Below are 72,089 nucleotides of genomic sequence, written 5' to 3' on the forward strand. Positions count from 1 at the left end.
CTCGCTTCTTATATTTGCGCAGCGAGAACATTGCCCTTCCGTTGTCTGCTCGCGCGGTTTTCTCGCGGTGAGGGGAAGAGGAATGTTTCACGCTTTCACCGTGATGTCCGCGCTCATGTTACCGAGCGTACGAAAGTCACTCGAGCTGAAGGGACGCTGCTAAACGAAGAAACAGAAGATGAGCGCGAACAATCAAGTGTCACAGCTCGACAGTTGAAGCACGCTAGTTTCCTTCGCTGCTTCGGCCGCCTTTGCAACAGGAACGCTGTTCAAACTGAGAGCATCCATTGGCGAGCCTCACTTCGTATAGCGTTAATTTCTTGCTATCGCATTCATTGCTTCGCCCTTGCGGCGAAACTGTGACTTTTTTATTTGTACTGCCGTTTTCACGCCCCGCATTATTGTTTCTTGTGTATGGATCAAACAGACTGGCACTTGAATTAAAGTTGTTGGCGATTGGATTAAACATGGTGGCACCTGGATTAAACTCACTGGCACGCGGCCTATTTGTGGTGGCGCTTGGATTAAATATGTTGGCGCTAGGATTAAATATTTGGCACACGGAATAAATCGTTTGGCGCTCAGATTATTTTTGTGGCGTGCGGATTATTTTAGCTGGCACTTGGATTAAAGTGAGCGGGAAAACCTGTAGTCCTCGTATGTTTTGCACGTGGCGTTAGACAAGCAGCGACCCACCGTACTGGTGCTCCAATATGATTGCCATAGGTGAGCGCACAGAGGAGGGAGGGAGCACCTTCACCCCCCCACCTCCTGATGGGGGCGCCAAGTCTGCCCCATACCTTAATTCATTCGGACTTGGTTTGTGACTGTAGTGGCGGCCAGGAGCATTGATGCTGCATTCCAATAAGAGCTGTTTAACTCCCATTTACACCGCCGGAAAGCCGGGGACCAAAAGAAGGTCGTTGTGAAAAGCACGTAACCCCCCCCTCCCCACCCCACCCCCCTAATTGGGAATCCTGCGCACGCCTATCATTGTGGCTGTATTATGTATGTCACTGCAATGGCATTTGTCAGGGTGTCTTAGGGTGTGTTCCAATACTCACAGTAGACAGGTTAATAATTAGACGACCAAGTGGACAGCGGACCTCCCAAGTCCCATTCCGGTTCCCTCATAGCTGGCAAGATAGACAACTTCGAGAAGTCGGCATCGGATACAAATACAATGCAGGCTACTTTGCAGTCCAAACGAGATGGCGGCTCAGCGAAATGCTCGGATCTCGCCGGTCTGGTCTTCTGCACACAAGCAGACGCTTTCCCACGCGCTCGACGTAAGCTACGATCAATTTCTTATAGATATGAACACGAAAGAAGTTAAATAAATAAGAATTATGTTTGTTTTTGTTAGCTTTCTTTCGTCGACGGGAGGTGGTGTCGGGTGGCACAAATTTCATCCAGACGCGTTTGAATTACTCGGTCGACTCGGGCTCGATGCTGTCTTCTAGGCTATCAGCGTAGGCTGTCTACGATGTTGTACAGAACTATAACACAGCCATGTATATCATGGAACGCTGCTTGCGTGCGTGCGACAACTTACGGCAGAACCACCACGAACTTCCGCGAGACGCACTCGGAACGCAGCTGTAGCGCGCTCACTTTAGTTCACGTATGCTCACCTGTCCTCCTTGTAGTTTCCGTCCATGTCGTGGCAGAAAATGGTCCTCGGATCACCAGGCTTACCGCGCTTGATGGCCTCCGACAGCGGCTCCACGACGCACAGCAGGGGCTCCTCCTTGTGCTTGAGGAGTTCGTCGAGCGTCCTGAGCGGCGTGACCTCGCGATCGGGGACCCATTTGACCTCCCTGACCGGGGCAGGACCACGCTTCTTCCGAGACATTGGAACGCCCATGAGAATGCCCATCTCGAAAGCAGGCAAACGATCGAATGAATGGCCGCGCACCACCCCCTGTGTGCTTTCGCTTCTGGCGCGCGCCCACAAGCTAGGACGACGATGATGATGCTCGTGTGATGATTGGCACCCACTCACTCAGGGGGCTTGGACAAATGCAGGCGGATCATATGACCTATTCCAATTCCCACAAGTGGTTACGGCGTCAATAGAAAGAAGAGTTATCCTTAATGCATCATAATTTCAAACTAAATAAGCCATTTTGCTAACTGTTTCTGCACCTAAAGAGGCATTGCAAAGCCACGTTAGGTTCAGAAAGGGGGCGGGGGGCCAGTACATTGACATAGAAGAAAAAGACGATGATGATGATGATGTCGACCTCTTACTGATGGCGCTTACCCACAAAGGGGGATGGGCCAAGAACCGGGCGGCAGGATCTTTGAGGTAAATACTTATGGATCTAAAGACAAACAATGTACTTTTAGACTAAAAGAGAAAAGAAAAAACAAATATAGCTAATACTTGAAAATTCTGCAGAGCACACAGTGATACTATCATATTTGATGTTTGACGGATGTAACAACGGGTTGCAATTAATAATGAAATTAAGCCAATATAAACTAGCATGGTAATCTTTTTGTTTCTGTATGCAATCAAACACTGCAGAGTGCATCTCTCTGTGGCTATAACCTAATGTAATGCCACCAAATGATAAAATTTGCGGAACATTAATTTATAATCCTAACTTTTGAAGGGGAGCGACGAAGCATCTTTTTCTCTGATTAGAATACCGGTGACAGAATAAAAAGAAATGCTCTATTGTCTCTATTTCACCGCAAAACTGACATAACGGAGACGCGCTGGGTCCAGCTTTGTGTAAGCAATAATTCAACATCGGAATTATGCAGCGTAGTTTTTTTCGGGGGGGGGGGTTCAGCCATACTTTATGTACGTTCGTGCGTGCGTTTGTATGTGTGCGTGTATATATACACATGCAAAATTGAAAAATTTCGGGGGGTTTGAACCCCCCCAACCCCCCCCCCCCCCTTGGCTACGCCCCTGCACCACTGCCTATTCCAGCAAAATCTTAGATGTGCGAAGTCGCTGAATTGATCCAATGAAAATATGCCTACTTCATTACGCAGACACGCATTTCGGAATCTTATTGCTGTCGCGTAAGCAGTACCGTGTATAGTCGGTGTAATGGGTCCCCTTAAAGATATTGTGGCTAATGAGTCCGCCATCTCATTTAAATATATTCCTACTGCCGCACGATTCGTGGCCGAACGCCCGTGGTGGGTTGTGCCATTCCTCTAGCAACAACCAACCAACCAACTTAGGCAAATGCATGAAGGACCCTGTGAGTTTTTTTTTTTTTTTGATAGACGATAACTGATGCACAAACGACTACTTCAATTCATGCACAACACAGACCTTGCAGCCGGTATATTACACACCCGCATTGCCATTAGGTTTTGTCAAATTTTGGTGTTAAAAATTGGGGGACCCTTATGCTTCGCCATTAAGAGTTTCCAGTTTCATTTCGCTGCCGCTCGGTTCTTGGCCCATCCCCCTTTGTGGGCGAGCGCCATCATGAAGAGAACATCATCATCAGTGCAAACGCGCATCACGGCCGACGGTACCAGGCATCACTACTGGCGCGTGCACATCTTCGTTGAGTCGAACGGTCAAGCATGTCGGTGATCGAGCCGTTGAAGTCTCTGGAGGAGCTCCTCTCCTTCGACCGACCGCTGCTCTTCGTCGTGGAGCCTCTGAGAGATATACAGCGGGGCGAGCCGGGGGAACCCAAGAACCTTCTGGTGCACGATACGGCAGCTTACCAGGAAGACAAGTTAGTTGAACGTGTATAGCGGGAGCAGCTTTGAAAATGCGTTCCGATCAAAAACCATTTGACTTATGAGGTTCCCAGAAGCGCCAGTTACGGGACGGGGTGGGTTATACCATTGAGCGGCTGCATTTTGTTGTACGGTCCGCTATAACCTCCACGCGGTTCCCCAGACAGTGAAAATTTCCGGAGCCCTCCCCTACGGCGTCTCTCATAATCGTATCGTAGTTCTAGAACGTTAAGCACCAACAATTATTATTATTACAACCTAAGAATATATGTGAGCTCCGCCCACAACAGTCGCTGTCCCACCCAGATAGAATTTGCATAGACGACCCGTCCAATTACATTCGCCGAGTTCCGTGACGTCAAGCGCCCTTCGTGCGTGTCAGGTAGTTCATTTTCACATTCGTACGCGTGGTCGTGCCGCTGGTTTTCGGTCAAGAACTTCCTGGCAAATTTCAGCGAAGGTTCGGACATCATTGCTCAGTCAAACCTAATATTTTAAGTAGGGAGGACGAACCCTTAATTTTAATACACGTAGTATTTGCATTAGCAGACATCTTTTGCTGCAGCGCGCGACAGATAGTTAATTACAGGCTCCTCATTACCGACGAATGTCAGTTTCGGTTTCAAAAACGACAGGCCTCCGGGTGCAACTAACACCCCCTAGCGGGAGCAACGCTCGATCACGTCAGCACACAGAACTGTGACGCATTTCCGCGCGGTACGCGAGCAGCCGCCGAGAAGTAGGCTGCTGGAGCGAACGCGGCAAAAAAAAAAAAAAAAAAGCGGCTATGACCATAACTTGTTGCAGCGTGGTCATGTAAGGGAAGTAGGGGGGTCACCGAGGGTCACCTTTGAGGGTGTCAATAGCACGAGGGTGTCGATCGCTCACGCAAACTTCAAAATTCCTTTAAAATACCTTCCAAGCTATATTCTCTGTTGTTATTTTGCAGACGATATACGCATGTTCACGGGAATCAATCCCGCAGGCTATCTCGGCCGCGAATTTTTGTGTCAATACCTCTTTAAGAAAATGTCTTTATGATACAGTGATCACCATCAGATGTTGCCACTGTTATTTACCGTGAATACAGTTGGTGGAGGTGTGGGCGTTTCCCACAGAAGTAATACTGAGATCAGAGTAACTGTTGTTGCCGCAAATGTCAATAGCAAAATGAAGACACGTACCAGATTAAGCTAACAATTTCTTGATAAGGCAGAAGCTCAGAGGAAGATAGAATCTTGTAGAGGAGAAAAATACTTGAACAGGGGAGGTCGCTTCAGTGACACCCCCTGTCCAAGGATTTCTTGCTGGTAAGTTACCAATTAAATCTGCTTTTTTGAAAGGTCTAAAGGACGTCAAGCAAACTCCTTGCTCACACCGAACAAAAACATATAGATGAGAAATACATGACCATAGTAGGACACAAAAGAAAGTCCCGAGATTTCTTCGTCACTTACTCTGAGTAAACGATCTATGTGATGTGTGAGTGCCCCACACGCTCTCTCCTTATTTTACAGTCCCAATCACTCGCACCCATGTTTCTGCCGTATTTGCAGATTCATATTTGGGAGCAACAAAGCGGAGAGCTACAATTTCCCACTCTGGCAAGCCATAGACACGTTTGTCTACTACACGGACAACATGGTCACCATACCCCCGCCAGGTTGGATCACGGCTGCCCACAAGCACGGAGTGAAGGTCTTGGGTAAGCCCAGCGTGCACAGTGCGGTCCAAAGTTAGACGGAACACTGGAATGAGCATCTTTCATTTATCCGGCCCCCTAGTCCCCTGGAAAAGCATTGGTCGGGCACTGCACGAGTCTGCTGAAAGGAGTCAGAGATAAGTAGTCTTGTGCAAATCTTATGCTTTTGCAAAGGTGTGAAATTCAGGCATTGGCTGCATGCACGTGTTCCCTTTAACAGTGGACCCGGCTGTACATACCGCATTCGCTGCTTGGTGACTTCCCCGTGGGACATTCTATGGGCATTATAGTAACTGGGCTTCGTGGGTGGATGACACGAATATACGAGTATGACGATGCAGTACTACCTCTCAACTCATTAGTGTCCCAGCGTCTATATACCTATATGGACAAAGCATGTATAGTTCTAATTTCCATATATTTTCTATTTTTATGTAACCGTCCCGTTACACGTGTAACCACCGCATTGCGCAGCTTGCGCCGGAAGGTCTCGGAAAGTTCCCGGTTATTTTAGAATCTTCCGATATGATTGTGCACGCAACGCGGGTAGAGTTTATTCTGGAACTTAGAAGACCACCAACGGTAACGCTGGAATCATCGGTGCCACGTGCATAGGCGTGCGCACAGAGGGGGCAGGAAGGGCGGCCACCCCCCCTAGTCACCTAGAGGGGGGGCCCTAAATCTTCCCCATACATTGACCCCCCTAGTCACCTAAGAGGGGGGGGGGGCAAAATCTGCCTCGTACATTGACTTAGTAGGGGGGAGGCGCTGCGAAGAACTTTCGACCCCCCCCCCCCTGATGGGGAACCCTGCGCACGCCTATGGCCACGTGCATAAATGCTGACGTGCCTTGCCACTGACCAGATCTCTGACGCCCGACGTTTGTGCTTGCCGCACTTTGAGTGTTGCTTTTTTACTGGGCACAGGTTCTCCCAATGAAGCATTTTATCTTAACCGGCTGCGTTTTGCTGTCTTCTCCGTCACAGCCACGTGACGACTGCAGATGTCATGTTGTTGTCACCTCTTGATAGGTACACGGTATATGCTTTCCGGCTCCTCAGGTACTTTTACCCTGAAATCCGAAGAAGGCGCGAAAGCCATCAACAAGATCAAGGGCGCCGGCCTAGTCGCCAACGTCGCCTCTCAGCTGGCCCGCGTCGCTGCTCTTCACAGGTTTGACGGCTGGCTCGTTCGCATTGCAACGAGTATGGTTAGTGCACTATTTTCTTGGGCATTACAGGAGTCTAACTAGGTCTTAGGCCCGTATTCACAAACCAACCTTATCTTAACGCTATAAGGCTCTCTTTGATAAGGAAGGGAAAAGTGTAAGGATGAGAAAAGGCCGCAGTGCATTTCAGAAACTCGCCTTATTCGGTTTTAAGGTAGCCTTACGGAAGGCGGCCTTGTCGTGATAAGGAACGAGCATGGGAGCGAGGCTATGAACTTTTGCAGGCTTATTGATGGCTTATTAGCAAAAAAAATAGCTGCATGTTCCTCTAAACAATAAAATAAATACAGGAAAGCATGCCCGTGCGAGTACCGAAAAAGCTGCCAACCTTAATTCCGCGCGCCGCGTCTCGCCCACTGGTCTCGCCATGCCGTCTGCTCCATGCGGACGCGCGCCTGCGTCTCGAACCGCAGGTTTCCATGGCAACCGACGCACGCGCGGTTATTTATAGCATCCGGCAAGCGTGCGTGTGTGTTGCGCGCGTACATTTCTCTCTCTCCGTTTTGTTATTGAGCGCGCAGGCATTTCTTTTCTTATTGACGTTGCTTGGTCAATTATTCGCCATGGCAGCAGAAAAGAAAAAAGTGAATTTTACTGAAGAAGAGAGAGCGCTTCTCATCGACTTGGTTAAGAAGCATCGCAATGTTATAGAAAATAAAAAGACGGATGCGGTGTCACTGACAGACAAGAAAAAAAAATGGAAACAGATAGAAGAAGAGTTCAACAGCAACAGCGACGTGCGGCCGCGCACCGAGCAGCAGCTACGCAAGTGCTGGGACAATTTGAAAGAAAAGTGGCGCAGGGCCAAGGCAATTGACACGAAGGAGTTGTTTCGAACTGGTGAGTCGTTTTCGTAGCCTCCTGTTTTTCAGCAATTATAAATATACGTCCTGTAACGGCACGTAACATCACAATTATATTTAAACGTAGCGCAAATGATACTCATTTCGCCGGCTAAAGACTGTGGAGTGTCGACCGGTACGTGCAAGACGCGCCTTGGCCTATTGGAAACGTACGAAATGGGATTTTTGATCTTATATTATTATAATTGTTTCACTTGATTTTATTTACGTACATTTGGATCATTGGATGCACTTATAGTCATATTGTGTTATACAATAAATTTTAAGAAATTTTACTTACGTAGTGCGTCACGGGCGTGTAGGATATAAATAAATAAATAAATAAATAAATAAATAAATAAATAAATAAATAAATAAATAAATAAATAAATAAATAAATAAATAAATAAATAAATAAATGTATAAATAAGCAATCTCTGTAGTTGCACTGCACGTCGGATACCAGTAGTTATGCACGTTTATGCTATCGGACAGAGCTGCAGCCAGAAATTTTTTTCGGAGGGGAGGGGGGGGGAGCTCAACCATACTTTATCTATGTTCGGGGGCGCATTTGTATGTGTGCGTGTATATATATGCAAGCAAAATTGAAAATTTTCGGGGGGTCTGAACCCCCCACCGCCACCCCACTGGCTACGCCCCTGCTATCGGAAAGTAATCGAGTGGTCGCAATTGATCTGGCGTAGCGTAACGAGTATGCGGTATGAGAAAGGTGCTGAGCCACGTACACAATTCTGTTTATGCATAAATCAACTTGTGCCACACGTACTAGCAAGGCGTTGACTATCGCGGCTTGAATAATTTTATAACGCGGTAACGATGACACTCGCTTCCTGCTTTTCGGGTGGCGGCCAAGCATCAGAGAGTGCGCTGACAGACGAGCTGCAAAGAGTCGGCGCTGTGGCTTCACATATGTCGGTCCGCCTCGACAATCCATTCGACAGCCACCGGGCGCGGCACAAGGCTACTCACGACCATAGCTGCACTCCAGCTGTGGCAGCACTGCTGGCACCCATGCAGGCGGTTCCAGTCGCTCAGCTCACAGGTGACATCTTGTATTTTCTCTTGGAAAATAGCAGTATGCTGATGGTCATATTTTCAACCGATCAGCTAAAATTCGTTCTGCAAAATGATGTGGAGTTGAAAAAAAAATATGGTGACGCAAAATACCTCGCTTTAATTTTTTTTAGTTGAATTTCGTGTATTTGCCACAAACTGCCCGATAGCTGTTTGAAATCATTACACCTGTGCACTTTTGGGAAGTGTATAAAGACAAAGAGTGTTCATGCAGCAGGCAATCATATCCACGCTCCGTATCAATTTGCTACCTGTTCTCGTCACAGAAACAAATCATAAATATTTCTCTCATCGTAATCATGTTCCATATATATGGCCAGTGCCTGCTGCAGTAATGTTGTCTAGTGTTGCTTGCAAAGAGGTGCTACCTTGCTAATGTCAACTTCAATTTTTGTGTAAATATTAATGAACGCGAACGCTTATTGCAAAGATAAATGTGTCTAAAATAAGAATTGTTTATTTCTTTCCAGCTTCTAACCACGCCGAAGATTTGGGCAGCCTTGCAGACACCCCAAGGGACCTGGATATGTTCGACCCGGATGTACAAGACGAACCAGCAAATGAAGTCGTATTTTCACATCCAACACCAATGCTTGAGCCAGCCTCGAATGATTCGAACGCACTTCAACAAAGCAGAAAAATTTCCCACAGTACTCTTTGTGCTTCTGGTGAGACAACACGCACAGGACGAAAGACAGCTCGAGCATCAAAGCTGGAGGAAGAACTCGAGGCACGTCTAGAGGCTGTTGCGGAAGAAAGAAGGCAAAGGCGGAAGGAACACTTGTTTCGCATGCGCATGATGCGAGCAGAGGGAAAAGAAAGAAAGGCAATTAATGACCAAAAATTGAAGAATGCAGAAGCAATGTCCCTTCTCTTGAAGTTAAAAGTGGAGCTGCTGAAGAAGCAGCTACAATAAATTACATACTTTCCCCCCACCCCGCCCGAAAGAAACTGCCGGAGTGACATAGAATAAAGTTTATTCAGTCATTAATTTATGACAGGGTCGACTGCTTGCTTTCGATGTGTCCTTAGCGAGAGTAGTAGTCCCGAATAATGCGCCTGCGGGCTCTGAATCCGTCTTCCGTGTCCACTGGCTCGCCTGGCAGCAATGCATCACTCGGCTGTGCGGCAGAGCCATGTGCTGCAGCAGGGGCGGGCGATGAAGACGACTGCGACTGCACGACCTGGTCGTCTTGGGGAAGAGGGTCATTCAGGTGCCGGCTGAAATTGTGTAGCGCAGCACACGCTGTTATAACCAGAGCAGATGTAGTTGCTTTGATCTGCATTCTCATGTCGAGGCACGGAAATCTCCTCTTGCGGGCCAAAAGCCCTCTCCACCGAGCATCTCGTTTTCTTGTGGGAGCGGTTGTACCTGAAACATATGCACTTTTAATTGAAGTATTACACATAAATTTTAGTGAATGCTTTGCACTACTACCGCCAGTTTACTTACCTGAACTCTGCGGCGTTTTCAGGGTCCTTAAGTGGAGTCATCAGGTAGCGACGGCACGCATAACCCATGTCTCCCAAAAGCAGGCCAGGAACATCACCCTGCTCATAGCGAACTCGAGCGTGGCTGTTGTCAAATATTCGGCTGTCGTGGTTCGAGCCGGGCCAGCTGGCCACAACATCAAAAAACTGCAGCCGAGGTCCCGTGATAGCCTGCAAAAACCAGGCGTGATGTCTGCTTGTAAGCCGACCCTAATATGTATTTTTTTTTCATTTGTGCACATTCATCACAGCAATGAGGTAAACTACTCTCGCGGTGACGTATAAATGCGCAACCATAACGTCACTCATTTAGCTGGTGAGCCCTGGCGATAAACAATGCTGTAAGGCCATTGAACTTACTGCGAATCACGGTTCAAATGGAGCTGGTATGTTAAAAATAAACTTATGTTCAGTTTCAATACATGTCATAGCTTTTACAACTGTGAAAAACCACCCTTGCTTCGACACTAAAATTATATCCTTAGTGCATACGTCACTCGATCGGATCATTAGGCCCCACTTCAGTTGTAATGGCGAGAGGAAAACAAAGGGTTTAAGTAAACACGGCGAGTACCGGCAAAGCGGGCCGCGAATGGTTTGTTATGTGTATACTGTATAGCGTATAGTGTAGCGTATATATCGTACATAGCTTTAGAAGCCGCACATATATATTTCATCAAATTATTTTAAAGCAGCAAACACTATATGCACTTTTTACGAACCTGCACGTTGATGGAAAAATATCCCTTCCGGCAGCGGAAGACCTCCGCATCGTCGCCTCCCGGGCTCTTGATCTTGACATGAGTGCAGTCGATGCATCCCGTCACGCCAGGAAAATTGGCGATGCGATAAAATTCTTCCATCACTTGCCCTGCTTGTGTGACATCCGGCAACTTGACGAGCGCAGGGAACAACGTACCCGCAATAACTTTCGTCACTCGTTTAACGATGCGGGACACTGTCGGCTGCGATAGGTTAACCAAGTCCGCACTCACAACTTGAAAAGTGCCGGCGCCGTAGAATCGGAGGGCCACCAGAACCTGCAGAAGTGGCGGCACAGGGCAACCGCGACCGTCGAGGCTCGGTTCCAGCGGCAGCACGGAGAGAAGCTCGAGAACCGCTCGCTTCGAGAAGCGGTATCTGCTTAGGAACTCGTCCTCATTGAAGATTTCCATGGGATTTTCGCGGTCCCTCAGCACACGCAGCGGTATTTGCGCGTACGGACGCGCACTGCGAGCTTCAACCTCTCTTAATAGCGCGACGAAGTCGATCACATCGGAAAAACTCTTGCATGACCCGCCATATTGCGTCGCATAAGTGCCGCCTTAAGGTACCTGTCAGGCTACCTTATGAAGCGCCAGCTTATCACGGTGATAAGGTTAAGGAAAGGTTGGATTGAGGCATAAGGTTTGTTTATGAAACGCGTTAAGGAGCCGAAAAGGTAAGGAGGGCAAAAGGTAAGGATAAGGTTGGTTTGTGAATACGGGCCTTAATGAAGAAATTCACATGAAGAAACAACTATGTAGTCCGAAATCCGGCAATAACATGTACCAAAATTTACTACTTGCTATTCATTAGCATGGACATTCTTAGTATGGGAGGCTGTGCCGGCTTACTTCAGCTTACTACCCTTTACAGCTTTTACTGCAGTTGCAGCAGAGGCCTCCAGTTTGATACAGACAACCTAGTTAAATTGCAGCGAGGGAGCTATGCTACGTGTGCTTTCGCCTGCGAGTTTGAATTCACTTGCGTAGATGGGGGGAGGGAGAGCTAGGGAGGGGGGTGTTCAAAGCTCCCCCAAAATTTCCAATTTTGCATGTGTATGTATACAAGTATGCACATAAACCCACGACCATACATGAACGGTACTTGCCCCCCCCCCCCCTCCCCGAAAATAACTTCTGGCTACGCGCCGTGCATGACTTATTCGATATACAGAATTATTCGCTTTAATCAATTTTACATTGGTTGTGTAGTGAACAGTACAGAGTTCTGCAAAAATGATTCGGGGGAACTCCAGTGCTGGCGCCTTGGCATTGAAACCATGGACAGTAAACGGAATTTTTGAAACTGCATCCTTATGATGTTTCGACGTCACGAAAATTCATAATTCGCTGCAGAGTATCGCTATATGAAGTTGCTTGGAAGATTGACGAAGCGTACCAGTAACTTAAAAAGGTCTAAATCTATGAATTTATAAGTATTACCCATGCTACGAGTGCTAATTGTATGATCACATATGGAGATTTTCTCTAGCACGTGTTGTGTAGAAGACCTTATGTTACAAACATCCAAACAGTGCTCAAACACACTTCCGATGTAATTTCTCCTTACCCGGTGTCTAAGCGCTGCACAGTCACGAACTCATGTATTGAAGTCAAATTAGCGCCACCGTTGCAAATACATGTGAACCTGTAAACAACGCATTTGTGCAGTTTCAAAATTGTTCGCGTTGAGTGAAAAGTGTAACTACACTAATCTACGAATTAGGAGAACGCACTAGCGCTGACTGCGTTGGTAAAGTTGTGATTACCTGTGAGCCATTGTCTTTTTCTTCCTGAGCTGATGTATTGATACGTGCCCTCCAACCGCCCGAAAGATTTCTGCACCTAACGTGGTTTTTCACTGCCTCCAAAATCGGGAGCAGTGCAGTAAGTACCTCGCCTGCTACACTACTGCCTCTGGCGTCGGCCCACCTTTGAACATGCGATGATTTCATGTGATGACTTATCACCTGAGGTCACAAGATTCGGGGATCCGTAACATTACATGATGACGCCATCAAACCGTAATCTCTGATTGCGTGGGTTGCATCGTTCGTGCTGACGCCGACGGTTACTTCTCTGGTTTGATGAGGCACCTAAGCTACTGCCTTAAAATATAACCCTTTCACTACAACTGCAATCATCAATTTCGTAACAATTCACCGAAACGTTCATACTAATGGCTGTTTATAGTAACTTCTACTCATTACGTGACTCGTATTTCAGTCTGTGACATACATTAATGTCCATTTTGCCATGTACCACCCTTAGGCTGGCCCATTACAGCCCTTTGATATCTTTATTATCAAGGTTTTCGGACAACGAGTAGCAGCGCTTGACAGGGTGGTCTCGAAAATAGCAAAGAGTGCCACTCGTACCACTGAAAAAAACTTCAACGATTCGACCATTACACCCGCCATAGTGGTTTAGTGATTATGGAGCTCGACTGCTGATCCAAATGTCGCGGATTCGAATCCCGGTCGCGACGACCGCATTTTCGTATTATAATCATATCGTGCTTTTGGGGCGGAAAACCGTAACATTTATTAAGGCGAAAGCCTTAGATGCCTCGTCAAACTGTAAAAATTGACCGTCAGCGGCTCGGCGTGCCACGTCGGCGGCGTCAACACGAGTGATGCAAAAAGTCACCACGTGATGACGTCATGACATGACGTCTTCATGACGCCACAGATCGCCAAACTTCGCGATTACATTATGATATCACTATGACGTCACATTACATGCTGTCATATGATGACGTCATCACATGACATCAAAGCTTTCGGAAGGGGGAGGGTCAGGCTCAATACGCTGAATGAGAAGAAAAATAAAATGGCTTTCGCATTCGAGACGTCGTAGGCGAATCCGTAAGGGACCTTGTGAGTTTTTATCACGATTAGTTCATTACACTTTATCTCCAGGATCACAGCGCTGGCTACTTCGTCGTCGACCTGCTTGCGGCCATGACCGAAGAGATGCACCGTGCTGTGCCCGGTTCCACCGTCATCTGGCAGGAGAGCGTTCAACCCAACGGAAAAGTCGAGCCGCAGTCTGAACTCAACGACAAGAACTTGGCCTTCTTAAACTCGTGCGACGGAATCGTTCTGAATTCCAAGTGGAACGAGAACCTGCTCCACAAATCTGCTGCGACGGCCGGCAAACGCAGGGGCAACGTTTACGCGGGCATCGACGTCCTCGCACGAGACACGTGCTACGAAGGCCGCTACGACATGCACAAGGTAAGCTTAGTGACATTCTTAGTGACATTTTCTTGGCCAGTGTTGACCGTAAGGTTTCCTCATGTATTGCCCAATCTTGTGTTTTAAGAGTTTTCCGTTTCGTTGACGATTTTCTGGTGTGCCTAGACTGTGACTCAGGCTTGTTTGAGGAATCCGCGTCTAATCTAGTAGATATTTTTAGATCCTGTGCAAATCCCCTCGAATTAACCTGTGAAATGCCATCTGAGAATTCGATTAGGTTTCTGGACCTACGTTTAAAATGGAGTTCCGAGGGTGTCTTTTGGAGTTATGAACCGCGCAGCAAGAAACCCATTTTGTCGTTTCACAGCTCCCATTCAAAGTTGATAAAAAGAGGAATCGCCAAGTTGTGCATGTCGAACGCGCTCCGAAAATCGTGCGTGCACTGTAAGTGTGATAGTTTTCAAGGCCAGGTGACTAGATTGATAGGAGCTGGTTACCCGCACTACGTGCTAGCTTCGGTAGCACAAAAGCTTTTTAAGGAAATAAACGTTTGTAACCCCTCGGCACGTACAAGTGATACTAACGTTAGACATGCGCAAGGTCAAAAACTCACTGTTTTACCTTACTTGCATAAAGTATCACACAATTTGAAGCGGATTGGTCAGCGGGTCAATGTTAGAGTCGTGTTGAGTGCACCTAACAAGTTGTCAAAAATGTGTAACCGCGTCAACAGCACCCCCGATGACAGTATCGGCTGTAGTAAACAACACAAGTCACCTTTCGTGTCATGTATAAGTAACGTCGTCTACCGCATTCCCTTGTCATGCGGCAGATTCTACATCGGCCAGACTGGCCGGTGTTTAAATGATAGACTTCGTGAGCATAACAATAACGTGACCAGTTCCGTTAGTGGCCATTTGGGTATTCATTGTAAGCAATGTGGTTGTCGCCCTAAGTTTGAGAATTGTGACGTGTTAGCTAGGAACCAAAATCAATTGACAAGAGAGATTATCGAAGCGCATCACATTTCATTGTTAAAAGAAAAGTGTGTTAGTAGTACATCTGTTTTACTATCTGACAAAGAAATTTCGTATTTATCGGCTAACCGTATCAACTGAACCGCTTACGCCTTCCAGGCACGATGCACCATGTGGCGATGACCAAGTTTCTGTTTTTTTTGTGTCTCTGTGTTTTTTCATGCTTTGTTTATGTCATTTTGTTTGTGACGTGGTGCGCCTAAAAGTGTATTTATATACTTTTCGCCCGAATAAACTTCAGTTGTAAGTCAGCGCTTCGTGTGGTGTGGTGTGTGTGTTCCTTCTTTGTCGTCGTTTACCGCGCTGTTTCCCGTTTCATCATGCTTTACCAACTAGCCAACAAGTTGACCTTACAAGGTAAGCGTTGACTGGACGGTTACGATGACGGGTTCCGTTTCTTGGAACACAAAGTGAAACAGTCAAACAGTCCCCCATGCATTCGCTTAAGACGACTCATAGGCGAAAGTCATCATCTTCTTCTTTTGCTTCTTCTCTTTCTGAGCTGACGTTGTTGTCCACTTCCCCTCCCCCGAAATTTTTCTGCGCGTAAGGTGGTTTTGCATTGCCTCCGGGAACGGAGGGATCGCTGCTTTTTGCACCTTACGTTGTTTTGCAGCACTGCCTCCGAGATCGGGCCACATTTGACCACGCGGCGACGCTTAAGGTTTCATAAGGATGGCCACATCGCCCTCTCCCCACCGTCTGGACATAGGCAACACGTCCTATACAGTAAAAACTCGCTAATTCGGATTCCACGCTACCGGAAGAACTGTCCGAATGAACCGAATGCCTAATTATAGAAAGCATCAAGGAAACAATAAATAAATGTCTATTACATCGATGCACTTTCATTTTCTTGAAAAATACGTAAATCCGGTAATGATCTCGCATGAGAGCAGTGCAAAAAAGCCGCAATTCTCGTCATTTGCGACTTCGTTCGCAAGGTAAACCCTCGTGCGCTAATCCGAAATGTGATCTGAACCCAAACCTTATTACGTTCCAAAACGCGATGGTGGATGGCGACCACGCCTTTCTGAAAGCCCGCGGCCATTTCGGCTGTGCGCGAACGCTGGTTTCCTTCCTTTGCGTCGCACATTTGCGGCGCTTTTGCGCTCGTCGTGTTCCGAGGATCGTCCAAACTAACCGCGTTGCGGCCAAATATGGCCGCAATAACAAGGTTTTGATGTCATTAAACAATGCATATGCTGGCCGGGACCAGGGAGCACGCCCGAATTATCCGATCTTCCGAATTAACGAGTGTCGAATCAACGAGCTTTTACTGTAATCTATTCGCACGCACATGCACCACTGTGTGTGACAGCCTCTTGTAACCAACGCCTTTCTTTTCTTTGATCGCATTTGTGTCTTTCACAAAACGTACAATTGTAGTTAAATGCTTGCCTGTCGCGAAAATAACCCCGTTGTCACTCGGCGCAACATGTTTCCTGCGCATCGTCACTTTTGCTTGTGCCGTTAGCGCCGTTTTGCAATGTCCGAACATCTGGCACTTTATGCAGTATAGCAGGCACCCTCACACCGTAGGTGCGCCCAGGGTTCTCCATCAGGGGAGGCAAGGTTTAACCGCAACGCCTTCCCCTCCCCTCCCCCCTTTCCCTTTGGTAGAGTCCGAGAGAAAGCAATCTTAATATTCGCAGCAAATGCAAAAATGAAACTGAAGCGACGACGTGCCGCTCACAATAGCCTGTCCGCGGCTTTCCTGTGGTAGGAGAGTGAACTAAGGAGTTCTTCGAATGCGACATCAGGTGCCCTCGGCTGCCATTATGGCCAAAAGCTTGCATGTCCATAGCTTTGCGCTTTAAACAATGACGGGTCGGGACAGATCCAATAAAACTTGTAAGTGGGCGAGTTGGTTCAGATCCAACTGAGCAGACGTATGGGGCATTCTTAGCGCCCTTCTGAGATGTTTAAGGGGGGGGGTTGAGGGTGGGAGGGCGACCATCTTGCCTCCCCTCTACTCTTCCGTGCGCACATCTGTGCCTTACGCCAATAGGCAAACTTCACATGCCCAAATCCTGGCAATTCACGTCTCTCAACTCTCGTTTCAGGCAGTCGCAACTGCGCGTCGATACGGCCTGTCTGCTGCCATATCCGGTGCAGGGTGGGTCTATGACGAAGATCACATACTCCACGCAGAAAGGTCCCACTGGAGATATTTCACGTACGGCCAGGACAAAACGGTGAACTTCAGGGCGAACCAGTGTCTGTAAGTTCTCGACGTTTGTCATTTGCATCAGTGCGTCAAATGAATAGGCCGGAGCACCTCTCTTTACCGGGTCAGTTTTACAGCGAAGTTGTTTACGGCTCCATGCGACGCCATAAAAACGTCTGAAGCCACACACCCTTATGCACTACCCGCCTAAAGGGACACTAAAGAGCAAAAAGATTTTTCCTCGCATTAGTAAAGTAGTCTTCCACGATACCAAAAACACCACGCTTTCTGCGCGAAGACGCTTAATAAGCGAGAAAACGCGCAAAAAGAAAATACAGGTGGCGACGCCACCTTGGAATTCCCGCACCATTTGCCGTGACGTCACATATTTTTGACGGTGCCTGCTTGGGCCTACGTAGTTCCTAATCCGTTAAATCGAAGTACATTGTCCTCTGAGTGGGCCAGAGACTTGACATAACGAGTTTGTGGAAATTTCCTCGAACCAGTGGCGCCAAAATACGTTAAATGCTCTTTGAAGACTTTTACGTCACGAATTACAAAGATCAGCGCGAAATTTAAAAATGAAACTTTGAACTTGGTTTTCTCTTCAAATAATAAACCTATGGTGGTGAAATAAACTACACAAGAGTTCTCCGAGCACACTTTATCAATCTAAACCAATTCATTGTTTCTCTTTAGTGTCCCTTTAAGGTTGCACCGAAATGATAGGTGTAACCATTAAAAGGACGGAAAAATTTGGCAGATCGCACGCCTTGTGGGAATCGGTTTCAAGCGAAGCAGTCAGCGAGTAGTGTTATGCTACATTTTTCGGGCTTTGAGCCAAGCGTTACGAGGTGGACCGACGTGTTTTTGTGAGTGTAGTAGTTGTGTTTACAGCGTGGGCTTACCAGGCACATCGACAGCACTGGCGTTTAAAAGGTAACTTATGGTCTTACGTAACGTCAACGCTCACGTTGGAGCACATACGTCCCTATGATAGAAACGAAGTGCAGTTAGCGCTGCGATGATGTGAATATCATATGCAACTTTCGTTAGCGTATTCTTCCGTGGTCGAAAAACGTTTGCATATAGCTTGCTGAATCATAGGAATATAAACGTAATGTTTATTAGACTGCTACAAAAGCAGAGCCAACGCTGGAACCGCAGTCGACGTTAACATGACATGACGCCTGTATCGTAGAAGTACATACATATGTAGTGTTAATTAATTTGTTATCAAATTAGATAGCCAGCACTACAGCCACAATTTACGTTGCACCGAGATTAAGCCTGCTAGGGTGTTTTTCAAAATTAGTTTCTAAACCTGACGTGGCTCAGTGGTAGACTACCCGACTGCCACGTAGAATGCGTGGGTCCGATTCCTGCTGAGATCCTATTTTTATTCTTTGCATTCGGGGGTCGGTTCAACGCTGCCGATGTCGGTTTTTCTTCACGCTCTCGCAATTAAATTACCAATGTCTGTTCTCGCCGTTCCTGGGTAGATATAAACTTTCAATCACCTGTGGCGCATACCCGTACACCGCGGCCCGTGGTAAACGGGTGTGTTCCACACGGGTATGCAGGAAATGATTTGACGACGTACGCGACAGGATTGTCACGTTATTCAAGTCATGACCAGATAGTCATATTCGTCAAACCCTCTTACCCCCCCCCCCCCATGCCAATTTTGGTCTAAACCAAGTTAAGGAGGCGATCACAAGAGCACCCAGTCGTAGGCGGCTAGCTATAGATAGATAGATAGATAGATAGATAGATAGATAGATAGATAGATAGATAGATAGATAGATAGATAGATAGATAGATAGATAGATAGATAGATAGATAGATAGATAGATAGATAGATAGATAGATAGATAGATAGATAGATAGATAGATAGATAGATAGATAGATAGATGCGCTCAAGTTCCTTGGGTCCACTAAGAAATGCTTCGCATTTAATAGAAGAGAGCATAGTGGGTCAAGGAACAAACTGATGTTAAAGACATCTGAGTGGAAATTTTGAAGGAGCTCGTTCATAATGCTCTTTGGCGTCGCCACTGCGCGCCCAATAGCGCGCAGTGGCGACGACAAAGAGCATTTCGAAACTACCACAGGGTCCGGGATACGCAGTCAACGCAGTGACCGACATAGCGACAGAACGGACAGTGCCTGCTTTGCGCGATGTGTTTGTGTGTGCGTCTAACCGCGATCTGCTGCTAAACGAAAACTGACAGAGTTCCGGTGAATCGCGGTACGGCCGCGTGGAGCTGATCGTCTCCCGGCTAGTTACGTGAAGCGCGTCGCCTGCACTGCTCACGCCATCACTGCCGGGCCGCTTGCTGTGCCGCACGCGCGCATTTGTCGTGGGAATGTTTTTAGTACCCACTTCGCTCCAGACTGTGCACAGATGCGGCGAGTAGCTTGTTCGGTTAGCGCAGCGATGACGAGCTTCATGCAAGCGATGTGCACTCCGCGACGCTCTAGCGGTCCCGGCAGCGGACGGAGGCGCGTTGGGTGGTCGCCTAATAAAAGCGGGCAGTATGGTTACAACCAACGCTGGTTAAAACAGCGCTACGCTTGCCGTACCGTATGCGTGCGTTTAGCGAGGTTTCTCGGCGCCCGCGACTCGCAACGCTAACTACGCAACAGCGATCTGCTTTCGTTTCTACAAAGCAGGTGCGCGCCTGAGGACGGCTTAGTATATAGCGTTTGCTCTCGGGCTAGTTGGTACATGGCTGAAGTTATTCGTCCCTGTACGAGCATTTGCGCTATCAATTCAACTTGAGCCTTGAAGACGGCCCCGCGAACCAGGCGACAGCGATCGGCGGCCCAGCGCGTTCAGGTTGTCGCCTAATAAAAGCGTGCAGCAGGCTTAAATAGTAGCGCTGCCGCCGCACGCGTACCCGAGCAGATAGCTGAAGATACTTATTGTGTTAAGGTTGTCGGCGATAAGTCATGCCGGCGCGTTCGTCAGTCAGCCGCCGCCTCGCCTTCGTCCTTTCCCGATGCTTACCTGCAAAGGCGTCGCCGCAATCGCGCGGAGGTGGGAATCGGTGATCGACCAATCTCCGCACTTCTCAAAAAGACGGAAAACCTTTGGCGGCACATTGTGGCGTCGAGAAGTTGAGCGGCGCAGTGCAATTTTATGGCACAAAAGGTTATCGCGGTATGCAGAGTACCAACTAACCGGTAGGCATAGGGCGAACCACTACGGCTTAAGCGGTTAGCGAATGCATGGGCTCTATGGGACTCGGTCGGGGCTTCATCGCAAATACGTTTCAACCGTTAGTGCGTTTAAAGCGGGAACGCTATAACGAGGTTTAGTACGTTTAAAGCGGGAACGTATAACGTATAACCCGTCAGGGTAACTCCGCAAGACCGATCAAGTACGCTTACCAGCGGCGCTACGACTATCACACAAAGGGCAGCAGTCGAGCACACGGACGAGAAGCCGCCTGCCAGAACAACGCGTCAACATAGGCGTATCTACCGGGGGGGCAAGGGGTGCTCCAGCCCCCCCACTGAGAAATGTTAGAAGGGCGGAGCCCCCCCCCCCCACTTTCGACAGTGGTGATTGTCAGCTGCAGACTGGGAAACTAACAAGTAAGGCAAAGTTTTACTTGAACGCAGCAATAACGTAATTATGTCATAAAATTTGTCGAGCCATTCTGCTGTGGCGACGGTCCTCCGTTTGTCATGACCACGCACTATATAGGCTACCTGGGGTGCGGGCTGCCTATTCCACGCTTGCGCGCCTTGCGCTCGAGCATTGCAGAGGAGTGTATCGCTCAGGAGGGGCTCTATAACATTACAGCAATCGGTCACGATTTTATTTTGTTCTGTCTGGCCTGAAATTTAAGTAATCGACGACGCAAATATGGACGGGAACCAGTAAACGTCAGCCCGATCAAACGCTCTCTCTTTTCAAGAAATTCAGTTTCTTTCTTTGAAACCGAACAGCATCTCCACTGCTCCATATCGAAGCTGCTGTGAGTTGATGAGTGCGCAGAAGTGTCCAGTATTTTAGTTGTGCCTAGACAGGGCAGCTAAACTAGATTGCCACTTTAGTCTCCGATTAGCCTGCTTCACTTGGTTTATCATATGGTAGCATGCAGCGACTGCGGCGGCTGGTAACAAGGCAGTGGACTCAAGCACGTTGAGAAGCCCAGCTTTCAAGTTTGCCCTATTACTTGATCTACCTAACCAGGGAGATGATCAGTGCCCACCGTTTTCTGGATTAAGGGTGCCCACCTGCAAAGGATTGTGTCTCTTCCTAAGAATGTCTATTTTTCTTCACCCCTTTGTGAGCAACGATGACTTCACAGAGAGTTGTATACGAGCAAAAACAGCTCAACATCCTTATACTACAACTGAAAGTATCTATTATATGCATATGGATCCATCTCGCCTGCTACTATAAGCAGCCGCTGCTAATGTGATTGGCGGGAAGCCTACTTAAATTACGTTCAGAAAGAGACGCTGCATGGCTATTCTGAAAACAATGAATTATTGTTCAGCACAGTAATGTGCTGCTTATTGTGCACACTTCATTTTAACGCCGCGAGGTTTCGCGGACTTGTGACGTCGCGTAACAAGGAGGCGATTTTATGGCACATTCAAAATTTTTGACGAATAGCGAAGAACCAATGACAAACAATACGCCGTATTGCAAATAGTTCACTATTATTATTTTTTACGCAGTCATGCGTATGTGATAATTACGCGGTGGATCACTTACGCGTCATTTGTTGGGTAGTTTTACGAGCAGGTGCTGTAAGCATGACCCAGAAAATTTCGGCCAATCATTAACAGCTAATGACCTATACGGATGGAAACAATGCGGGGTAGTTTAACGTTATAATCGCCCATATTTTTTCAAAGACAATTTGAGCTACCCACTTTACGTAGGCTATTTACTTGGAGGAATCGGAGGGGAGGAGTAAAGTACCACTACACCGCTTTTCCGTCAACCTCCACCCAAGCTGGGAAAAGTAGGGGGGGCAAGGAACGACACCTAGCATATATATTCGTAGTCATTTATAATATTATAACTATACACAGCCAGTTCAGTGTGGTTACCTTAAGTATTAATCGACTGGACTAGGTCTTCTTCTTAAGAAAGGCTTTGTACTAGAGGGTTATAACAATAAAGAAATTGGCACTCGGCTTATCCTGAACACTTCTGTGAAGTACCTTGCGTTGTCAGCCACATGTTTTGTTTAATAAGTGAGAATTTAAAGTACTAGAGTCATAGCTGGTTCTCCATACTCATCGTATCTTCAACGCCAAACTAAGTCTGGGAAGTTTGCTGATGCAATGCTCAGATGATCAGGTTAAATTTGGGTGTACTTCTTAAACTTCATGGTAATATTCCCAAAATGTTATTAAACAATGCTGTGTTGTCGCGGAGTAAGGCGGCCCGCGGCTCAGCCTGCACAATCTGTTTGTGCAAATTATTCCTTGATTTAAAACAGCTTTGAAAAGCAAGTCATTTGATCAGCTCTATGAATATAAACAATCACCTCAAACCACACACACACACACACACACACACACACACACACACACACACACACACACACACACACACACACACATATATATATATATATATATATATATATATATATATATATGTAGCATAGCCATGGCGTGCGCATAGCAGCGCCGGACCAGCAATGTATCAACGTAGTCAGCAGAATGAAAAGGACGTTTATTGAAAAGTGTAGAACGTATTTATAGGCAACACAGTGTAGACAGATAACGATGCACACGTGGTAGCTGCAATAGTCCGATGTGGTGCAGGCCGCCAGCTGATGCGTCACAGGTGCGCGCGCACGCACACACACACACACAGACCACGTGAAGACACAACATTCCTTCCCCCTTAGAAGTGAAAGCGTTGTACTGGCTTGCGTTCTCTTGTAGAACGCCTGAGGGCTTGTGGGGCGACACCGGTATTCATCGGGACCGCCGTGATCTTTGGTGATGCACGTTGTACAGAACCAGCATCATTAGGGAGGAACCCAGAAGACAGGCCATCCTCCGCGCTTCCCGCTACCGGAGGCGATCGTTCTGTTGCTTGGTCTTGCTCGCTGCAACTTGTGGCAGTTGTTATTGGTGTCTGATCACTTCGCGAGTCCTGTCGCGGGCGAAGCTGATCTACATGCCGTTGGACGACCCCGTCCGAAGTGTCCACGGTCACCATTCTCGCTCCCGACGTCGCCTTCACATTGCCAGGAGTCCATTTGCTCCCTGCACCATAATTTCGGGCGTATACGGCACTTCCTGGTAGCGGCAGCCAGTCCTCTTGGTCTTCTTTTGATCCTGTAAGGGCTGGAGGAAAGCATGTGTCCAACCGTGAGCGTATTTGGTAACCTAAGAGTAACTCTGCTGGGGATTTACCGCACTTTTGCGGCGTCCTCCGATAGTTAAACAGCAAGCGTATCAGGTTCTCCTCCAGCTTCCCTCTCCTCATTTTTCGAAGCCCATCTTTGATTGTTCGCACTGCCCTTTCCGCTGCACCATTAGACTGTGGGTGGTAGGGAGCACATCGGAGGTGCACTATGTTGTTGTTTGCCACGAATTCCTCAAAATCATGGCTGGAAAACTGAGTCCCGTTGTCGGAAACGATTGTGCGTGGTATCCCAAACCTGCTGAAAATGCCACGCAAACAGTTAATGGTGGTTTCCGTTGAAGCACGTGACAGAGGTACGGCTTCGAGCCATTTCGTGTGGGCGTCAACTACGACGAGTATCATTTTGCCGCATATCGGCCCCGCGTAGTCAATGTGAATGCGGGACCACCTTTCGCCGGTTTCAGGCCACTTGACAACGGGCGCCGCGGTTGGCATCGGTAAATTTTGAACACAATTCTGGCACTGAGCAGACACCTCTTCAATATTTCTGTCTAGGCCTGGCCACCAAAACAAAGAGCGCGCGACAGATTTCATTGCCGGCGAACCCTGGTGAGTCTCGTGTAAAAGCTGCAGCACTTGTACTCTTGCTTCGGCTGGTATTATGACCCTATTGCCCCAGTAAACAAGGTCATGTGCAACGGACAGCTCTAGCTTACGGTCAAAAAATGGCAGAATGTCCCTTGCCAGCCCATTTGCGTGTCTGGGCCACCCATGTAGTATGTATCGTTTGACTTCTACCAGGACAGGATCTGACGCGGTGAAAGCCTTCAGCTCACGCGTTGTCACGGCACCCCCTTTCAGCTGGTTTAGCGAAAGTACATATTCGAGTGGCTCACCGTCGTCGTCAGTTTCCGTAGTTTGCAGCGGCAGTCGGCTTAGGGCATCCGCATTCAGCATCTGTCGTCCTGGGGCGTACTGCAGCTGATACCGGTAGGCCCCCAGCTGAAGTGCCCACCGTTGTATCCGGGCAGCGGCCATCGTGGGCGTCTGCCTGTCTGACCTCAACAGGCCCAGCAACGGCTGGTGGTCAGTCACCAAGGTAAATTCCCGACCTAGAAGGTAGTCGCGGAATTTAGTTACGCCAAATACCAGTGCCAGTGCCTCTCGCTCGAGCTGTGAATAGTTGCGCTCTGCCTGTGTTAACGTACGCGAGCGAAACCCGATCGGCCTGTGAGCGTTACCGAACGTGTGAAACAAGACCGCGCCCACTCCGTATGGAGACGCGTCGCACTCAAGTTTTAGTTCCTTCGAAGGGTCGAAATGGACAAGAACCTTGGCTGCTTTGAGGCTTTGTTTAGCAACCTTAAACGCAAGTTCTTGAGGCTGTTCCCAGTGCCAGCGCGCATTCTTTTCCAGCAGCTGATACAAAGGAAAAAGTGTGGTAGACATGTTCGGCAGGAACCTTGCGTAAAACGTAATCATTCCCAAAAAAGAACGCAGTTCGGTGACATTACGGGGGCTCTGTGCCTGCATGATAGCGTCGAGATTTTTCTCTGTCGGATGAAGCCCATCGCGATCGATGCGATGCCCGAGATAGTTAACTGCTGGACTGCGCAGCTTGCACTTATCGTGTCTCAACTTTACGCCTCTCTCTCGAAAACGCTTCAAAACGTTTTTCAGCCTTTCGCCACTGTCGCTTGATTTTTCAGAAATGAGCACGTCGTCAAGATAAGCTTGTGCACCCACAAGACCAGCTAGCACCTCATCCATTTTTCTTTGGAATATCGCGGGTGCAGAGGCTATTCCGAAAGGCAGTCGGTTGTAGCAAAAAAGCCCTTTTGGTGTGTCAATGACGCAAATTTTCTTTGCAGAATCATCCAGTGCCACTTGATTGTATGCGTCCCGTAAATCCAGAGTGCTAAAACAATCCCCATCGTGTAGTTGCGCAAACATATCTTCAATGATGGGCAAGGGGTATTGTTCAGTGGCGCATGCGGGGTTCACTGTGGCCTTGAAATCACCGCAGATTCTCACTGCGCCGTCTTTCTTAAGAACTACGACTATAGGCGACGCCCATTCCGAGTGTGCCACCGGTGATAACACGCCCAAGGAAACTAACCGATCAAGTTCAAGTGACACGCGGTCGCGCAGCGCATATGGAACGGGTCTGGACTTACAGAACTTAGGTACGGCGCCTTCCTTTAGGTGCAGACTGACCGGAGGGCCTGTGATGAGCCCCAGTTCCTCGGAAACACGTCGTGGAAGTCGTTGAATATGCTGTTCACACTGGACTTGCCCGTTTGTTCAGTGGGCTCCGAGACTCCAGCAACGCAAACCACCGGCACACCAGCGACGTTCAGCAGGTGAATTAAATCGCGACCGCAGAGGCTTGGTCCCGCACAGTCTAACACGGTCAGCGCGCACTCCACCGTCGCTCCCTTATGTGAAACACTGAGCGCAAGCTCCCCAAGCACTGGCAGTCGTCCTGAGTAGCAGGATAATTTCACACTGGATGGTCTCAGTTTCGGCCATTGGTCGCGGTGCTTCTCGTACAGTTGACGTGGGATGACACAAACGGGCGACCCAGTATCGACTTCCATGGTAAGCTGCACACCACACCAAGAGAATGTCCGGCGAATGGGTGGTACCAGACAGCTCTTCCGTTCAGAGGCCAAGGTACACTCTATATTAAAACGCCACTACAATATCCTTGCCCAAAGCGAACATCTCAAGAGTATTTTTCCTGAACCACCTCGCGTTGTGTACCGACGGTCTAAAAATCTCCGAGATATATTAACGTCATCGAAAGTAAATAAGCCCGAAATAATTGGCTGTGCACCCTGCAACAAAGCACGTTGCAAGGTGTGCATACATATGCAAACGACACAGAAAGCCAATAGCACGTTTTCAGACTTCTCCCTTAACATTCGAGGTTCATTTAATTGCGATAGTTCTAACGTTATATACATGCTTGAGTGTACCGTCTGCAAAAAACAGTACATTGGCCAAACGGAAACTTCATTTAGAATACGCTTTAACAACCATAGATCGCATTCCAATAAGCTTCCTAGCCTACCATTATCAAAACACATTCGTTTACCTGGGCATTCTTTTGAAAATATTCGGGCCACTATACTTGAGTCAGGCTTTCGTTCTCATCATGATCGTGAAGCCCGCGAGTCTTACCTAATCTATGTTTAACACCGTCTCATCCGGTATCAACGAAAGCATAGGCACACTTACAAGCGTTCCCACTAAGCACTGTTAATCATAACCTGGTCTTCAACGGGATAGGCAGCTCTGTTTCTAATATCGCTCGTGTTTCTTCTACGGTTACGTTGGTAATCACCCACAATTTTTCAGCTTTCGTACCAGACTACGTGCATACGTACTGAGTTGTGTGCATCATGTACGGTGTCTGTGCTGTTTTTTAGTTTTTTTAGTTTCTTCTCGTATTAACCTTGATGTGTTTGAAGCGTACTTCAGGGGAACTTAAAAGTAAAAATTGACCTTAGTGCTGAGTAGATTTTCTGTTTGAGATTTCAGACTGTTCGCAGTTTAATGCTAGCATGTGATTACGTTCCTGCGAAAAAAATAGGTAAAGCGCAGATCTGATGTCATTTCCCCCCCCCCCGCCTTTTCTTCCATGTGACGTGCAATCCAACAATTCTGTCATATCACTAGTGTGTAATGCCATATCAACTGCGTGTGCAATCTATGTTACACTGTGTAACCTGATTTCGCTGCCACGAGTCCCAAATGTGCGCGCATGAATCCATGTCGACTGCGCGTGACCGTTATCTTATGTTGTCATTCTTGGATATCGATAAGTTCTTTGAAACTAGCTATCCTACTTTAAGCTGTTTATAAGGAAACCCACCGCGATGTACTTGTTACTTTGACAAAGTCTGGTCCACCAGACGAAACGGTAGTGAAAATATACAGTGCCAAACCAACGAAAGTCGTAGTTTCTTTCTTCATTCCCTATATATATAATATCTATATATATATATATATAATAATATATATATATTATATATATATACACACGGCGGACAGAGTGAGCGATGCCAGCCCCCCCACTCGCGAACGAGTTGGCACGCCGCTGCGCGTCAACCTCTCGTGCTAGCCTGAAAGCATCTGACGCGGGCAAGCCCGCGCCAGACAGAAGCGAGCTCATGGGGGAAGGGGGTTGTCACTGGCGGCCAATGAAGACAGGCGCAGCGCAGTGACGTAGACTAGCGCAGTAAGCCGCGAGCAGTGTTCAGACATATCCGGCCACGTGGTGCCGTGCGGGGAAGACCGAAGCATGGCTCGCACCAGGCAAAAAGGCCTGGCGGCGTAGCCACGGTAGCCATATCGCCGATTAACGGCAGTTCCCGGCGCTCGAGCCGCGCGGCGCCAGCACACGCGCTAGCTGGGGAACGAGGCGCCAAAGGGGAGGGCGCGCTCGATTCCCACAATATATATTATGTTTCTGTGTGTTTCTGTGTATATATTATGTTTCTGGGCGTGTGGTTTATGTGAATTTTATCAAGGTTACGTTGAATTTTGTGTTATTGAAATAATGACCTCTGCAACACGTGATAAAAAATACCCTGGTGCCCTTTCGCGCGCGTTTTGCTACATCAGTCGAGTCTAGGCGCTGCGGTGGCACGGTCGTCACTAGCAATTACGGGGGCGGCCGCGCATTGTGAGAACACCTGAGCAGCTCCAAGCTCCTCCTGTGTTCTCTCAATGCGAGGCTCTCGTCGACGACTGGAAGAACGCCGACGATCTAGTCAATAATGGCGACATAGAAATTCACTATAGGAATATTCACTATAGCAGACCAACCACAGCCGCAGCTTCGTCGGCTTCAAAGCTGCTTATAGTGGAAGGGCTCCGGACTTTTTTTATCTTTGTCGTACGAGTATTTTGTAAGCTGGGCACTACAGGTCACATAAAGGTCACATAAGGTCGTCGTTTCGGTGCGTGCCACCCGCAGTAGCAGTTGGTGCGACAGTTGGGCTGATCACTTCGGGTTGAAAGCCAATCGCGTAGCCGCATTTCTACAAGCCTGTAAAAGCTTTCTGAAATGTGGGCTCTGAAATCTTTTTTTTATTCATGCGTATATGCAATTGTATATCAATGGCAAAATATCCGACGCAACAAAACAAGTGAGAAATAGCCACCGCTATTACATTGTCATGGTAAACGTTTATAACGAATTTCGGATACAAGGAATATGTTTTGCGTGTCATTTGGGGCTTTGCTGTAATGAGCCGGCTATAATGAACTTCTGACACACATAGATTAGCTAAATCTGACTTTTCTTGCAAACTCTTACGTGAGACACTGTAACAGCAGCGAGGCAATTTTTAGAGCGAAGCTCTTAGGCACCCGTTCCTACGTTGAGCGGCGTCGCCGTCGCCGTAGCTGTCGGTGGCGTAACCAATAGACATGAAAAAATAAAATGAGAAAAACCACCCAGGATCGAATGAGATTTGAACCCGGGCGCCCTGCGTGGCAGTCGAGTATTCTACCAGAGCCACGGTCGTGCTTGAAACTAATTTGCAAAAAGACCCTATACAGGCGTCATGTCGGGCAAGGAATCGCGTTGAGCTATGTAACAGGTGGCAGAAGAGTAAAATAACAGTCATCACACAATGCTAATTGCGTAACGAGCGTGTGGTTTAATCCTTCACACCCACTGCAAAGTGATCAGCCGTAATTATTCATCCTCATCAGTCACATGCAGCATCAACATAGTACCTTACAGATGCGTAGCGCGGTACCTTCACTGATCCGCAGAAAGACGAATAATGGCGTAGCGGGCGCTGTCCTACTTCAGAAAAATTATGCTGTATGGAGTAGACGACACCTTGCGGAAAGCCAAACTTCGAACACATTTGGCCTTGCCCCAACGCGAAGGCTGCGCTCAGAGTTCGCATTAGGCAGTATCGTATTCGTCGGTGAATTTTTTTCATGGGCTTCGCTATATGCAGTAATTCGTAATATTGAGGTACTACACAATTCCCGGTGTTTTGTTTAAGGTACGAAACGCACGATATGATTGAGGCGTGTCGTAGTGGGAGACTTCAGATTAATTGACCACCTGGCGCTCTTGAAAGTGCAGCGCAAACTAAGTACGCAGGTGTTCATGAATTCCGCCCTCATCGAAAAGCGGCCGCCGTAGCTAGGAATCGAACCCGCGTCTTCGAGCTTAGAAGTGCGACACTTTAACTGCTAAACTATGCCACGGCGGGTTCCTAGTCACATATATGGGCGTTACGTAGACGGGACATAATGCCAAAAGCGCTGCTGGTCTGTCGGTGTAGTTTTTGTCTCAATAACGAAATGCGAACGTCAATGATAAAAATTCACGCCTAAAATAGCCATTGCGAAATTTTTCTTCGTGAGCCTTTTGCGTATATCATTACAGTCAAACTTCGATAAAGCGAATTCGTGTATAATTAAAAACTAGATTGTGATGAATGAATAGGCCTATAGCTATTTATTTCCGTTATGAACATACGTTTATAACGAATTTTCAATATAAGTTAGTGTTAGATGCGAGTTCGTTATAACGAGGTTGCACTATGTTCCCGCTCTGCGTTACGTCCTCTCATGCAGGTTGTGGGCCCTGCCCGAGGAATGCCGCCCACAGTGGCGCGTTACGAAGCTGCCCCTGTCCACGACATTCTGCCAGGGATTCGGCACCTCGGTGTACAAGGAAGGCCGGGTCAGTGGATCACAATTTATTAGCCACAAATTGAAGCTCGCAGGCATCAACTGTTTGATTGAAACCAGAAGGAAGGGGGGGGGGCGGCGCGTAGATGAGTACCTGTCTGTGAGAGGAGTCGGGACAGATTGCTTCGGTATAGCTTTTGTTTGGTGGGGGAGGGGGGCGTGTTAGTGGGGTGTACAAATCCCTGGGGATGGCTGTCTTCCAGAATTCCATTGGGATTATCTCAAACAGCAGAGCCAAAGTAGAATGCAATCGTTTAGTTTACACACGCTTAGTGGAAGTGTTCAGGTTGTCGAATCGGGAGGATTACTCTATTTATCCGAAAAATTTAGAACCTGTGCAGTGCCTGATTCGCGAAAGTTGGTCGTCAATTTTTTCAGGCCGTCAAGCCGGCCTCTTGGTTCAACCTGTCAGAGCAGGAGCTGCAGCCCCGAGACCAAGGAAGCAAGCTTTGCGGAGGCGGCGGGACGGCCATGTTGGACACGTCGGTTTCATACAATGGCGGCGGTTGCCTGCGCTTGGAGTACGATCCAAGACAGGCGCCAGGGTCAAAGGTCATCCCGTACTTCAGGTAAATCAATGGTGCCCCTTAATGGGTTACTGTAAAGCTTGGTGGGTAACTATATACTTGTATATATACAGGGTGTCCCAGCTAACATGGACCAACATTAAAAAAATTACTGGTTGTAGGTAGGCACGACTACTGCTAAGTTGGTACGATTTTTATAGAGCTATGTCACTTCTTTAAATGTATGTATGTATGTATGTATGTATGTATGTGTGTATGTATGCATGTATGTATGTATGTATGTATGTATGTATGTATGTATGTATGTATGTATGTATGTATGTATGTATGTACGTATGTCTACTTTGGCAGGGTGCACGGCTGGCGCTGTGAGCTCTGTTTACTATAATCACGAGTTTCGAATGTACCATATTTATCAGCCCGTCATATCGCGAGGTCATGCCGTCACAAAGTAGCAGGCGAATAATATAGCAGGCATTTTTAAAGCATCGTCCTGAGCACACAGCTTTTTCAGTATACGTACGCATTTCAGTACAATGGTTCACCTTTACACATAGCGCATGAAAAGTGGCAAACAAGTAACAGCGGAATCGTTCAGCCGTCGTTCAGCCCTGACAACACGGTCACCCAAAAATTTGCGATTTTCAGAAGTAAAGGGTCTATTATAACAGTACATATAATGTAGAGTAAATTAATGTTCAAATGCAAAATAAGCCATAGAAGTCACCGGAAACCCCACCCGCCATCGGCGACTGCCATTTTTCCATGGCGTGTGTGATGTCATACACTCCATAAAGCGGAGGCGTCGCCTGCTACCAAATGAGCTACCACACGTGTTTAGTGTATTGCTGCTGCACCCGGTGGCATTGTTTCGCCCGCTGCAAAACGGTGAATTCATATGACAAGCTGAACAAAGACTGCACGCCCAACTGACCACGGAACATAATCGTTCGCCAGAATGCAGCCGCTCGCAAAACAAGCAGCTTGTTACGTCACAGCAGGCGAGAGCGCCAGAGTTAACGGACTCTCAGGCCGCTGGCATGTTTATAAAAAATGTTCAATTACAAATTAAGTTCACGACCAAATGCGCTAAAATTTCGCCTGCTTGTTTGTGAACGCATAATGATTAACAGACACGACCCATATTATGATAGAAAACTGGGGCGTCATGGCCCCTTTAAGCCACTACAAGTTGCAACCGTCATCACAAGTACAGCTGCTGCTGCTGTGCACAATCCAGCGCAATGCACGAGCCTCCACAAACTTCTGCAGGTTGTTTGCCTTCGATCTACCGCTGGACTCGCTGTGTGTCCGCTACACCTACAAAAACAGGGTCGGAGGCAGCTTGACAGGGCACGACATCAACCTGACACTGAAAGTCGGGGATGCCGCTGGCAACAGAGAAGACTTGTCCCTGGGTTCGGTTATCGTCGTCCCCCGGGGTGAAAAGTACATCGTGGAACGTGACCTCACCAGTAGCGCCCAAGGTGACCAGGGCCGCGAACAGAGCGACTGGTTGACAAGGTTTGTATACATACTTAAAAAAAAAAACGCCACGCCTTCACGGAACACGCAGCTCACTCACAGCCTAAGCTGGAGGAGCGACCTTCATAGATACCGCTGTAAACTTAGGGCGCCTACTGCGAGTCCAAGTCGAGGTGCCCACCTCGCAATAAATCATCACATTTTGCGAAGTATCCAAGCAGCCACTACATGCTCCTCCAAGGTTGCTGTGGCGAATGATCACTAGGATGAATAAATATCGCTTAGCCCGCTACTTCACCCGTATTTCCAGCTAGAATTCGCCTTAATATTTTCATACCAGTAGTTACATGACCTATGAATGTAGGCACAGAAATAGCCAGAGCTTTTCCTTTTGTACGCGGGGTAATTCCTGCCGACATAGCTTGCATTTGTGCTCGTTAGGTCACTGCACTACATGACAGCGCTCCGTCTTGAATGTTTGTCTTTTTCGAAAGTTTACTGTTCCTCTCATAAAGTGCCTTCGTCTTATTCGTTGTCACTTTATGCCACACATCCTGGCACCTTCGTTTCAACCGCCGCTTCTGAGCATACGGTCCACCTCGAGAAGATGGAACACGATGGCACAAGAACTATAGCGGAGTGCTGACTGCAAAATAAGCAACCTGTACTGGAAAGAGCGCGGCTTGCCAATGCCTGGCTGCGCACTCCTACGTTTTGCACAATCTCTACAAAATGTAGAGGTTGTTTCGTAACCTCTCTCTATGGCTGAGCCTCAAGGACAAGGCCGTTTGTTTCAAAAACAACGCACCAAACTTTGCACAATATCTGCGTTTTGATTTGTCCCGCAGCTAGCAAGGTTGAGCACTCAAGAATCTTATTTACTCACGTGTATTCCTTAGTCAGCTCGCTTAGAAAACTTCACTACTATTCGAACGCTACCTAGAACGCAGCTACAACTGTTGCCGCAAATAGACTGTTCGCATCATCACCTTCACCTCTGGTAATCGTAATAAGCTGTCGTGTCGAAACTGCAGAATATCTTTTAAATTAAAAATTCCTACTTAAATGCTTTTCCTGTGCATTGTGAATACATTGACATAAAACATAAGCATGATATAGGGAAGAGTTTCAGAGGCTCACGTAGCACGACAACATTTACAGGCCTGTACGCCTTTGATAGAGCTCACTGAAAGCTAGAGTACTTCTAGAGCACCGCAAAATGATTTTTCCGGTAGTGACCATGAAGAGGCCTATGATGAACTGATTGTCATTGGCATAGGTGTTTGATATCAGAATTCTGTCATATTTGCTGGTGTACAACTTTTGCATATGCCCATGATACGCACACACTATCAATAAGCAGTTTGTGACAATTGGTGCCAACAGCTGGCCCTTGTCATAGTATTCTTACTGGACGAAAGAAGGCTGTATTCTGCCTGTTGTCATTTCTTGGAACCCATAGTCCATTCTCCACCTGTACCAACTCGCGGTGTTGTTTGCAACATTTTGTGGTACTGCACCGCTGGCTTTAAAATGAAGTTACGTACGAGTATGTATACTTTATTATATACCAAAAAGGATTTCATGCTGGCATACCGCAATCAAAGCGCCGGCTCCATTCAAGCTGCGATGTTCTCGAGTTTAAGGTCTGCTATATCCATTGTCATATCCGGCTGGTGGCGCGTTTGGACACCTTTTAAATAAACGTGCTCTGGCTAGGCAAGCCAGTCGGCACTCGCATGCCAAACCTTGTGCAGGTGTCCTCACACAGCCGATTATGACAAGCTGAATGTCACCTCGCTCCTCATTCCACAGAAAATATCTCGTCAAGGACGCCACAGGCTCCGCCAACCTCGAGGAAATAGGAATTTCCTTCAATTCCAACGAAAGCATCGGTTTTTTCATCGGTGAACTCGTCGTGAAGCGGCCAGAGGTGCCTGCCGGCAGCATCGCGGCGAGGGACCCGGACACGCAGACACCGAGCGACGAAGATGGCGCAGGCCGACCGGAGACGGAAGCGAGACTCCGGGAATGGCTGACGAAAAAAGACGAGATTACCGGACAGCAGGATCAGGCCGAAGAAGCGCCAGTCGCCTTCGACGTCTCGATGTCCAGCGACGAAGGCGACTAGCGAGAAGCAGAGTAGCTTGAGCAGCACCAAAGAATGGCGTCTTAATTCAATCGATGGCAGCCTTGTTCGCATCCATTGGCCAGCCACAATAAATTGCTTTCAATGTATTGCCTTCCTCGTAGTAATGCACTTGGACCAAATCGGCAAGAACAATGTTCGATATACTATCGCCCGACTAGTTTAATTCGCTAACAAGTTGTGCTGTTGGCTCACCCACACGCGTTCACGTTTACGGCGACGCTGTCTTACCCTGTGCCGCAGTGGCGTATCAAAGGGGGGGGGGGTGCACACCGGGCCCGTGCCCCGCCCGCCGAAATCTTTTTTTTCGCCATGGCATACAGAGCTCCAAATGACACTCGACCATATTTGCCTGCCCGACCCCCACTTCAGATCAAGGAGGTGCCCCACCCCGAAAAAAAAATCACAGCATATCCACGGAGTGAATGATGATGAGTGGGCGAAGCTGCGGAGGTTCTTCGGTAAACCGTGAATCTTCCGTGAATTCTGCCCAGTACATCATCACCGACGTGAGATCGGGCGCGTTTATACTAAAGGTTCGATGAGTTATGACGACTTGCAGCTCACTTTAATTTTACATGTACGCTGTGAATTTTCATTGTTTAGAAAATTGCTTTAGAAAACATCTGGCGTATTTCGTTAAGCAGCTGGCGTCTTTTCGTTTAGCTTTAGAAACATCTGGCGTTCTTTCATTTTGCTTTTAGAAAACATCTGGCGTCTTTCGTTGGTTTATTTCATCAATCAACGGCGTTTTGAACAAAATTTTTATTGTTTAATCACGCACAGGAGAAATCTCACCAGGCACTATCTTGGAGGTAAACAATGGCTGCTAATGGGAATGAGACACGGAAGTCGGCTTTTAGCTAACACTTACACTTCTACTTCTACTAACGTTTCCTACTGGAACATGCCAATGACTGCTAATGGGGAATGAGAGACAGAAGAATTCGGCTTTTAGTTAACGCGCACGCTGCGAATTTATTGTTCAACAACGCACAGGAAAAATCTCCCACCGGCACTACCTTGGAGGTCAAGATCTGGTACTAGCGTTACGACTGGTTACGCACTACTACGAGGGACGAACGGGTGCCGTCTTAAGGAGCTTCGCCCCTAAAAATTTCTGGCTACGCCCCTGCTGTGCCGTCGTCGTCGTGGTCGTCATCGTAGTAGTAGTAGTAGTAGCAGCAGCAGCAGCAGTAGTAGTAGTAGAGGTAGTAGTAGTAGTAGTAGTAGTAGTAGTAGTAGTAGTAGTAGTAGTAGTAGTAGTAGTCACGCAGGTCATGTGACCAGAGGGTAAAGTCAATAAAGAAATACAACGAAATTACGATGATGCTCAATGTTGATAATGCCAAAAAACGCTCGAAAGGAGCACAGTGAACAAAAGTGAATAAGTTATACAACAGGTTATGGTAAGCATTACTACAGCAATACAAGCATAGACTAACAAACACGATTAAATATACACGTGTAGAAAGAACACTCATGTGCGCACAGAGGAAACGCAAACAAGTTAATGAGTTGACATAATATAGACTAGAGGAGGGGTCTCAACCTCGCCTCAGCCCACGGACCGTAGTCGCAAAATGCAGTCCTGCGAAGGCCGGGACAGTGAAGAAGATTGGAGCGAGAGGGGGGGGGGGGGGGGGAGACAATTGAACACGATGTCAACAAACGTCATTTGAAACTTGTTAAAATGGCTGATTGGGCGAGTTGGTGATTCATGATACTTAGATATACGAGCGCGTAACTTAAACAGGGACTTAGGAACCTGACAAGGACAAGCGCATGCGCTTGTCCCTGTGTAAGTCCCTGTGTAAGTTACGCGCTCGTATTTCTAAGTGTCATTTGAAAGAAGGCATTTCCCATATCTTATATACGCTTCAATTATGAAGGGGACTTGATTTTATGATTACAGAGACATATTGATACTGATCTCCAGAATGACTGGAATCTGGACGTCGATTCAAGAATGCAGAGTTTTTGTTTTGCCCGAGAGGAAGACCAGGGCAATAAAAAGTCCTGCTGGGGTCAACGGTCACATAGTTGAGTTGCGCGCGATTTTTACTAATGTTTATTCCACATTACCGCAGTGGACTGGACAACGCGTGGCATTTGGATGCTGTGAAAAAGACTTCTTCGCCGGCGCAGCGTGAAGCGGCGGTTGCCGGATCTGAGGCTAAAAAAAAATTGTTTTTCGCCTTATTGAAAATTGTTTATGCTGCCATATATTCATTCTTCCAGCATTGCCGTCAGAAAAAAAAGAGAAAAACAATTAAGGCAGCTTGACACTAGTGGAGCCAAGCCTAAAGGAAGTGCGGAGCCGGGCTGCGTTCTTTGTCTCTCTTTTTTCCATCTCTTTTCTCGTCTCTGTTTATTGCTACTTGTTTTTCTCTTTCTATCTATTTGTCTGTCTCGCTTTTTCTTTCCTTCTCTCTCTCTCTCCCTCTATATTTCTCTTTATTTCTTGTACTGTCTTGCTCTCTCTTTCTTCTATCACTTTTCTGTTTCTATCTCTTTCTTTGTGTATGTCTCTGTCTTTCGTTTTCTCTCTGTAATCGTTCTCTCGCCCATCAAAGTTATTGCATCCCACGCCGGACAAACGGGCGCACGTGTTTCGGGAGCGAAGCAGAAGAGGACGAACAGGAAGTGGACGTAGAGAGCGCGTGCCGTTTCGTGACGATGACGGTTTTCTGCCGGCTCTGCACGGCATAACGAAAAGCTTAACAGCTGCGCTGTAAAAGAACGCGCCAGCGGCGACTATAGGCACCGTACAGTATAGTGTACTAGAATTTAATACACTATACCGTACAGTCCAAGTTTTCCAGTGCGACTGCAGTGCCAGAACAGGCCGGAACGCAAAGCCTAGCGGATAAAAAAAGCAATAATGAGACGGGGTCATCAAAATGGAAGGCGATGCGCGCAGTCTCCATTCCCGCATTGGTGAGCGGATTGTGGCCGAGCTACAAGGGGGACGCGTTCGCGCGTCTGTTTTCTGCGTGCCCCTAACGGCCAATGTCAGCCAACTTGAGACGGGCCAGTGCGAGCAGCGCAGCGCCCTCTCGTTAGTGGACGGTACCTATACTTTGAAGGAAAGGTCGAATTTCAATTAATCAAGTTTCGATATAACGAAGTAAATGGACAGTTTTACGGACTTCGTTATACTATAATCGGGTGCCCGATCGAGAGGTCGTGACGCTCGACGAGCTGCTCAATTTCAAGGATGAGCCCGCTGTGCGCTGTGGACGCTATCGGACGCTATCAAGCGTGGCAAGCCTGGCCACCCGAGAAGCCATATTTTGCCACGTCATGGAAAACAATTACAAGGCGGATATGTGAGACTTACTTGAAAATTCAGCTGAGCGCGCGCTAGCAGCGTTCCGATTGCGTTCGGTGACCCTAATATTGCCGTGGTCACTGCGATCAGCTCCGGCAGCACGTAGTTTGCTGATTTAGAAGGCCACGGTTCTGCTCTGTGTTCTTGCACACACGCCAGCAGCGTTCCGTGGCATTGCATATGACGGTAAGACGTTGCATGTCTAACCTGAAGTTCGGACCAAGCGTTCTTTGGGGGAACGCTTGGTCCGAGAGGGGGAGGGGATATGGGAAGTGAAGAGGGAGATGAGGTTGGGGGAGAGGGCTTGCGCATGCGCAGTAAGGGTGGTCACGCCGCACACCACCACCACCGGATTGAACTCCGCTATAAGATGCTTCACATCTAAAAAAGAGTAGCCTTAACTGAACGACTTTGCTCCTGGTTCCCCGATCGCTTTGTTCACTGTAGAGCCGCTCCGTTAATGCAGTGTCTTTTCTTGGGCTTGGCAGAAATTAGGCTAAACGTAGCTAGCGATCGAGCATTGACGGAATGTCATGATTGACGAAATGCCCCCCCCCCCCCCGCATCTAATTCAAAGTTAAGCTCAGGCACACATACTGATAGGCACATCTATGAGATTCAGCTATTTAATCGAGTCTGTATACTGAGTGGTTTCTGTATCTGCAGTTTCAGTTGAAACTAATCTATTAGACATTGAGCATAGCTGTGCTTATGTTTCCTTGTTATTTTACCAAGTCGCGGTTTTGTTTGAGAGCGTTCATTTCGTGAATTCTCAGCCAGTGACCATATACTAATTCTCGGTGCAGTTATAATTAGAAAAAGCTTTGCGAATCGGTTCTAGCAGTTCATTTCTTCAAAGACCATGCGGTCTGTGATGCATTTTAAAAACAACTCTTATAGCTGCGTGAAATCGAAGCCTACTCTGTCGGTCCATCTTTCGTCTGTGCTCGCCGTGAAGTAAGGGTAAACAGAAATAGACATACCAGCGTCTAACTAGAATTTGCCGTGTGGCTTGGTAACGGACTCTTTAAAGAACTACGGCACAGGTACGAACGAGTAAAGATGCATGGGGGCAGACTTGGCGCCCCCTTTAGATGATTAGAGGGGGCGGCCCCCTTCCTCGTGCACACGCCTATGCTTCCCAAAATTATAAGGTCGGATGTTCACACTATGAGGCGAGTGCTACGTCATATTCAAGATGGCAATCGCCATAAACAGGGCACTACATCACACTGCAACATAAAGTTGGATCTTGTCGTAGAGCAAATAATCTCGACATTGCACTGGGCTCAACAGTTCCATATTTTCTGGCTGATCTAGAGCACTTCGGTCAACATGTACATACATGTAAAAAAACAAAACCTGGGCACCACATATGAAAGACTACACTCGAAATAACGGGTATATTTCAGTGTCTCAGACAACCGGTCATAGATAAAAAACACATTCGAAAGCAGCATCAATAGGTATCACATCCATCGGATACTTACATCGTGCATTTTGCAATAGTATGTGATAATTACGATGAACGCTGAACAGAAAACGCATGCTCATCCCAAAGGACTTGCCTACTTCGCATTGCCCACGTGTGTCCTCTAAGGTAAAATGTCATATAGTGGCCATGACTCCTAAATCTAATTTAAACGTGCACAGCGTCTGCCTTCTGCGTGGCTGAGGGCAATATGCGTGCTAAAAAAACGTTTTGTTGCCTATCTGCCCTGTGTGATGTTTCGGGGTGGATGATATTAGCACAAGAATACAAGGGCCTGAAAATACCTTCAGTTCAAGCTGCAGACGTTGGGGCATGGAGGTATACTTTACTAATGCCCTGATACAGAACAGAGAGCCAAGCTTAGCGTTGAGTGAACACGCTGATGACGCGGAAGATGGCCTCTCTGGGTGAAGCTCTTGCCGCACCTGTGAGGTCGCCCACCGGTGTGGGTTAGAAGGTGCACTTTTAGTGTAGCCATCAACGCGAATGCAGCGGGACATAAGTGGCAGAGGTACGGCTTCTCGCCCGTATGTGTGCGGGTGTGCTTTGTAAGGTCTTGCTTAGAACTGAACTTGCGGCTACAGAACTGACAGCTAAACTCCTTTACGCCTGAGTGAAAATTCTTGAGCCGCAAAAGGTTGCATTTTGCCGTAAACGCCTTCCCGCAGACGTCGCACTCGTGAGGTCGCTCGCCGGTGTGGCTTGCATCGTGCCCTTTCAGGGTATTCAAGCGCGCGAACGTAGCGGGACAAAGGTGGCAGGTGTAGGGCTTCTCCCCAGTGTGCGTACGGGTGTGGAGTGTGGCTCTAAGGGCAAACTTTCGGCCGCACACGTGGCAGGCAAATGCCTTCTTCCCCGAATGAGTCGCTGCGTGGGACGTTAGTGTTGATTTCAAGGCGAATCTGTGTCCACAGACATTGCACTCGTGCGGTCTTTCGCCAGTGTGGGTCAACGTGTGCCTTTTCAGAAAATCGCTTCTGGTCAACGTGGCCGGGCACGACGAACACTCGAAGGGTCTCTCGCCCGTGTGCGTGCGAGTGTGGATCACGAGGTTACGCTTCTGTGCGAATCTGCTGCCGCACACGTCGCAGGCGTACCGTTTTTCGCCTACGTGAGTGAACAAGTGTGTTCGCAGCTGCGACCTGTACTTGAAAACTTTCTCGCACACGCCGCACTGCAAGGACCTGGTGGTCGTAGTGTTGCCGTCTCTTTCTGTTTGGTAGACATTGACCTCGTCACAGAACCTGCGATTGAAAGCAAATTTGTTTATTGATAAGACGTGAAGGAGATGATGGTGCACAAATAAGGTGTTGGCTACTTCTTACAAATAAAGTCATAAAGAAGAGCTATACGGTGGGCTGATTGGTGTTGTTTCATCTTCAAGAGTGCGCTTTGTCTCTGTAGGTCGCGCACTTGTAAAGTGCGCGACGTACAGAGACAGGTACGTCGAGTGCACGAAAGGAGTGGTTTATAAGATTCCATTATCGTGTGGTAGGACCTGCGTCGGACACACGGGACGATGCCTTAATCTAAGGCTAAGAGAGCAACGGTACGCGTGCCAGCAGTTAGCAGCCGCTAGTAACTTAGCGGCACATTGCAAAAAATGCTCCTGTAATGCCTTTTTCCGAAGAACAGCAGTAGTAGCCCGCTACGAAGAAAAAACGCTCCGACAACTCTTAGAGACATTGAACATTTTGCAAGAAGGCGAGGAAGCTTGCGTTAGTGCTCCTTCTATCGTCCTTACGGCGGCTGAGGTAGATTTTGCAAAATTAGCAATCTAATTCTGACTCTATCTTGCCTCTCCTTACCTTTTTTTCACCTTTTTTTCTTTTCTTTCTCACTCCCCCTCTGTGTTTTCTCGCGCTGCCCCGTCAGTCTCTTTATGAGCACCTGCGCATGCTCGTTTGACACACCCTTTTCTCGGGACCACGTGTTTTTTTTTTTTCACAGACAACAACCAGTTAATAGTTTGCGCTCGTTGCCTTATGTCCTGTATTTTTTTGTCCTGTGTCTGTGTTATACAAGCTCACTTTTGAAGATGAAAAGTCATTAACACACATCTCAAAACGTAAAAAAGGAAAATATCGAAATGCAATTATTAAAATCTAAAATGCTCTTTCTGGTCATCATGGAGATAAATCCCCACACATGGGAAACATAGCGGTCAAAACACATGATAATAATTAGGAGGTACGCATGAGTAGGACAGGTATATACTAAAAGACCTTTAAGTAATAGGCAGTGATGCTACCGCGGAATTCTGATTTGGAGCAAATTTCGGAACAGGAAAGTTTTCATCTTGGAGCACTTTGGAGCAAGTAATTTTACCTGTGGGAGCTCTCTGGAGCAGCTAATTTCACTTCCTGGACTACACTGGAGAAGCAAGTTTCATTTGCATTCAAGCACCGAAACAATTATTAAGGGCGCTTATGAAGAGCTAGAAATATTTCAATTAATTGCACATCTCACGGAAAAAATAATGTAAGAAGCCCTCCATATTTTACTCGATAATGCAAAAATAAGGGCGTCATCCAGTTAAGTGTCCTGTGATAACCTCTTCTGCAATTCTTTTCAAGGCTAGCAAATGAAGAGATTACTGGATCAATAAAATCGTCCTTTATGAAATGACACTCTAAATACATCTATGTGGTCATCAGCACATGTGGCAGACAAACGCTGAGACGTGCAACAGTGTCTCAGTGCTAAAGAGTCACACTGTCGGCAATGCATTCTTCTAAGACGAATCCAACGCGAAAGCCAGGTTATTTTTCTCAATCGATTACATTGCGGGGCGGACCATGAGGTTACTTAGCTAGCCTCAAAAAGCCTGCCACACTCCCTTCCCTCTCTATGAGACCTCTCCGTGCTGAAACATTCTCCAGACTATCGTTTGCGCGTGCGCCGGGTTGCCTGGAAGGCGGAGATCCGCTTCAAGTCCAGCTTCCGCGAAAGTGTCCGAAAATGCATTCAAGCTGCATGCTGTAACAAACTTCGTTCCCCTTTCACAGCAAAGCTGTACATGGCTAGTACAGTCCGTTTGTACGCCAAAACAAAGAAACCCTAGCGCCCTCTTTGGAGCAGTGCAAGAAAGCTCTCAGGGTCTTTTATGCATTCGCCTAAGGCGACTTAAAGGTGAAAGCCATCTTCTTCTTCTCACTCGATGTATTGATCCTCCCCCGGCCCCCTCCGAAAGCTTTTTGCACCTAAGGTGGCTTTGCACCGCCTCTTGGATAGGAGGCATTGCAAGCTTTCACCACCGCACCTGGTTTTGCACTGCCTCCGTGGTCGGCGCACCGTTCCCGGAGGCCGAGCAAAGCGACTGTCATGTCATGACGTCATCATGTGACGGGAGGGTGTATGACGTCGCAAGTTTTGGCATCTACGACGTCATGGCGATATTATCACGTGGTGACGATTTTTCGCATCACTCGTGTTGACGCCGCTGAAGCGGACGGTCAATTTTCACATTTGATGAGGCATCTTACACAATCCCATTAATAAGGCGTATTCGACGCTAAGAGTCTGGCCATTAACAACCTGGCCTTACATACCAAACTGGCCTACACCATGTCACCTCTGTGCCGAGAGCTAAACAGCTTCGCTGATAATCCACCTCACAGAGTAGAACAGCTCGTCTTTTTTTTTATTGCGATAGCAATTGTATGGACACTCTCGACGGGTTCTTGCAGTCGACGTCATTTTCCTCATTAAGTCCAAATTTATAGCATCACCCCACGCATCGTATGTTCTACCGCGAGTAAAAGCTCGCGAGCGCTGGCGACGAACGCGGCCGAAGCGGAGATGAAACGACCCGGCAGTCTCCATCGCGCGGAGGGAGAATATGCGTAACATCAACCCGCGTGCGAGGCGTGACGTCGATTGCTCATCAAACAGAGAGGAATCGCCCGCCCTTCTTTCGTAAGAAGCACGAAGGAACTCCAGGGGAGGGGAGGGGTGGTGGGGCTGCGTCGCTACAAGGGCGCAGTCAATGGCGCGCGCGCTATCTCGATGCATCAGAAGTCAGCTCGTAAACTTGCTGTGCTCTCAACGCATACTTCGCGTTTAGATAACTGACAACACAAAAACAGCTTTGGTCCCTGGAGCGGACATATTCCCTTAAACGAATCGTTTTGTTGAGTTACGCATGATCGAATCCAAAAGAGTTAGCTCCTAGCCTTACTTCGTATAACAATACAATTTGTTGGTATCGCATTCATCGCTTCGCCCTTAAGTGAAACTGTGATCTTTTTTATTTCTAACATGAAACTTCGCAACTAGAAATACTACCGGGAACGAGAGCGAGACACCAGGTAATGGAAAGTCTCGGCATCCGTTACCACACACAACAAAGCCAGAAAGCCACCGTTCCAGATGTGATCAGACAAAGGCTCAGGGTTGACGCGATTCCACGGAACGTTCACCCGCAACACAACTGGGGCCAAAAAGTGGCCAGGGCCAGAGCTCTCACTTACGGAGACAAAATGGGGACGCGGTTCGTTGACGCCGATGAATACGCAGAACGCTCGCGATTCGTGGTAGCGGTTGTCGACTGCAAAGGTCAAGCGAAAATATCGGTAAGTATACTGTGCGAGCACGTACAAAAAACGAAAAAAGTGGTGGTGGCCCTCGCGCTTACGGATTCGACGTGCATGACGGTTCTCTGCGACTCGAGACAATCGGTCAGAAACTTCGCCCAAAGGTGGATCTCGCGACGAGCGGCCCGAGTCCTGCGCAACAGCCAAGTCCAATGGGCGGTAGAATTTCAAACCAGAATCGTGTGTGGTTCCCGGTTCACATCGGAGAGGTCTCAGAAACCCAGCGTAACCTAAAGGAGACGGCACACGCCAAGACACGCGAGATCGTGAACCGCGCTGGCGAGCGTCGTCTATGGGGCAACGCCAAAGACCGCTCCACGAACTACAACGAAATGACCAAGGCTCTCTACCTGGCCCGCCGAACCTTGCCTCCGCCCAGCGACAATCTGAACAGGACGCAGGCGGCGGCCTTCAGACAACTGCAGACGCGCACGTACCCCAATCCCTCACAGTAGAGTCTTTTAGCAAGTTACGGAAATACGGTACGCAAATACGGTAAGGCCGTACGGTGGCGATCCTCCTTTCCCGCTCGATGTGTTTTGGCCGCTCAACGACCGGGAAAGGAGGAGCGGTACCGTACTGCCTTACCGTATTTGCGTACCGTACTTCCGCAACTTGCTAAAAGACTCTAGTGTAACAGACTCTACCCGAATACATACCCGAAACGTCTGCCTCACTGAGGTTGCCGCATTCGATGCTTTTAGCTGTGTGTCGCTTACGCTCAGCGCCGTGCAGATGTAGCATCCCGAGAGAGTGAGCGCGTCTCGCCGAAACGCGGTCAGCTTGGCTGCAAAACCACGGCGAAACCAAGTAGACGCACCTTCACGCTCCGCTTAGTTGGCTTCGTAACCGGAGCGAGAGATGCGCTCTACGTTCCGCTGTTCGCACGATGGTTCTGCGCCAGCGCACTACAGTTCCTTCAACATGTTTGTGTGTACATCGCTAGCATATGCATGTCTTACCGGAGCGGATCGTGAACGCTCTCGCTAAAAGTGCATATTAACTCATGCTCTGGGACTGTAAGAAAAACCCACAACGTGCTAGCCCCGGAAGCCTTCCGCCGCAGTACGCCGCTGCCTTGCGCAGCCCCATCCTCGGCGACCAACTTTGGGCCGTCCAGCAGGCCCGCGAGCCGGCGGTGAGGCAAGGCGTCGACGTCCCCACGTGGGAGACCTAAGGCCGGGTCGGTGAAAGCTCTGCAGGACTAGCAATAAATTTGTTACCAACCAACGAAAGTGTTTTATGCGGGGACCACGAAGACTTTAGTGACGTATTTCCGTCACGGATATGACGTTAGTAAAATTGACGCTGCCGGATAAGAAAAAAGAAACGTAAAAGAAAATTTCCCTTCGCCGGGAATCGAGCCTACAACTTCATAGCCCGCGACGATAAGCGCCCGGCGCTCTACAGACTATAAGCTACCGAGGTAGATATGCGACACTTCGCAAACGCGCCTTACATCTCTCACATTTTCTCTCGCGCGGTGCTCTCTGTTCGCGGGCTAGGCGTGGCGGGGCGGTGCCGCCGCCTGTGAGCGATGATGTGAAGTAATGCGGCATGACACTTACTTGCACCGATAGGAAACGATTCGGCGACGACGCAGTTAAAGTATGGCCTCCGAGATTGCGCGCCGGCGCGCAATATCAGAGGTCATGGTTAAAGCGCGTCGATACCAGAGAAAAACACTGGCCGCGCCAGCATCGCGGAGTCGCCCTAATCGCAGTTACGTCCTTAGCGTGTGACGGCTCGTTGTCGGAGTTGTGCAGATTCCACACGCACCAACGGTGTTTCGCTGCCGACTGCTTCGAGTGCGACAGCACCGACTTGTTATTAAAACTGCTGCAGTAAGCGCTGCAGAAAGGCAGCGATGTCGATGCGCGAATGTCGCGCCTTGGTGGAGCGAGACAGAGGCCAGCGGGACGTGGAACGCCTGCGCGCATTCGCGGCTGAAGTTACGAACCTCTGCCTCCGGTGCTGCTGAAGCGCAGTGTGGTAGTGTATGCGTGAGTACAGGCGTATCACTCGGGAGCGCACACCGGGCCGTTTCTCTCCTTAATTTACGACGCTTTGAAGAAGTTCATATCGAGTACCTGTGTTTATTATGTACTTGTTGATGTCATCTTTGCTGCTAGTACAAGTACGCTAGCAAGGTACCCACTACGCCATAAATCACATTTTTTGTTAAGTTGGGAAACACCCACTACGCCATTATTCGTCATTCTGCGGAGAAGCGAGGTACCAGCTACACATCTGCAAGGCATTATGTGCTGGTTGGTTGGTTGGTTCCCCAGTACCTTGGCGCAACCCACTCTGGGGGATAGGCTACGAATCGGACGGTGCCTTGTTTAGGAAAGTAATTCACTTACTGAAGGAAAAAGTTGAAAATGAAATGTTTAGCCATTACAGATTAGTAATATAAACTCGCAAGATTAAAAAAAAACCTGTAGGGAAACAACAACAATAATAAAAACAAATATATACGGTTGTAACTAAGACAACTGAATTAAGCTACACTTAACATTCAATTCTTTTAGATTCTCGTAAAAAATTAGATACAGCGTTGAAAACGCTCCTGTGGCTAAAACCAAATATGGTTGCCCCAAATGAAAGAATCGCCACTTTGATGATGCGACGGCTGATGACGATGAAGAATTACGACTGAGGCCTTTGTAATGGGTTGGAAGCTTTAAAGGACTCACTAGTTACGTAATTCGCAATGTGTGACGCCCGGTCATTATTTCACTCTTAAATTGAGAAAGAGAGAGAGAGGGAAAGAACTTTATTGCGACCCTGAGGAAATAGATCATGGGGGCCTTATGGGCTTCCTTAGCAACCAATACAGGTGCACTTGCGAGGAACCCACTACTCTAGAAATCATAATAATTTTTGTGAAGTTAGGGAAGCAGCCACTATTGCATTTTCAGTCATTCTGCGCAGAACCGTGGTACCCGCTGAACACTTGTAAGGCATTATGTGCAATTTGTGGATGCTGCGCCGGATGACGACGAAGAATTATGGCAGAGTCCTTTGTAATGGGTTGGAAGCATTCAACAACCCTCATGTTGCGCAATTCGCATTGTGTGACACCTGGTTACAGAATTCGCGTCGTGGGACGCATGGTTGTTATTTTACTCTTCTAGCACGCTATATTACATATGCTGATGTGTTTCGTTCCCGACATAAGGCCTGTCAGGGTCTTTTGGAAAGAAGTTCCGAGCACCGGCATGGCTCTGTGGTAGAATACTGGGCTCCCACGCAGAAGGCCGAAGTTCGAACCCCGTTCCATCCTCCATACTTTTTCTTATTTGGCGCGATAGCGGTTACGGACACCGGCGGCGGCGGCGGACAACTAAACGCTAAAAACGACTCTTGTGATCTCATAACAGCGTTCGCTGTAAAAATTCTAACTGAGACCCGAACACTCACGAGCCCAAAAAGGCAGGGCCTTTTAGGGGGCATTTACCACAAGAGTGATTACAAACCCGCATATGCTGGTGGAAGGAATTACGAAAAAGCTCTTCCGGAAGAAGATCCTTGCATAAAGTATGTTTGAGGAAAAGTGTCAGCGCGTTCCCACCGTTCACGTGCTCTTGCATGGACGCGAAGAACGGAAAATTTGATATTATTCCATGTATCTATGGGTAGCGTTCCCAGATTCCATTTTGCGATGTCCAGAAACAGCAGTGATACATTTTACCGGCACGCGTGTGGTTTTTACTGAACACTGCTTTAATTACGAAAGCCAGGGTTCGGTATTGGACCCTTTGTTATTTCTTATATATATCAATGATATTTTTACGGTACTCGAATATCCGGTAAGTGTGAAACTTTTTGCAGATGATTGTCTTGTTTATTCTACCGTAACGAGCGCGCACGACCAAGTCAGAATTAGTCGTTGCTGGGAAAAGTTCAGCCAAATGGTGTGATTTCTGGGGTATGAAAATAAACAACACTAAATCAACATACACACATATTACTAAAAAAGCAAACGTTTTGCCTTTTCCCTATTGTATCGACGGTAATTTTAGTACATGCTAACCAATTTAAATAGTTAGCTGTCACTTACGCAAAATCTGGCGTGGCACGCACACACCGAAAATGTGTGCTCGAAAGCGAATCAGAGACTAGGTTTCTTAAGGCAAAAATTACATCCCGCTACGCGAGATATAAAACAGGTGGCTTACAGAACTTTCATTAGACTACTGCTAGAGTATGCTTCGGTCATGTCGAGCCCTGATCCTAACAGCCTGAAAAAAAAATGAGAAAAAGTTCAACGCCGTGCCGTGCCCTTCATGCGCACAAAGTACCACCGGTTAGATTCCGTCATGCAGATGTTAAGTGTCCTGCAAACTGGAACCACTAGAAGCACGAAGGCAAAAGAACTGGCTCAAAGCTTTTTTTCGGGATACTGCATGGACAACTAGAAATTAACAAAGATGAGTTACAGCTGGATTCCTGCTGCAAAATAGTACAGAAATCACGTACGAAAACTAAACATTGGTAAAATAGCAATTATCGGAAAAATGATTATCGCAAAATTGTGATTTCACATATTTTGGATCGCTGCTGTGATGAACAAAAGAATGAACCAAATGAGAACAAACAGGACGGAATTTTTTCCTCATTATGCTTTTAATTCGTAAACACAAGCGATACTCATTGAAGTGCGGCATGCTCTTTCATTGAAAGGCAACTTCTCTTTCAGCGAACTCGTTCGATTCTGACTAATAATCCTGACGGTTAATTGGCAATTTGCTTTTGCACACTTAGGCTCTGATATCACATGTATTCAATATAACTATTAACTTGAACCAGAACTATCGATTTCATAACAGGTTTATATTTAGAAGGCTTCTGAATATTAGAAATACTAGAAGCAAGTGCTTGACAGGAAGTACTTGCAATAGAAACAAGACTGCGACTCGTTCCCTGTGCCACTAACTATTATTATTAATAGTTAGCCTGTCCTTGTGATGTCACTAATAAGCCACCATTACTTAAACAAACCTTGGCACACAGTACGGTTAGTGCAGTGGAATGAGATGATTTAAATAGTTGAGAGATATTCTAGCAGCCATATTGGGAGCCTGGCGTTTATGCGAAGCTCCTTCGAACAATGTTTCGGCTGCGCAAAGCAAGTGGTAGAGCTTAGTTCAGAAGTGTAAGCGTCTAGGCGTACATATCCGCATAGCTTGAAGCCCATATCTACAGTGCATTGACATCCACGCGGACTACGGTACTCGTTAGCCGCCACGATCTGCTAGTGGGAGTAGCCGACGAAGAATCGTGCTATAGACGATTTTCCGCAGCTGGTTTGTTCAATGAAAACTAGGCGGCGCTACCGCACTGTGGCCGTCCCCCTACCGTGGTCGCGTCGTCTGCTCGGCGTTCCCATAGCGTCTGCGCGCACGCGAGTACAAGCGAGCAGACGGCAGCGCCGGAAAAGTAAACATGGCGGCACCTGTGGGTGCAGTTTCCTTCCGCCTCGAATTTATCACGTCGTCGTCCTGCGCTGTGTGGCCCGTAAGTTCAAAACCTACCCATTTATTTGCTTTATGTTCGCGTCCTGAAGCTTCGAGAGCAATGTTCTCGTCGGTATTTTGCAGTGTTTCCAAGAATAATTCTCATATTGTCGGAGGCAAGGCTTAGCAGGCATGGCTAAATAAACGCAGCTGATCGCAATAATAAAGACAAAGCATACCTGACGCTTTTTCTCCAGCGTGAGCTGAGTCAAAGCGATGGCCGATTTTGCCATTCATTTATTGCTGGGAGGACAACGGGCAAGTAGCAAGCGTCAGTTTGGATCAAAGCGGGCTGCCGCGTCTGCATGGGTGCTGCCATGTTGGCTTGTAAACCCGGCTACTGGCGGTTACTAATATAACAATTAAAGGCATACACCATAAATACGAAGTAGATTAAACATATCGCTTATCGTTGTGGCGTGGTACCGTACGTACCAAACAAACGCAAATGTCTCAACGTTTTCAACTTTGAGGCGATTACATGTAGAACTATGTTTTGCTGCGCAAGCATGTGACTTGTTTACACCCTGCTGCAACCAGCTTATGTGGTACGGCCACGGCCGCATCGCTGGCCCAATGCGTTGGCTGGGGCAAATGGCTGGGGGAAGGCCAGTTACGATCACGTGATCAAACACGGCAGCGCCCGTGCGCCGCTGCGTAAAATCGTCTATACGTTGCCGTGCTCCCGTTTGCGCTGTGTGTGCATGAACCATTATAAGCCGATCCAGTATCCATTATTGTACTTTTTCGGGTTCCGGTACGCTCACAGAATATCAGCTCTGTTGTAGTTCCGGATCAAACACCGGTTCAGACACGGTTTTGGATCATGTACAGTTCGACATACATCTGCAACTGTCAGTGGAGGTTTAGCTTTTCAAGCTATTACTCCCGCAAAAAAAAAAAAACACAAGAGACCATATAATAACATCGAAACTTCCACAATGAGTTGTACATTATTAAAATGCGATTGTCCATGCTAATATGAAGTTTAGTAAAACACGAAACAAAAATGCGCGACAGAAAGCAGCAATTTTTATAAATAAAAAATACCCTACATTAAACAACGAGGACTAGGAAATTTCTGACGAAATTTCAGAAACGTGTGACGCACGCAGATTACTAACCCCTTGTATGCTGTCGATGCGGCCGAATCTTGCCTCCGATTCTTGCGGACTCTTTCAGATCTTTGAACAGGGCTGCAGGACTGTTGAGACGTCCGTCTTTTGGTTTGGCCATGGCTGGATGCCTGTAGTAAAATGGTACATAAATCACATATCATAGTTAGACATCATTAAGCCATGACTTAAAAGACATACTGAACAAAACTTTTGCCGCCGAGATTTTCAGCCTAATAGAAAGCTTGGGTGCAGAAATTGGTTAACACAGCCTTGTTTCCAGGGGTAAACGGGAGGAGAATGAATTTAAGTCGTTTTTCACAAACTGCAGTGTCTGTCAGCCACAGTAAGAACGGCTTTTGCCGCGAACGATGCTCCCGGGTGAAGCACCTGTCAGTGCCTTTGTGGAGAGTGGGATGTAAAGAGAGGGGGAGAAAACCAAGTAGCAGGGCAGAGAGGCGCGCAACCTGCTTCCCTCGCTTGACGACACGGCCGTCGACGCGCAGCTCCGCGCGTGCTGGCGTGCAGCCGCCGCGCGCATAATCCTCCAGAAACGCAGCCAACTCTTGAAAAATATGTGAAGTAAGCTCTCTCTATCGGAATAGTCGCATCTTCCCACTACAATTTTCATGTTTTTTCTCATTTTTGCCTTTTTCAGTTCAGTATCCCTTTAAACTAAAAAAGAATTATAGCAAATGCGCGTCTTCATACGTTCTTTTAAATTGTCTGTGGTGAAGAAAAAGGAGCCAGGTGAGCACAAATCGAGCAGAATCTTCTCATTACGCTGTGCCAGCGTCGCTTGTCATCCTTGTTCATTTGTGCGCTAGAAAGTGAAACAGAAAATTCAGGGACGAGCTGCAAAGAATCTCCCTCGGGTCTGCTGCTCCACCCTGCTGCATTCTTACTATGAATATTACATAAAACGACTACAACACGCAACAACAAATATTTAAGCAGGCACAGAAGCACTTGACTGATGGGAATATCCGCTTTCACAAACACGTCGCATGTTGCGGCACGCACTCACTAACCACCATATCAGCAAGGAGTAGTTTGTATGTACTCTTCCTAGGTATCCGCGATGCGCGGCGCCTATAGAGGCGCCACCGAAAGCCGCGTAGCGGCGGCCGTTGGAATCGCAAGCGGGTCGCGCAGCAGACGCCTCCTTTCACTGCAAGGATGACGGAAGTGCGCGCGTGCGATTTGCCGCTTGTGTTCGTCCCAAATAATTACTTTTGAGGCGATAGTGTACGCAAAGGAGCCGCACTTCAATATAGTGGACATGTGTCTGATGTCACAGCTGTGTGGGACGACATTGTCACCATGGGCGCCAAGTGTTCGGCACAGACAAGCGTCAACAAGCTTCCCTACGAAGTGGAGCTCATCGTAAGTGCACCGCTTTCTTTATAACGTCCCGATCACTAATGGCTGCATGCGTTGACGCGTGAACCAACGTTTTTTCTCGAGACAGTACCTTCGTTTACGCACCATGTGTTTATTGCATCCCGGCAGGGACGGTTATCAACGCTCGACGCTGTCCGCGAAGTAGTGTCCTAGAAGCGTCGCGATTGTAGTAGATCGGTTTGTTAAGATTGCGCCCCGCACGCAAATGTTCCAGCTTTGTCTAGAGATTACGCCGCCATCAGCGATATTGCTGGAAAGTTCGATAGCGCCTGTACAAAAGCCGACGCGCGTGACCGCTTGTCTGTTGATCGACGGTCGACGTTCTGTCCGCCGCTATCAGTGTATTGCTGTAGTTTGACTTTTAGTTTCTCGGCCACAAGTTCGGCCAAATAAGTTTCATCTCGGACGTGTTCACTGCTGCCTTCGTCGACGTCACGACCACGTGACAATATAAATGGAGAAAAAAAAATTGCAGTGGCTTAGCTCGGCTATGCCAGGATATATGTAGCGTTAGCAAAGTTTCAGCTGATTATTCTTAGCTTTCCTGATTATCTAGGATTATTAGCCTTCTTCTGCTCATTCTTCGCACGGTGAACCGCTAATTGCCAGGCAACTACTTCGAGATCCGATGAGATAAGCTTCTCGGCTCTTCTGCGCCGTCGAGCAGCATGTGCGCTCTCCTTCTCCATGGCGTTACCCACCTGCAAACGCCAGTCAAAGGCGCTATCAAGCGGCTCCGGCGCAGTGTCAGACGGCGACTGCACAGCGAAGGCGAATAGCTACGCGCGCGCCGGCGCAAGTGTGTCTGCCATGGCTACGACGTCACTCCTCTCGAATGCACAGACTAAAGCCCCTCCATCGCGTCTGCTGCCGCTTTTTTAAGTACCGCCATCTATTGTTCGAGGACGACGCCCACTTCCGGTTCCGGAGCTTCCGGAAGGAAGTTCTTGAGCCACTTCCTTCCGCTTTTTCCTTCCATCTTGTTTCTGCGCACGCATGTGCACACGCGAGTACAGTTGCTAACGCGAGAAAGCAAATATTTCCTCGTCGGTTTCGCAAGTGTTGTTGTTTTGAGGTTCGTCCTAAACTGCCTGCCGCCGAGCGAGTTTTCGGTCGGTGTTTCTGCGTCGCGAGGGCATGGGCGGGCACGGGGCGGGTGCATCAACCGGAAAAGCAGCAGAAACATCATGGCGGCACTTCGGCTTCCGCTAGGCGGGGAGCCGGTGTAAAGGGAGAGGGGGAGGACGAGTTGGCGCTACTTAACCTAGCCGGCAGAAAACGCATGGAGGGGCTTTAGCACAGACCAGCAGCGGCGAGTCGCGCGCGGCGGTGGCGGAGTCTGCGCGCGCGCCGGCGCCAGTGTGTCTGCCGCGGCTACGACACCACTCCTCCCGAACGCGCAGACCAGCAGCGGCGAGCCGCGCGCGGCGGTGGCGGAGAGCGCGTGAGATGCCGGCTCCGGTGAGCCAGCTGTATGACATCACTGACCCTCGCGCATACGCAGCGCGGCTCATGAGGATCCACGCGAAATCGGCTCCGGCTAGGCAAGTGTAGCTAACGCTACCAAACCCGGTAATCGTGCTAACATTGCCATAAACAAAGCGCGACTGCTTACCTTCTGCGTCGGACAGCAGCAATCCACCGCCGCTGTCACTCTGGCTCATGAAATAGCACAGGAAATTTGTAGAAGTGCGTTCCTGGCGAGTTTTTGTATGTGTTTGGGCAGCCGACAACGCAGCAGTTCTTTTTCGACATCGCTGAAGCCCGAAAAGGTCGTTAAATCACGATGAAAAACACATCCATCCGTGCACTCGCGTACACGCTCGCGGGAACACTGCTCGCCCGAACCCGCCCACTGCTCTGAGCCGTGGCGGCAGATGGCGTCGTCGGCGCTTTGCGCATCGCCTATTGTGCTAGGGCTCGGTCAAAGAGCGTAGTTGCAAGTGCGTTTCGAGGGTGACCGTGACCCTCACATATTACCTCCCTTCATGCCGGAGACTTGACATACACCCGCGTGCCTATAGCAGCGCAACAATTCAGTTGCTGCAGGCAACAACGACAGTCATGCGTTAAATTCCAGGCAACAATGAAATGTGGCGACCTGAAATGATAAGTGGCCTCGATAGAAAGATCGGATTGCCGGGTCAGAAACGGCTGATCGCCAGCAAGCCCACGATTGAAAGGGCATTGATTATTAGAAAACGGCGCATACAAAAACGCGTGTGATCGGCGCACCGTTCGCAGTTCTGCACGCTCACTGATTCGTCCGTGAGCGCCGAATACGCACTGCAGGAAAGCCGACTTACACAATGGCACTATCTGCGCGCACAATAGAACAATGGCGCACGACATGTGTATCGTAGGATACTATAGTTTACATTCGCAGTTGCACTAAAAAAAGTGACTCGTCGCCTGTCGAGTGCATTCGAGAAAGGTGGCACGACAGATGCCGCGTTCTTCCCGGCGCTCCATGATGTTGTATAGGTATAACCATGCTGTGGTGTTTCCTCCATGTAACATGTACTTTGTATTAGGTATTTATTGTAATCCATCCCCCCCCCCCCCCACTGTAACGTATACGAAGGCGCGGTGGGTATTTGATAAATAAATAAATACCGATGCATACAACAATGGGAATCGCAAGGCCAGCTACCCAGACGAACTGTATGTAGGTGCATTGCATTACGCGCGTCACGCAATGCATTCCCGGCCGTCACCATGGGTAGAGCGTGAGTGCAGCGCATGGCGGTAGAGGTTGCGGTAAGCGAATGTAAGCACGATCGTGCCCACAGCTAGACCATGCTAGATCGCTATATACTCGTTGAAACTGACGCTGCAGAGACCCACGATGCAACACCATTCCTGCACTGATATCACGTTTTCAAGCAGGCTGTGTCACGTTACGGAGAGCTTCTGGCCGTCTACCGCAGCGATCACAAGGCAATACTATGAAAATGAATAGCCGTCCATGCACGTAATCAAAGCATATGAAACGCGAGGAAATGGGAGAAAAGCAAAGCATTCCAAGAGCATGGAGAGCGAGAGAAGAGAGTACAAACGGTTGGGGAGTGCTTTTGCGTCCATCGTCAGCTGACCCAGGGGCGACTTCCCCAAGGCAAAGCCATCCCCCTTCTACGTGCTATGACGAAAGTTTCGGACACGGTAATAAAAAAAAAAAGTGGATCTTCAGTGCATCAACTTGTTGATGCACTGAATATCTGCTTTTTTCGTAAGCGAGCTCGCTTACGAAAACGAACAAATTGTGTACATTCCAGCCAATACGAACAGCCGAAACACTCCCGGCCGCCCCTCTGCCAGAGTGGGCACGTCCCTGTTTTCTAGAAAGGTCCGTGGCTGTTTTGGAATTGTGCGCATGCGGCCACTCGAGCGTTTTACACTTGCCGCATGCCTACGAAACTCCCACTAGCCATATTCTAAAGCAGTCACCCTCACTTCCAAGAAAAGAAGCATTGCTTCTAGATGAAAATACCGTATTCGATTTGCATGAAGATCAACGGGAAATGGCGAACCGGGTGGCTTAACCGAGAGATGTAGAACAGTTTAGTGGCAACGCAAAACAGCAGCGCTCTTCGCCTTTACGCGACACGCTTAAGATTCATGCGGGCTACTATACGATGGCATGCAACGGAAAATGAAGATGTCGTCATACTTGCCTTTCGAGAAATGCTCGCAGCAGAGCCCAGAAGTTGTATGGAGTTGAACGGAACCAAGCAGCACTTGCCGCGATCTCAGTGTTGACGGGAAGGCGCCTCAGGCAAAGCACAAACGCCGCTATCCTGGCGAGACTCGCGATCCACACAGGCCGTTGTCTTGAGAGCTCGACGCCCGCGTCGCGCTAGGGCGGTTCCATTCTTAGCTAGGGGTGACGGCGGAAATGCCGTCGCGTCGGTAGCGCTTGTCTTGCGTGGCGCGACCCGTCGCCAGTGTCTTGAACCATTGGCGTTGACGCAAGGGGGGGGGGAGGGGTTCAAACCCCTCCCCCGAATTTTTTTTCAGGTTTGCGTGAGTTTCAATAGATGTCCGCTAATTGGAACCCTGTTAATCGGATAATTCGGACATGTCCTCTGCTCGCGGTAAACGCATGAATTGTGTAATGCAGCAGGGAACTCAATTTTATTCCTGCAAGGGTCGGGACAGTCAAGAAGGTTGAAGCGGGGGATGGTGCGGGGGTTGGGTGATTTGAACAAAATGTCACCTCACGCTGCCATTTGAAAAAGCTCGTTTCCAATATGTGATTTATGGGTTATTTCAGAACAGGATTTTGGGCGTCCGGATTCGAGAAACATATGTCGATACTGATCTCCAGCATGACACAAATGTGGACGCCGATTCTCAGATCTAGAGATTTTGTTTCGCGGTTATGTTTTAACACATCGTGACCCCATGGTGTGCCTCTCGGAAAAAGAATGCTTGAGACCTGTCCCCCCTCTGCAGGTTACCCGAACAAAGCGTTATTAATCGCAATAGCCGAGTAAATAATGCAACGACCATTTAGCAGTCACAAACATCTTTTTCGTAGTGAAGCCGCGGGCCGCTAGCGAAACGTTCGCGGGCTGTGTGTTTGAGACCCCTTGTTTAATGGCTTCGAGCTCTCGTTAATTCGGTCATATTTGGCCGCAGCCCGGTTAATTCGGACTATCCTCGGAGCGCGCCAAGCACAAAGCGCCGCAAATGTGAGACGCAAACAAGCGATAACAGCGTTCGCGAACAACCGAAACGGCCGCGGGCCTTCAGAAACGCGTGGTCGCCACACACAAGCTTACCAGAGAATAAAGAACCAGTTTAGAGAAGGGAAACTGTAGCCTTGACAGCGGTACGAAAGATAAGCAGCGGTAGCGCATGGAACTACCGAAGGCACCCAAGAGATGGCGCTGCGTAAACAGGAAGCGGAAAACAAAATTTATTGTTTTTTTAGGTAGAAAAAAGCAAATGGCTGCCTTTTTTTCTTCCGTACCGGGTGCTTATGCGCATACGCGGGTGCCTCGGCTGGTTTTTTATTCTATGCTTTTTAAACTGAAGTGGATGAAAGAGGCCGAGACTCGCGTAGGGCTACGGAGGTCTCGTTATCTTTCGCCCGCTTGGTTTGAGCGCGTCGATACGCCCAGCAGCATGCCAAAGCGCCTTTCGGAACGCAGTACCTGTTGCTACGAAGGTTACATGGAACCGAAAGGCATACATTGGCAACTGGCACCAGTAAGAACAATTCACGAGTGAGTAGAAGGAACGATAATCTTTATTGACAGTCAGCAAGCGGTAAAAGGCCCTTGTTGAGACATCGTGAGCTCGTAAACGACTAGCCTTCGCGGTACTTCAAAGAGACAAAACAAATTAGATTACGTTTGTTGCCCGTTTCCACCGTCAGCTAGCGCTCACAATAACAACCTTGGACAGGCGTAAAGCATTAGCATTTTTTTTTTTGCTACAGTTTCAGTACTTGCTTTCAACGAGTACGCCTGAATACCCCCGGGTTTGGTGTTATTGCACCATATTGCGGTCAGGCTGAGAATACCAAGCAGGTTCACGCATAGAAATCACATTATAGTGGATGCCTACAGAATCGCAGAAACCATGAGCATTTTAACACGTGATACCGATTAAACAACCCATAAATGGGATATATGCAAGGCCTCAAAGAGGTGCAGAAATACAGAGAAGGGAGAAACGATTTTCTATCCCGGTCATTCTCTTATTGTGACATCGTCACTGGAAAGTAGGCTTCATCAACAGTCTGGCCAAGTCGCGCTCATGCCATCGCATAATTCACTTGTTCATTTGAGCCCACCAGACCTTGCAAGTACTAGTGAAATAGCAGCCTTGTCCACACGTATTAGCATACAACTCAAAAGCGAGAACAGTGAAGTGTGATATGTTAACGAGGTCACAAAGCCGAAAGAAAAACGCTGAGCTTGAAAGTACGTTTACCTGCCATCGTCGAGGAACCTGTGGAAACTGACGCCTTCGCTGGTATCGCAGCTCCTGCGGCACCATACAGTAGCACACCGACTGCCCACCATAATTGCAATATGATTACATCGGTGAGTTAAAAAACTTTCATGCGTATTTTAGACAACATTAACGATACAATTCGCAAGAAAACGGGGAGCAACAAACCAGCTGCCAACCATCGGACGATAACTGCGCATATTCTGCGCGTTATCTGTGGCACCCGAGACGCAGCGGCGCACTTTTTGCGCTTCGTCACTGGTCACAGCGACGGTCCGCTTGCTCGCTACCGCGCGCCGGCCGTCAGCGGTGAGCGACAAGGCAGAGATGTTTTCAATCACTAAACAACAAATTTACTCATCATTCAAACATTACTTTCAGTTACACAAGAAAAAGCACTTTTATGCGGCAATGATAACTGTATTTCTCTTAAATATTGCTTATATTACGGCGCCTCTGGCGGATTTTTTGACGTCGCCGAGGGCAGATTTGAACGGAGCCACTATGGTTTGTTTTTTAACTGCGACGGGGTCGATTTTTTCGCCCCCCTTCGGCGGTGGCTGGAACTTGAGACTTTCCGAGGCCTGAGCTTACCACAATCGTATTTTGGCGACCAAGGCTTCAGAAGCTGCGGCCAACTTGTTTCGTTTTCGATTTTACTCGGCTCACACGAACTGCATGCGTGGGCTCTTTTTGTGATCGCGTCAATAGCGACTGGGGTCAGAGCTGCCACAAGCAGGAGTATCGTTTTCATCGCGTGCCTTCAGAACTGCGTGGACGCCACGATCGTGTCTTTGGCGACAACGGTTTCGTCCACAGCGGATGCGGCACTCGGTAGCTTCTTTTTTGACTTCTCGCAATGCGCACGCAATGTCACAAAACTCAAACGTGGTGGAAGCTGTTGATGAGGAAGAGCTTCAGCCGTGGTCCGCATGCTGACACAAAATTAACTTCCTACATGTTGATAGACGAACGATCAGTTGCCGGTCATTTTTCTGGAGAAAAAATTACCGTCACGTGCGCGCGGAGGTTCAGAGCACGTTTCAGCTTATGGGACAGGAGTTTGAGCCGTGTTCACATTGAGAACAAAGCCGCAAATGACGAAAATTGCGGCTCTCACACTGCTGTTATGCGAAATAAGTACCGGATTTAGGTATTCATCCAGAAAATGGAAATGCATTGATGTAACAGGGACTCGTTTATTGCTTTGTTGATGCTTTCGATAATTCGACATTCGGTTTATTCGGACATTTTTTTTCCGGTCCCCTAAAATCCGAGTTATAACGAGCTTTTACTGCATAGCTTACGCATTCATATTCTTAAATAGTTCTAAGCATCCCCCGTAATATACTTTCTTCCTTTCGATGGCGCTTAGGAATGAAAGAACTCGCGCCTTCTTCACACAAAGCGAGCTTTCGATAGCCGCGCAGTTTCCACAGCGGTAACGACTGATGACCGCGCTTCCGCGAGTCACGCCATGCGACGACGACGCTTCTCTCGTCGGAGGCCTCTCTCCCATCTTTTGCCGGTCGCTCAGCCGCTGCTCGGCACGTCGATAACTTCGACACGTTGGGATTATCTCGAATTCTGTGCTCGCCGATCGTCGCGGATTCGCGCAGGCGCAGTGAAACGCCAACTGCCGCGAAAACGCACCCACACCGACGAATTCAGATGCGAGCTTGCCAGCGACGGAGGAAGCTGGAAAAACCTCCCGGCGAACGAAAAAAAGTTTGCTAAGCCTCGATGTTACGACGTGCTGTTGCTGCGAGGCTTCCTGGAAAAAGCTATGCAGCTCCATTTCGTTCGTTCCGAATCGTAAAGAGTGAGTGAGTATGTCTCCACCTTTGTCACACCATATTTTGTTGCCTTGCGCGGATTGTTTGACGCTGCGCCAATGGGAGATACTCATAATGCTTTGTGCTCCACCAGCCTTTACCTATGCCAAAGATTGTGAAAACACTTCATGGACAACGCTTGGGGACTGCACATGCAAGCATGAAGGCTTTATTTAAAATGTAGGACATTTTATTTTCCAGGATACTTATGAAAAGCTCAACGTCTATATTTTTATCTGCGAAACTGAGGGTCACGTAACCTGCTTCGCAACCCCAAACTGATGACAACTATTCCCGTGTAACATGTGCCAACTGCACATGTTACACGGGAATTAGCTTCAGTTGCTACTTGTTGGTTCAAAAAGTAACGTAAAATGTGAAGTAAAATAGAAGAAATCTGACAGTGAATGCAGCAATTTGCAGCGCCACTGCCCGGGATTGAACAAAAACGTAAAGTATGGCCTCCGAGATTTTCGCGAATGCGAGACTCGAAACGAGATTTCACACTTTACGTTACTTTTTGTAGCAATACGTAGCAACGGAAGTTAATTTCAAGAAACAAAGGAAAACCAACACAGCGATAAAAGGTGTCACTAAGAATAGAAACCCACCATCTACAGCTGCGATTCGAACCCGGGCCTTTTGAGTGGGAAGCGGGCATTCTACCCCTGCGCCACTTTGGCGGAGCCGCGCGCAACTCTCAGACGACGACACATTGAGACTGCCGATCGCAGCGCCGCAGGAGGATTGACCCTGTTTGGGCTTCACTTTCTGTACATTGGTGCTGCGGCCGTTCCGAGCACTCCCCTGCTCTAGTACACTGTACAGCTACGCATAAAAAAATTCTGAAACCACGTACGAAACAGTGCTCTAAAAAAGAGCACAATTTATTGTCACACACAAGATTACATATTTAAAGTACTTTCAGAAACAGCAACAACAGGCATTACGTTTATCAGACACTTCTACGGTGCTTCTTTCGATGGTATCTGATAATCGCTATGAACACCTCTAAAAGAAAAATTGCGCGTACACGCTCAACTGAAAAGATATAGCCATGCTAGATGACTTGCCTACTTGGCATTGCCCACACATTTGGTGAAATGTAAAATGGGACATTGTGGCCGCGACTCCTGAATATAATTCATGCATGCACAACATCTGCCTGCTGCATGGCTGGGGACAATATGCTGGATAAAGAATATGTTTTGTTGTTTACCTGCTGTTTGATGTTTCAGGGTGGTTGATATCAGAGCAAGTATATGGCGCTCTGGAAATCTGCAGTTCGCGGCACACTCGTTGCAGTTTTCGTAGACGTAATAATTGCGGCCTACTTTAATCACTATTAATTTCTACAGCTACATACGTGACAGTCAAGTTTAGCTACTCGCTGAGCGAATACGCTGATGACGCGAAAGGTTTCCTCTTCGGTTAAACCTCTTCCCGCATACGTCACAAGCGTTAGGTCGCTCGCTGGTGTGGGTTAGAACATGCCTTTTCAGGTTACTCCTCTGCGCGAATGCAGCAGGACATAGGTGGCAGTGGTACACCTTCTCGGCAGTGTGTGTGCGGGTGTGCCTTGTCAGTGTATATTTAAAACCAAACTTGCGGCTACAGAACTGACAGGTAAACTTCTTTACACCTGAGTGGACAATCTTGTGCCGCGAAAGGTTACATCTCGCAGTAAAGGTCTTCCCGCATACGTTGCACCTGTAAGGTCGCTCGCCGGTGTGGCTTGCGACGTGCCCTTTCAGCGTACTCAAGAGGGCGAACGTGGCGGGACACAGGTGGCAGGCGTACGGCTTCTCGCCACTGTGCGTACGGGCGTGGCGCCGGAGTGTGTGGCTATGGGAAAATTTTCGGCCGCACGCGTGACAGGCGAACGCCTTCTTCCCCGAATGAGTCAGTGCGTGGGACGCGAGGTTTGATTTCGTGGAGAATCTCTTTCCACAGACGTTGCACTCGTGCGGTCTTTCGCCGGTGTGAGTCAACATGTGCTTTTTCCGATCCCCGCTGCTGGTGAACGCGGCCGGGCACGACGAACACTCGAAGGGTCTCTCGCCCGTGTGCGTGCGACTGTGGATCACCAGGTTGTGTTTTTCCCTGTATTTCCTGCCGCACATCTCGCAGGCGTACCGCTTTTCGCCTGCGTGGGCGAACAAGTGTGTTCGCAGCTGCGACCTGCGGTTGAAAACTTTGTCACACGCCGCACTGCAAGGACCTCGTGGCCGTATCCTTGGTGTCTGTTTGTGATTGGGAGACATTGTTGTTGTCAGGGTGCCTGCGATATAAATAAAAAAAATTATTCATGTGATGTGAAGGAGATGTTGCCGTACAAATAAGGCGCCGGATACTTGCTTAGCTCTTGAAGGGATCGAGCATACAGCACAAATAAACATGCAGAGTACAATACGAAAAAAACTAAAACACACAACTGTCGATATTATAAGAAATGTAGTGGTTTTACGTCCGCAAATCACGATATCCTTAAGAGGGACGCCATAGCGGAGGGCTTCCGAAAATTTTTACCATCTGACGATCTTAACTTGCCCCTAAATCTACGCACGCGGGCCCATAGTACTTCCCCTCCATCAAAATGCAGCCGCCACGGCCCTGAAGCCGGGATTACATCCCGCGACTCTCAGGTTAGCAGTGGAACATTGTAACCACTAGACCACCGTGGCGGGTGAAAAAGACACGTATGTCAAACAACCGTAGGTCGGCAAAAACATTAGCGCTCACGCAGACTCACTCAAGAATTATATTCTGCTGTGAGGGCTCACTCGGTCTCAGACTCACCAAAATTTTCCTCAACCAGTCTCACGCGGACTCAGACTCACCAACATATTACTCAGCCGGACTGACTCAGACTCACGGCATGACCTGAGTCTGAGTGAGCCGACTCACGAGTCCGTTAGCGTAAAATTAGGTTTTTCGATCATGCATGGTGCCAATGCTCCTTAACACTTTCAGGCGCTACCTCTGAGGAACTGTCTGTAAATATGTCATATTCGCACAACAATATATCGAGGCACTCAATATCCGATTTTAACAAAAATAGTGTCATTATACGTTGTGTGATGTGTGGTATAGAAATTAATCCTAATTAAGTCGTGATTAAATATCTACTTACCCTTAACTCATTCATATTCTGTATTTGCACAAGCAGAATGAAATCTCAGACTAGAAATACAGTGCAAATTCTTTCGGTTACGTGTATTTTGAGCAAAGAAAAATCATACTTTTGTCGGGGCTCGCCGGAAGCGGCATGTCGCACTACTCGTCGAACGTGGTAGTGCCTTCGGCAAAAGTGACTATATTCAACAGCACACTGCACAGTGCAGTCAAATGAAGACACGTTTTTTAAGCAGGATGTTCAATTCATGAAGAGGTCAATGTATCTTGCGATTTCTTAGCCACTAGTTGACACAGCTATAAAAAACTCCATCTTACAAGCTGGCTGCAGCAGGGTGGAAGGCACGAGGCGTAAAAATACCACACGCTTGAGCAGCAAAGCACAGTTCTGTTTGTAATTGCATTATGAGAAGGTTAAAGGACCCCTGACACCGAATTTGGAAACTCGAGATCCTTGTGTTGTTTGAAAGTCCTGCATGCGGGGGCACTTCTGACCGATTATGAGTGACGAGCGTTGTCTTTAAGATATTTTAATTTGGTTTTAAAGTAAGCCTGAGTGCTCATCTGAATTTTGAACTCCTATCAACATAACCACTAGTATGACGTAGACGTAGGCCCCTTGTGACGTTGCAGAGGTAAAGCAAGTGTTGTCGACGTCACAGACAAATATGCGCGGTGCACTGTGGTATTATGAGGTGTGAGCATCGGTCGGGCTGCGCCGTGCTAAAGCCCCTCCATGCGTTTTCCGCCGGCTAGGTTAAGTAGCGCCAACTCGTCCTCCCCCTCTCCCTTTACACCGGCTCCCCTCCTAGCGGAAGCCGAAGTGCCGCCATGATGTTTCTGCTGCTTTTCCGGTTGATGCACCTGCCCCATGCCCGCCCATGCCCTCGCGACGCAGAAACACCGAGGGAAAACTCGCTCGGCGGCAGGCAGTTTACGACGAACCTCAAAACAACAACACTTGCGAAACGGAGAAGCAAATATGTGCTTTCTCGCGTGTGCACATGCGTGCGCAGAAACAAGATGGCAGGAAAAAGCGGAAGAAAGTGGCTCAAGAACTTCCTTCCGGAAGCTCCGGAACCGGAAGTGGGCGTCGTCGACGAACAATAGATGGCGGTACTTAAAAAAGCGGCAGTAGACGCGATGGAGGGGCTTTACGCCGTGCAAGCCGGTGCGGCACATTTTCATGACGCCGACAGGTGGCGCGCTCGTCGTCTCCGAGATGCCTACAGCGAGGTCTGGCGAAGTGGTCTCGTGGATTCTCTCCGCCAAAGCGCATGTTTTGTTGCTTCGCCTGCTCGGCTGTTGTTTGTGCGTATTGGTGCCTGATGTCAAAAGGCGTTGCCGTAGCCACCGGCGCTTCGCGGGAAACCTGAATTTCCTAGTCAGCGAACGCGTCCATGGCACGCTGTCTACTAAAGCGAGAAACGAATGTCGCGTTTTTCGCGACCGAGAAACGTACGTATGTCGCGGTTCTTGCGAACCAGAAAAGCATGTCACGTTTTTCGCGACCGATAAACGTATGCCGCATTGTTCGCGAGCGAGAAACGCATGTCCCGTTTTCTCGCGAGCGAAAAAGACAATTGTGCGGCGGACGCCGGTATTGCTGCCGATCTCGTCAGCACGCAAAACATTTTCTGTCGTGAAGTTGCGTTGTCCCGTCCATAGATTATCCGTTGCCGTCACCGGACCAGCGGACGCGTGCCTTGGTTACTTAGATGCGGTTCCAGCTTTGTTCCCCAACGTCGCTGCGCACCTTTCCAAGAAGTTGCGAGCGAAACGGGGGGCAATAGCCCCCGCAAACGACCACCCACTGCATAAGCCGAGGTGCAGTGTTTTCCAATCGTTACACTCCACACAAAGCTTCAGCAGTACGAAGCAGTTACCAAAGCTTTTGTTGGGCCAGCTTCATTGATATGTTTGCCTAATCTCGAAAATTATTTGGTTATATGGTTAGTGTGCGCCGTAAGAAGTCGCGGACGGAAAACGCGCCTCGCGTCCGTACCAAACACCTCCGCGAACCTAAGCCAGCGCGCGGATGAAATCTCGGAGCCGACACAGGCCGACAGACGCGCCCATGCGGCGGCGCTGCTGTCGGCTCCGAGATGCCACCCGCGCCGTCGCATCGTCATGAAAAAATGCTGCGTCTCCGGCGCGCCGTCGCTGACACCTCCCCCTCTAGCCACCATCCATAGTGGTATATTGCGAAGCATGTTTGCTCTTTGCTTCTCCCACCTTCTCCTTGTTCGGTACGTGTAGGCAGGCAGCGTGAGCTCTCCGTGTGTGTGTTCTCCAACTGGCAGTTCAACAAGCGCGTGGCTGACGTCACCCAATACTGAGCGCACGTCATCATGCGTGCCCCGAGGCGCGACCGCCGCGGCGCGGCGCTAATTTCTTATCCTCTTTCGGCGCGCGTTTTGAACCTACACTAAAATTACCATAACTATCGCTGCCAGGATTAATTAGACATCACGTTGGAAGATTTACGGTGTCTAGACCTACTTATTACAACATAAATGTCACAAACAAAATCGGCTGTCAGGGGCCATGTAAGAAAACTTCGTTTCATTTGGCACGTGCTATGTCACAGCAATACGTGGTAGACTATCACGATTCGCATGTACGTCATAAGCATTTAATTATTTTACCGGTGACTGCCGATAGTTGTCATGACGAACCAACATGGAAGCGCCCATTTACGATGCGAACGCCCGCTTCGATCTGGACTGTCGCTTGCTACTTGCCCACTGTCCTCACAGCAATAAATAAACGGTGGAATCGCCTATGGCTTTGTGTCATCTCACGCCGAGGACAAAGTATCAGGTAGGTTTCTTCCGTATTATGAGATTAGCTGTTCGTTCAGGCGCGCTTGCTAAGCCTTGTACCCGAGAAGTTGAAAATGAATCTTGGAAACAGTGAAAATAGACACGAATGCATTGCTGTCGAAGCATCAGGACGCAAATTTAACGCAAACACAAGCGTCGGTTTAGAATTTACGGCCCACACAGCTCACGACGACGACTCCATAATTTCGAGGCGTAACGAACCAGCGTCGAAGTGTGCTGCCATGCTGTTGCTGTTTTTTTTTCGGCGCTACCTCTGCTGCCCAACGCTAAGAGCGTTGGTTGCTGCCGTATTCTCGCTCCACTCCCCGAACGCGTGAGCGCAGACGCTATGGTGCCGCCGAGCAGACGACGCGGCGCGGATGAATACATCGTGAGGGGTTGTTAGCTCTTCCTATTGGCTAAGCAGCCACTCCTTCGCTTTTATCTCTCTCTCTCTCTCTCTCTCTTGTGAGATGAAGTACAGCAAAAACAAGGGGTGTACACAATTTTGTACGAAGCGCCTCAAGGGTTAACGCCGATATCTCACATAATCGGTGCTATACGATAAGCCTTTTTATCTTGCACCGTCAAATACGTATTATCAGTGGTTTCAGTCCAGTAAGGTCAATTTTATAATATACGCGACTCACACGAGATATTTTAGCAAGAACTTCCCGTGGAAGAGCTTGCGGGAGGAAGTCATGGCACCCCCCGCCCTCAATTCAGGCCTTTCATCAATAAAAATTGAGATGGCGTATGAACGCTCGTGCGTTCACATGTGTGAATAGCCTTAAGTATAAGCGTAAGCCGATTTAAGATTGATAGTAATGCTGAAGATGAGTAGATAGGACAATAGGTCGGCAATAGCAGGCAACTCAAATTCACTCAAGAAATATATTTTGTGCTTAGGGCTCATTCGGACTAAGACTCATGAATATTTTCCTCTACCGGAGTCACGCGAACTCAGACTCACTAAAATTTTTCTAAGCTGGACTCACTCGTACTCAAACTCACCAAAAGATTACTCACCCGGACTCACGGCCCGATCTGAGTCCGAGTGAGTTTGCCGACCTATGCAAACAACAGCATCATATCATCAAAAGAAAATGTCCGAAATGCAATTAGTAAAGTCCCTAATAACGTCTCTAGTCATCATTGAGGTGAATCTGGGCGAAACAGGAGTGAACACATCATAACCAGGACATACATTTAAAAAGGAGGACATAATAATGAGTGTCCTTAAAGTTATAGGAGCATAAATGCCATAATATGCCATGCAATATAACCAACCGCTATCAATGGCGTAGCCGGGGGGGGGGGGGGTTGGCACACCAGGCCCGTCTTCCCGTCCCCCTCCGATTTTTTTTTGCCATGGTATACAGATCGACAAAGTGACACTCAGCCACATCTGCCTGCCCGGCCACCACTTCAAATCAAAGAGGTGCCCCTGCTCACTTTCCCGCGAAAAACATTTCTGCCTACGCCCCTGACCCCTATAGAGGGTGTTTTTTTTTAGACAATACAGATCTTTAATAAAAACCCTATGACAGTAAGACTCCTGATGCTTTTTCACACGAACTCTACGTCGAGGCGGAAACACTTTGCCTCAGCTGAAATGACACTGTTGTGACTGATTAACAAAAACTGACAAATTAAGATTTTAATCATTGATTTGAGGCCAGTTGTTTATATCAGAATGATGTAGTGCACGAAAATGTATGGCCTACCCATTCCTTAGGAATCACAAAAGTTCCACGTGATTCGAGATATTCGTCAACGAATTTCAAGGGCGATATCGAAGACGATCGCGCCCGGCGCGCACGAAAACGCAAGGGCTCTGTTACACCAGACCGGAACTACCCGTGACAAGTATGTGACGAAATTTGAATGAAGGCGCGTCGTGGCTGTATTTTTTCTTGAAAAGCGGCAAGTCATCTCCCTTTCGCCGCCTCACCTGTGCGTGTGGTTGGGCCATTATCTGTTTTTTTTAGCTGTGCGCACGAAAAGCGCAATATCAACGTTTCTTTTCTCTGTGAAACATAAAACTTCCTTTTCTTCCACTTTAAACGGTTCCGTTTACGTCATAATTACTACAGTACAGTTAAATACAACAGTTAATGTTCCCCATGCTTTCCTTGGCCTGAATGTCTTTTGAACTGATTTGGTGCAGACATCGCAGAAATGATGAGAGCCCTTTATCCCTAATTTAATAAAAACAAGTGAGAGCACCTGAAACATAGTTATTTCCGCCTGCATTAGCTAACCCTCCAAATGTAATGAATGAGGCTATTTTATTGCTGTGGGCAAAAGTGATTTTTTGCTAGCTATGTTACGCATGTAGGCTGAACACCCTCAAAGTTAACGCGAAAACTCGCATAGCAGCCTTCAAGTGGATATACCGAAACGGAAAAAATAAAACCGTAATTAAATCAAGGGCAAAAATCGAACGAACAGACATCGAACTAATGCACGCTCTATGACATAGCAACGTATTCTAAGTGCCTGCCAAATATGGACATATTTCAGCCTGCAAATTTCAAGTGATTGCTAAACGATTTAAAAGTGCTATCGAACATCATGGATGGCAATGGATTTGAGTCTGCAAAACGCTAGAGGTCCGTGTATAATGCAATGTCAGTGCGCTTTAAAGAATACCGGATGCTCGAAATTTTCCGGAGCCCTCCAGTACGGTATGCCTCACAATCAAATTGTCGTTTTGGCACGTAAAAAGCGCAGATATTATTATGAAATGACTGTATGCAGGGACGTGCTGGGCAAATGAGCACAAGTAGCAGCAGCAGAGATAGGCAAGACGAGTAAACCATTGTGCAATATGCTTGCATTCATCGTGGTGTCGAAACAATGGTGTTCGCTTTTGTGGCGGTGGTGCGCAATGACGGAAACACAAGAACGCGGTACATTTTACACAGCAGACTGTCAAAAGTGACAGTATTTTTCGTTACGACGGCGCAGGAACAGGCTCGGGTATTAGTACTTCAGAGGCGTAACACAGACACCAAGGTCGAGCGGTACAATATTTGCAATAACCTGGAGAGGAAATATGGCGCTTTGGCGTTGAAAGCATTTAGATAAATAAATGATAATTTTTAAATGATGCATTTTTTGCTAGGTAATGTGAAATTATTAAAGTGCAATTCTTCTTGCTAAAATAAAGTATAGGCGCGCAAGAACGTAGAACACTTGAAATATATTCAGAAGAGAACAGCAATATCTAAATTAAACAGAATATCGCTTGAATGACGCGCACACCAATTTCCTCACAACATTTCAGTAACGCATGGTGCATGCAAATTACTAACCGTTCATCTGGTCTCATTATGGCAGAGCCTTACCTTCTATTCACGCCGCTTGTTCCTGGAAATTCTTGGACAGAGCTGGACTGGGCTGGTTGACAAGTCTGTCTTTTGGCTTTGTTCACAGCTGGATTCCTGAAGTAAAATAGTACAAAAATGACGTAAGAGGACTAATCATTAGTGAAATAGCACGCGTAGTAAAGAAAAAAGCGATTATCGCAATATTGTGCTTTGACATATCTTGCATCGCGGCTGTGATGAACAACAAAATGTACCGAATGAGCACAAGTAGAACTGAGGCTGTCCTCATTAGGTTTTTCGTTCGTTAACACAAGTGGTACTCATTGAAGTATGGCATGATCTTTCATTGAAGAGCATCTGATCGTTCAATCAAATCATTAAATTAGTTTTCACTAACTATCCGGACAGTTAATTGGCCCTTATCTTATGTAAAGTAACACTCCCATATGAGATGTATTCAATATAAATATTAGCTTGAACCACAACCGTCGATTTCACACCAGTTTTATTTTTAGAAGACACTTTCTGAATATTCTGAAAACCAGAAGCGTTCGACCGGAAGAGCTCGGAAGCGAAACAAGACTGTTACCAGTAAAATTATTATTATTAATAATTAGCCTGTCTTTGTGCTGTCACTAACAGGCCACCATTACCTAAACAAACCTTGGCATGCAGTATGGTTAGTGCAGCATACTGAGATGACTTCGACAGTAGAGAGATATTCTAGCAGAGATACTGGAAGCCCGGAGATTATGCACAGCTCTTTCCAACAATGTTTCGACAGCGCAAAGCTAGTGGTATGGCTTAGTTCAGAAGTGGAAGCGTCTAGACGTAGGTTTCCGCATAGCTCTGAGCCCATATCTACAGTGCATTGACATCTGCGCAGACTACTGTACTCGTTAGCCGTCACGATCTGCTAGTGGGAGAAACGGACGAAGAATCGTGCTGCATGTTGTCGTGCTCCTGTTCTCGCCCTGTATGCTTGACCCATTTCTTAGGTGAACCGGTCACAGTTACTCTCTTTTTCGGCACAGGATGAGTTCGAGTTCCAGCACGTTCTCAGAATATTGGTTCGGCTTTAGTTCCAGCTAAAAATCTGATTCAGACAACCGTGTACAGTTCGACACTCATTTGCGTGTGTCGGTTCAGGTTACCTCAAGTTATTACTCTCGTAAAAACAAACAAACAAGAAGAGACCATATAATAACCTTCGCAAAATCTGCATTTGGTATTACATTGTACAATATTAAAATGGGATTCATCATCCTAATGTGCAATTTAGTAAAACACGAAGAAAACATACGCAATAGAAAGCAGCAACTTTTATAAATGAAAAATAACCTGAATTGAACGAGCACAAAGAAATTTCTTCTGAAATTTCAGAACGTGTGACGCACAGATTACTAACCTTTTGTCTGCTGTCGATGAGGCGGCATCTTGCCTCCGATTCTTGCGGGTTGTTCTTTGAGGTCCTTGGACAGGGCTGGAGGCCTGTTGCGACGTCCGTCTGTTGCCTCTGGCCATGGCTGGATGCCTGTAATAGTTATTGCATATATCACCTATCATAGTTCGGTATCAGTAAGCCATGACTTCAAGGGATACTGAACAAAACATTTGCCGCCGAGATTTCCAGCCAATTGAAACCTTGGATGGTGAAATTGTTCAACACAACCTTGTTTTCAGGCGGAAACTGGAGGAAAAGAACGAGTTTAATGCTTTTTTCAGACTGCTGCGTCTATCGGCCGTGCCGTAAACTAGAGGTGGTGACATTAAACTTCACCTGAAATGGGCGTGCCAACCATGCTAGCCGGCGCCCTCGTATCTCAACCCGCCCCCACTGCGGTTTCTAGAACCACTACGAACAGCACCCACAGCCAACAATGCTCCCCGGGTGGGGCATCTGTCAGTGCCTTTGTGGAAAGTGGAGAGGGGGATGTAAAGGAGAGGTGGAGAAAGGGAAGTAGCAGGACAGGAAAGCGCGTAACCTGCTTCCGTTGCGGGGACGTTGACGCCACGGCCGTCGATGCGCAGTTCCGCGCGCGCTGGCGTGCAGCCGCCGCGCGCACACAATCCTCTAGAAGTACCGCCAAGTCTTCAAAAATATGTGACGTAAACCCTGTTGATAAGAACAGCCATATCTTCCCAGTAGAATTTCGATGTTTATCACATTTTTACCAACTTCAGTTCAGTATCCCTTTAAACCACGTAAAAAGATTATGGCAAATGTACGTTTGATACGTTCATTTTGTCTGTGATAAAGAAAAAGAAGTCACGTGACCAAAAATCGAGCACAACTTCTCGTTAGGCTGTTCAACAATTCGCTCCACGCCAGTAAATTCAGTGACGCGCTGCAAGAAATTTTCCACAGGTTTGCTGCTCTATCTATGTGCTTTCATAGTATGAATATAACAAAAAACGACTACAGCAGGCAACAACAGATATTTAGGCAGGCAGAGAAGTACTCGAATGATGGGAATATCCGCTTTCACAAACACGTTGCAAGTTGTGGCACGCACTCACTAACCACCTTATCACCAAGGCGTAGTTTATGTACTTTTTATAGGTATTGTGCTAGGGCTAGGTCCAAGAGTGTAGTTGCAAGTGCGTTTCAAGGGTGATCCCCATGCTTCCTCCATTCGTGCCGGGAATTGAACATCCATCCGCGTGCCTAGGAGCGCAACACTTCAGTTGCTGCAGGCAACAACGACGGCCACGCGTTCATATCCAGGCAACAATGAAATGTGGCGACCTGTCATGACAAGTCGCCTCGACAAAAAGATCAGATTGTCAAGTCAGAAACGGCTGATAGCCGACAAGCCCACGATCGAGAGAGCATCAATTATTGGAAAACGGCGCATACAAATACGCATGTGAGTGGCGAACCATTCCACGGCCACATTTCTGTTACGCTCACTGGTTCGTCCGTGAGTGCCGCATATGCACTGTAGGAAAGCCAACTTACAGAACTGCACGATGTGCAGAACTGCACATCGTAGAACGCTACAGTTTACATTCGCAGTTGTACCGAT

General features: G+C 47.9%; 2 protein-coding genes across 3 annotated transcripts; both read left to right on the top strand.

The window, feature by feature from the left end:
- Positions 1–5,283: 5,283 nt before the first annotated feature.
- Positions 5,284–34,587, top strand: LOC119390970 (cytosolic endo-beta-N-acetylglucosaminidase). 2 transcript variants are annotated; one of them, XM_037658682.2, is made up of 8 exons: positions 5,284–5,428; positions 6,487–6,635; positions 13,767–14,084; positions 17,149–17,306; positions 30,227–30,335; positions 30,722–30,912; positions 32,143–32,394; positions 34,171–34,587. In XM_037658682.2, the coding sequence occupies exons 1-8, from the start codon at positions 5,365–5,367 to the stop codon at positions 34,484–34,486; spliced, it is 1,557 nt and encodes a 518-aa protein (XP_037514610.1). In that variant the 5' UTR covers positions 5,284–5,364; the 3' UTR covers positions 34,487–34,587. The 2 variants fall into 2 exon arrangements, with proteins under 2 accessions (XP_037514610.1, XP_049270959.1); XM_049415002.1 differs by lacking the exon at positions 32,143–32,394.
- LOC119390971 (uncharacterized) lies at positions 8,403–9,582 on the top strand. Its single transcript, XM_037658683.2, has 2 exons — positions 8,403–8,558; positions 9,061–9,582. Exons 1-2 carry the CDS (start codon positions 8,426–8,428, stop codon positions 9,504–9,506), a joined length of 579 nt encoding a protein of 192 aa, XP_037514611.1. The 5' UTR covers positions 8,403–8,425; the 3' UTR covers positions 9,507–9,582.
- Positions 34,588–72,089: the final 37,502 nt, after the last annotated feature.

Source organism: Rhipicephalus sanguineus, chromosome 4 (assembly GCF_013339695.2).
Source record: "Rhipicephalus sanguineus isolate Rsan-2018 chromosome 4, BIME_Rsan_1.4, whole genome shotgun sequence".
NCBI classification, from domain to species: Eukaryota; Metazoa; Arthropoda; class Arachnida; order Ixodida; family Ixodidae; genus Rhipicephalus; species Rhipicephalus sanguineus.

Coding starts and splice junctions, on each gene's coding strand:
- LOC119390970 (XM_037658682.2), top strand. CDS start 5,365: ATGGTCACCATACCCCCGCCAGGTTGGATCACGGCTGCCCACAAGCAC. Junction 6,636..13,766: donor TTCGCATTGCAACGAGTATG/GTTAGTGCACTA, acceptor CTTTATCTCCAG/GATCACAGCGCTGGCTACTT. Junction 32,395..34,170: donor CAGAGCGACTGGTTGACAAG/GTTTGTATACAT, acceptor CTCATTCCACAG/AAAATATCTCGTCAAGGACG.
- LOC119390971 (XM_037658683.2), top strand. CDS start 8,426: ATGTCGGTCCGCCTCGACAATCCATTCGACAGCCACCGGGCGCGGCAC. Junction 8,559..9,060: donor TCCAGTCGCTCAGCTCACAG/GTGACATCTTGT, acceptor ATTTCTTTCCAG/CTTCTAACCACGCCGAAGAT.